This window comes from Lithobates pipiens, unplaced genomic scaffold (assembly GCF_037356315.1).
Source record: "Lithobates pipiens isolate NorthernLeopardFrog02 unplaced genomic scaffold, aLitPip1_a1.2 Scaffold_8, whole genome shotgun sequence".
NCBI classification, from domain to species: domain Eukaryota; kingdom Metazoa; phylum Chordata; class Amphibia; order Anura; family Ranidae; genus Lithobates; species Lithobates pipiens.
This window is the reverse complement of record NW_027507903.1, coordinates 463056651-463128739: the sequence shown is the minus strand read 5'-3', so window position 1 is coordinate 463128739 and position 72089 is coordinate 463056651. Positions and strand designations below refer to the sequence as shown.

The following is a 72089-nucleotide window of genomic DNA, read 5'->3' as shown; positions in this document are numbered from 1 at the left end:
TAAAGCTAATCCACAAAAACGTTCAATGAAATGTATTCCTCAATAGCCACAAAGGATGTTAATCTACTTTGTGTGCAACAAATGCCTTTGCAAACCCAGATACTACCATATAAAAGTAGCAGTGACATCATCACTGGGCTGTAAATAGCCTGTACAGAGAACAGAGCAGAGACTCAGCAGGCCCCACCCACTACAGAATGCCTGCAGTAAACTACAGGAGGGGAAGATACAATACTAGTTACCCTGCACAAGGAGAGAGAGCAGCAATGACTGGTTAAGTACACTAGCAAATGAAAAAACCAAACTCCAGCTAATACAGCAAACCTTTTTTGGGTTTTTTTTTTTCTGTCAGTGGTAAATGGTGCTGAAGAGTGTGTTCTTTTGCAAAACAACAGAATATAGGGTCAATTCACTCAGGCTGGGTTCACACCATCACCGCATGCGGCTCCTAGCAGGGGTCCGGTGCATCCTGGTTCACCATTTCAGGTCTGATTTCAGCCTGAATTTTTGGCTAAATTCAGACCTGAAACTGACCAAAAGAGGCACAGGGCCCTTGTGCAAATTTGCACCGGAGCCGCAGCGGAGATATGTGAACCGGCTCCATAGAGAGGCGGTCAAAATCTCCTGCTTTCACGAATTGGATGCGGTAAACCCAGCCTAAAGCCGCGTACACACGTAGCAGTAGTACACCGTCGGACTTTCCGAACGGGCTACTTGCCCACACACGGCACTTTTTCAGCGGACTAATACGGCGTACTAAGTCCGCCGTACTATCCGCCCTACTTTTGAAATGAACGGACTCGCCCACACACGCGGAGGAAAGTCCGCTCATTTCGAGCGCGTCTCCAGGTAGGCGGGGCCCGCGAAGGAGACGTCGCTGGCCCCGCCGCCTGGTATGGACTTAAAGGGGAACCCCAACGCCGAAAAAATCGGCGTGGGGGTCCCCCCCAGGTCCACATCAGACCCTTGTCCGAGCACGCTACCCGGCCGGCCAGGAAAGGGGGGGACGAGCGAGCGGCCCCCTCCTGAGCCGCACCAGGCCGCGTACCCTCAACATGGGGGGTGCCTTGGGGAAGGGGGGGCCGCGCGGCCCCCCCACCCCAAAGCACCTTGTCCCCATGTTGATGAGGACAAGGGCCTCTTCCCAACAACCCTGGCCGTTGGTTGTCGGGGTCTGCAGGCGGGGGGCTTATCGGAATCCAGGAGCCCCTTTAATAAGGGGGCCCCGGATACCGGCCCCCCACCCTATGTGAATGAGTATGGGGTACAATGTACCCCTACCCATTCACCTGTAAAATAAAGTACAAAAAAAACACAACACACAAGATAAACATAGTTTATTGCACAGCTCCAGGGGTCTTCCGTCTTCGGGGGTCTTCTCGTCGGACTCCTCCGCTATCTTCTTCTAGCTCTTTTACTAGCGGAGGAGCCCGGCTTTCTTCCTCACCGCCGCCCTCTTCTTCCGACTTCGGGGGTCTTGTCCCCCTCTTCGGTTCTTCTGCCAGGCCACCGCGCCTTCTTCTAGCTCTTTTACAGGCGGTGGCCCGGTCTTCTGTCGCCGCCGCTGTCGCCGCCATGTTCCGTTCTTCTGTTCTTCTCTTCTTCTTCTTCTTCTTCTTCTTCTTCAGATGTTGCCTCGCCGAGTCCTCCGAGTTGATGTCACATGGTGACCCCGCCCCCTTATGATGTCACAGTCCCGGAGGATGCTGGGACTGTCGCCATGTGACATCAACCCATGTGACATTCACCGAAGACCCCGCCCCTTGTCCCTATATAAGTCGCCGCGTGCCCGGTCCCCGTCATTGTGAGCGGAGGACTCGGCGAGGCAACATCTGAAGAAGAAGAAGAAGAGAAGAACAGAAGAACGGAACGTGGCGTCGACAGCGGCGGCGACAGAAGACCGGGTCACCGCCTGCAAAAGAGCTAGAAGAAGGAGCGGTGGCCCGGCAGAAGAACCGAAGAGGGGGACAAGACCCCCGAAGTCGGAAGAAGAGGGCGGCAGCGAGGAAGAAAGCCGGGCTCCTCCGCTAGTAAAAGAGCTAGAAGAAGATAGCGGAGGAGTCCGGTGAGAAGACCCCCGAAGACGGTAGACCCCCAGAGCTGTGCAATAAACAATTTTATCTTGTGTGTTGTGTTTTTTTTGTACTTTATTTTACAGGTGAATGGGTAGGGGTACATTGTACCCCATACTCATTCACATAGGGTGGGGGGCCGGTATCCGGGGGCCCCTTATTAAAGGGGGCTCCCGGATTCCGATAAGCCCGACAACCAACGACCAGGGTTGTCGGGAAGAGGCCCTTGTCCTCATCAACATGGGGACAAGGTGCTTTGGGGTGGGGGGCCGGGCGGCTCGTCCCCCCCTTTCCTGGCCGGCCGGGTAGCGTGCTCGGACAAGGGTCTGATGTGGACCTGGGGAGGACCCCCACGCCGATTTTTTTCGGCGTTGGGGTTCCCCTTTAAGTCCATAACAGGCGGCGGGGCCAGCGACATCTCCTTCGTGGGCCCCGCCTACCTGGAGACCCGCTCGAAATGAGCGGACTTTTCTCCGGGCGGGAAAAGTCCGCTCATTTCAAAAGTACGGCGGACTGGCATACACACGGCTGGATTGTCCGCCGAAATGCGAGTCTGGCGGGAAGATTGGAGTGTAAAACTACTTTCTAAGTACGCCGTACTTTCGGGTCAAAAAAGTATGCCGGAGGCTACACACGGGGGGATTGTTCAATTGAGTGGAAATTACCGCATTGTCAAAAACCTTTTTACTGCCTTTATTCACTTTTTTGGGTGAATGGGTAGGGGTACATATTACCCCATACTCATTCACATGGGGGGCCGTGATCTGGGGGCTCTCTTGTTAAAGGGGGCCTCCAGATTCTGATAAGCCCCCAGCCCCCCACAACCACAGCCCAGGTTTGTGGGGATGAGGAGGCCCTTATCCCCATCAACATGGGGACAAGTATCTTTGGGGTGGGGGGCACCCATCCTTCCACCCCCCATGTTGAGGGCATGTGGCTTGGTATGGTTCAGGAGGGGGGGAGCACGCTCGCCCACCCCACCCTTTCCTGACCTGCTTGGTCGGGTAAGGGCCTGGTATGCTTGGGGGGAGACCCCACACAGTTTTTTTCCCATAATTTTTAATTGTCTGCATTTTTTTTACATTTAGCTGTCAGCCTGGTCATCAGTTGAACTCGGCGGCCGGCTTCCTGGCCCGCTCCTCAGCAAGCAGCTATTGGGGGGGACCCCCAGGCTGTTTCTGACAAATACTGCATGTGATACAGCCAGCAAAACTCTGGTGATAAATATTGTTTGTTTTTTTACTCTCTGTTCCGTTTGTGAATTGGAGAGCTTACTGCATGGTTTTTAACCACTTAAGCACCAAGCCTCTTTTGAAACTCGTTTACAAGTTAAAATATTTTTTTTGCTGGAATATTACTTAGAATATAGTATAGTAAAATATAGAATATACTATAGAATATACTAGAGAATAAAATGGTCGCTGTTGCAATGCTTTCTGTCACATCGTATTTGCTCAGCGGTCTTAAAAGCGCACTTTTTTTGGAAAACATACACTTTTTTTAATAAAAAAATAAGACAACAGTAAAGTTAGCCCAATTTCTTTTTATATTGTGAAAGATAAACTTACGCCAAGTAATTTGATATCCAATATATCACGCTTCAAAATTGCGCCCACTCATGGAATGGCGACAAACTTTTACCCTTGAAAATCTCCATAGGCGATTTTTTTTTTTTTTTTTTTACAGGTTACCAATTTTGACTTACAGAGGAGGTCTAGAATTTTTTGCACTTGCTTTAACGATCACGGTGATATCTCACATGTGTGGTTTGAACACCGTTTTCATATGCGGGCGCAACTCACATATGCATTCGCTTCTGCGCGTGATCTTATAGGGAAGGGGCGCTTTAAAATGTATTTTTTTTTCTTTCTTATTTTACTTTTTATTTTTTATTTTGACACGGTCTTTAAAAAAAATAATAATAATTGGGTCACTTTGTAAACATCCCTTGTAATAGAAAAAAAGCATGACAGGACTGCTTAAATATGAGATCTGGGGTCAAAAAGACCTCAGATCTCATATTTACACTAAAATGCAATAAAAAAATTCTCCTTTAAAAGCTATGGGCGGAAGTGACGTTTGATGCTGCCTCTGCCCTCCCATGCTATGGAGCAGAGTGGGGGCCATCTTACTCGGCAGCCAGGCCTCCATGGGAAAGGGCACGATCGTCTCCGCTGCTACCGGCGGGTCTGGTGAGTGGCGGAGATGACCGCAGTGCGACAGTAGGGGGGTGGGCACCTCTCCCACCACCCATAAAAGTGATCTTGTGGTGAATCCGCTGCAGAGACCACTTTAATCTTATAGAGAAACACATGGCGTTCCCGAAAATACTGGTATTTAGCGTCAAAGTGCCGACGTACGGGTACGTTGTTTTGCGTGAAGTGGTTAAACGATATTTACCGTCACATGTTTCATTTTGCTGTAAATTCCGCATAATCGTTATTATTTTTTGTGAATTGAACTTTATTTACCGCATAATTTATGCAAATGAGTCACGTGACTGTGTTATTTCATGCAGTTAACGTTTGTAAATGTACCCCTTACTGGCATTATCACCAGAAAATGAATGCAGCCATCACAACTAAGAATTGGTAAGCTTCAATATAATAAAGGTTTGATTTTGAGTTTATTACCAGTTTAAGTAGGATTACACATGGCTCTTGATGAGGCACATTGCCTTATTAGAGTGTCACCCATGTGATTGTTTTTCTCTCTATTCTTTGTCTGGTAACTCAAAATGTTAGACAATTAATCCTGGTGATAGGTCAAAAAGACAGGGTGAATATACCTATAACCTATTTTTCCATATACAACAATAACAAACAGACAGAAGTTTTATGCCCAGACAGCTAGCTAGCTAGATAGACTGACTCTAATTCTAATTGAATTCAATTTTAAAATACTAGAATACATACATTACAGGAAAGGTAGCATAGCAGGAGCTTTCATAAATTGGGGTTACTTTAACTAGAAAAAGTATGATCATAATTTATTATTTTACAATAAAATGCATGCAAATAAAAAATGTAAATATACAACTTTGTCAATAATTATTTTATTCGGATGATGATGTACCTAACACATTACAATACTTCTACTACTGCTTTGGATGATGATGAAATTGTCAATCCATGGAAGAAGTAGCCACTAGAGGGCACTGTACAATATAACAGTAAATCAGGATTTTACTTGTGCGACAAGGTAGACAGTTTAATATCAGATTTGTACAAACATAGATGTATTATTACTGAAAGCCATATTAAAAAGTATCTACGTCGAAATTTAAAATCTAATATTTATTTCTACATTGTATTTCAATTATTTCTTGCCTATTCCTACTCCTACTCCTATTCATTTAAGGGCTCTTGATGTTTGTAAACTTACTTTGTGAACACATTTACTTCCTTGAATTCTGTGATACGTAATCACTATGCCCTGTGAGTAGGCACTGCTGTTTCACACATTTCACAGAGCCTGCTTTCAAAACCATGGAGGTATTAAGAGGAGGAGTTTCCTAGACATATTCAGTACAGGAATCACAACTTGCATGCAGTGAGGTACCATGGGATATATAGTCCTTAGAAGAAGTTGAATGTAAACAACAGAGGAAAAGTTGCAAAGCATGCTGGGAATCCAGGAAGTCATGGAAAGAGAAGGCCCGTAGGTAGGCAGCACTCACAACATTAAAGGAGAATTTTCAAGTAAGCTTATATTGGATTGTCAAAAATAACTATTGTTTGTATTGCTATTACAGTGCTGATGTTAAAAAATGTAAGTGTATGTCATGACCATAAAACTCCTTTAATTATTATCTTTATATTGCATAATATTAAGGGTAGCCAACAATATATTGTCTTAAAAGAAAGGGGCGTTCATCTTGAATTATTGTTTGGAAAAATTGATTAGTTAACAATTAGCTTATTATTATTTTATTTATTTACTTTTTTGCAGTGGCATTGACTGTGAATGTTAAGCAACGATATTTAATTAAATCTAGCTAGTCTGGAGTAGGTGAAAGTTTTCAAATTGCGAAACACCAGCATTCAGAAGGCTCGCTGCTTCGTTCAAGTTCATTCAATCATATATACGCTAAAACATTTTTTTTTAATTTTTTGGGGATATTTTTGTGTGGTTTGGTATTCTTCTTCTGTGTCCCTCATGATTTAGTTTCACTTTGTAACTGGGGCTTGATTCCTCTGATTTATTGACTAAGCCCTGCCCATTGTCAGTTATCCAGCATCAATCCCATTCAAACCTGCCCTTTGGAAATGGTATTTGAAGAAACAAAGCCTTGATTTTACTCATGGGGTCAATGGCGGATTTATCAAGGGATAAAAGGGACAATTACCCCTAGCCTGCATCCAGAAGGGGAACCGCTCTATACATTAATATGATAATTAAAAAAACGGGTTGCTTTTATTAAAATTTATCTTGGGAAGAAATCATCTGTAGAAGATTTTACTCTGGTATATTGTATCAGATTTAAACAAATTTTAGTGGCTGAGGTGAACCATGCATAGAACGCTTATGCCCTCAAAGCTGAACTCCACAGATAATCATTATTATAGTACATACCTTCATTGACCCAGCTTGAACTAATGTAACTATGCATGTCTCATACCTCCACTGGGGAGCCTGACGCTACTACTGTTATAGTCAAAATCTTCAAGATCCTGTGCCAAGCGGGTACACTGACCACAGGAGGTCGTTTACACGGCACTGCCACCATTTACAGAATGCCTTGTGTTGTTTTTAATGAATACAAGGCATTCTCTGATTGGACAAGGTAGGGAAAAGGGGCAGTGATGTCACATTAGTGTCCCTATTAGAGGAAGGTGGATTATTGTCGGAAGACGAGGAAACCACAGCAATAAAACCCCGAAGGAGACCAGACCTTAGAATTAGATCTACATCCATGCCCCAATTTCGGAAAAATAAATGGCTGGGTGTCTGTCTAGACTTCTGTAAGGTCAATTGGACAGCCAATGTCATTGACAACCTTTCCCCAGATGAACTTCGAGCATTAAAGGAACTTCAAGACGCAGAGAGACTCATAATCAAACCAAGCGACAAAGGAGGCAATGTAGTCCTTCTATCCAATGATAAATATGAAAAGGAGGTACGTCGCTTGTTATCAAGGACAGGCTTCACTGAGCTTTTGATATGGATCTACTCACTAAAAAAGGAGTTTAATTATTTGAAGGTGAATAACTTTGACATCCCTACATTTTATGTCATCCCAAAGATCCTTAAAAACCATAAGGACCCCCGGGGACAGCCAATTGTCTCTGCAATCAGGGGTCCACTTGAACGGGTTGACAAATACATAGACTCTCTCATTGAGGACCTGGTAAATACATTACCTTCATATGTCTGAGACATCGGGGATGTACTTAACAAAATTAAGGACTTGACCTACCTCAGGGATGTCCTCCTGGTTGGTATTGATGTAGAGGCTTTATACACATCTATACCACATGAATGCGGTATCTCTGCAGTATATAATTTTTTTGAGAAAAAATTCCCCACTATGGGGGCCCAAAATGAGTTTGTCATCGAGCTCCTTGACTTGGCATTGAAGAATAACTTTTTCAAATACTTGGGACTCAACTACCAACAGTTATGTGGCACCTCCATGGGTACCCCCTGGGCACCAGCCTATGCCTGCCTTCACCTGGGATGGTGGGAGGAGGAGGTGGTCTATGCCTCATTGATGTACCTGGGCCAGGTTTGCACCTGGCTCAGGTACATCAACGATGTTTTAATGGTCTGGGAGGGATCTAGGGCAGAGCTGATGGAATTCATAGAGAAACTCGGCCATAATACCCAAAATATACATTTGACCTATGTGGTGGACCCCTGCAAGATCTCCCTTCTCAACCTTTCCATCAGGTTGGAGATGGGAAAATTGGTAACTAAAACCTATAGGAAGAAGACAGCGGCCAACACCCTCCTCTCTGCGGACAGCCATCATCCTAGACCACTCATTGGTGGGATCCCGGTGGGACAGTTCCTCAGGATTCAGAGAAACTGTTCTACCAAGGAAGTCTACCTACACAAGGCCGAGTTACTTTACAGATGATTCAAATAATAACCAGGGCTGACCTCCAAATGACTTGAGATGGGGCGATGGATATGCCAGAGGGACCTGTAAGACTGATAACACAATACAGTGCACAGTGGGATCAGATTTGAAAGATCCTACAGGATCACTGACATATACTAGTACGCTCTGATGGGATGGAGGCAAACTGTCCACAAAAGAGAAACTGGCTCACAGACCTACCCAGGCTGAAAGGAATGTACCCCTGTGGGCACTGTGGGGTGTGTAGCTATGCTGAACTCTCTAGGGTCTTCTCCGACTCTAAAAGACTCCATGAATTTGAGATCAAACAGTTTAACGGTGCTACAGTGCGGGTTCTCTATATTCTGGATTGCCTGTGCAAAAAACGTTATGTTGGTAAAACCAAACGCCAGCTTTGGATCAGTATCGGCGAACACCTAAAAAACATTAAGCAAAAAGAGGCTTATCCCCATATCCCCATATTTCTTTATTATTTCCTGTTTTGACATTAATTCACCTTGCAGTGATATCTTTTAATTGTATATTTAACATTTGTTTCCCTAATTGTGTGCCATTGCCTGGAATAAAAAAAATTGTGCCCTCAAGTGGAATTAGTGGAGAATTATATATCCAATTTTCCCTACGGTGTAGTGCATCCCATAATTTGAGTGTTGTTAAAGTTATATCGTGTGGACCGTATAGGCGATTATGACACGGTTCTACTCGGGAAAGAAAAATCCTGGATATTTAGGCTAGATAACTTTACAATCTAAATGATTTTTTTTTTTTTTTGTTACGTCAGCGAATTCTCTAGAGGGACGTAAATCAACTTTTCGTTCATCACTGTCTCCTTTCATCTTCACATCATTGTAGCATCTCAATATATATCAGAAATTATCAATAACAATTAAATTAGATATTTTTCCCTTATTAAATTCATATCTTTTATTCATCGTTCACCTCTTTATTATTTCCCTTCCCATTACCCATCCCCCCCCCCTCCTTTCCCCAGCTAAATGTCAGCGTTTTCCCGTCTCCTCCTATCCTCCTCCCATATTGGTCTACTATGGTCTTAAATATTCTGCGTAACTCCAGTCCTTCTTAAAATCTTTCCAACATTCCCATTTTTTATTACTGCTTCTCTTTTATTATCTTCTCCACTACTCAACTTTTCCATCTTATATACCTCTTCAACTGCATCTACGCACTCCCACATCGTTGGACTTTCCACCTCCTGCCACTTTTTAGGGATCAATTTCTTCGCTGCGTTAAGGAGGTGTGGGATAATAGTTTCTTGATATTGTTTTTCGTTACTCTCTGTTCCGTGGAGAAGTACAATCCAAGGATCCGCCTTCACGCTTATTTTAGTTATTTCTCTTATCTTTTGCAAGATCTTACCCCAATAGATTTTGATTTTTGGGCATCCCCACCATAGATGTGCCATTGTGCCTGTGGTTTTACAGCCCCTCCAACATTCTGCCGATCTTCCCTGTTGGTATTTTGCAGTCTTATCCGGCGTGTTGTACCATCTAGTTAGGCACTTATAGTTCATTTCGGCTGTTTTACTGTCTATTGCCAAGCAATGTGTTAATCTTAATATTTTGCTTATTGTGTCTTTATCCCTCTGTGTTCCTAATTCCTTTTCCCACTTTTTGATATATGGCGGGGTCTCCAGCTCTCCCACCGACATCAGCAGTCCATACATCCTGGATACAATTCCTTTAGAGTTGTCTGTTGTACAGAGTTGCTCCAACATGGTCAGCTCCTCTCCAGATCTTATTGGTTGAGGTAAGCTTCCAATAAAATGGGCCAGCTGGAGATACCGCCATTCACACATTCCCATTAAGCCCTTCTGTGCTATTTCCCTTAGTGTTATAAGTTTCCCTTCTTTCATAATATCTTTTATTTGTAAAAAAAAAAAATACAATCTAAATGATTAAACACTGAGTTAAGCCTCAAAGTCTTTCTTGAGCCTTGACTCAATGCCAGGCTATTCTGGGGTTAGAAGCAATAATAATGTGACTATGTTCAAGTAATAATCCAAAAAACAATTGACATTACTTAGCTTGTTTTAGGTGATCTAGACTCATGCCTTTATCCTGAGCAGATTTGTTACCATTATGTGGGGTAATTAAAAATATTATGTAGAACCCTTCTTCTCTTCTCCCCTATTTTTTAATCACAATAGTATGATTTGTCACCACAAGATGGCCCTAAAATAAAATTTTGACGTAATCGATGCTAATTGGGCACATGCCCCTTTAAAAAGACGATGATACTGTACGTCATGTGTCCTGATGCAGTGCATGGTTACGTGTTCAAAACGCATTGATGTAGGCAGTGTCATCTCCATCCTGCACTCCACCATGCGCTCCAACAAGTGCTTAACATCAAGCCGCCACTTCCGCCTAGACTGATCGGACAAGCCTGCTCCATAACAACCTACGGCCTCCGTAGCAAGCATACCAAACATCGGATTGGATGCCCAGCATGTAGCCGCTACATACCAGATTGCCGATGTAACAAACAAGAGGATACTTCAAGGATTCATCTACACGCCAATTGCAGCATCTATGAGGGGAATGTTATCTATACATTCTGGCCACCATCATATCCTGGAGTGGTAAGAGCCCCACCCCTCTCTGTTTAGTGGCCTCTATGAACAATATCACCAGCGTTTTTTCCCCAGTATGTAGACTACTTCCTGCAACCTTTTGTATCCAACTTACAATCCTACATCAAAGATGGTATACATCTACTCGAACTACTAGACCCATACCAATGGGAGCATAGCTACTCTTGGCTCTCCTTGGATGTCCAATCGCTGTACAAATCCATTCCTTACAATGCTGGCATGCAGGCCATATAAAACTTCCTGATGGAAGACTCTTCTATCTACCCCAACCAAGTACAATTCATCCTAGATGCCACACATTTCTATCTGTCGCACAATTACTTTTTATTCAAAGACAACTACTACTTCCAAACCCACGGCACTGCCATGGGGACCAATTTTGCACCCTCCTATGCTAACCTGACCATGGGCCTCTGCGAGGCATAATACATATGAGCCAATAACTCCTTCATGTCCAGGATAATTTTTTACGGCTGCTACATCGACAATAACATTATCATCTGGGATGGAGACACTAACCACATCGATCATTTTGTCTCCCACTGTAACAGCAACAACATGGGCCTCTCTTTCACCTCTTTATATGACAGCACACATATAGCATTCCTGGACCTTGATCTGTATCACGAAATCGGTCAAAAACTAGAATAAACCTACCGCAGGGAATTATTTTCTACACTACAACAGCTGCCACCACTTGCTGGTTAAATAACATCCTCAAAAGTCAATTCTGCTGTCTCAGACATAATTGCACTAAGCAGGCAGACTACCAGGCCCAGAGCAAAACCCTCAAATAAAAATTTCTAGAAAAGGGTTACCTGCCACCGCTCATTGAACAAGCATACGCCTTATATGTAAACCCTGACACTTCCGCTGACAAACCCAAGAACACATTCAATGTTATCTGGTTCACCACCCAATTCCATAATAAACACAAAAATATGGAACATATAGTGTGAAAACATTGCAGGACAGAACATTCTGCAGGACCCCCATCTAAAAGACAGCATACCCATCAAACCAAAATTCTCATACAGAAAGCCCCTAACATAAAAGGGAAAATCGCACCCAGCAAATGAAAAACAAACAAGTACACATCCCCATCGCTAAAGTTCTTCTCCATCATCGGGATGTACTAATGCTGAAAGTCCCTCTGCCTCACATGCAGCTTTGTCCATCATGGATAAAAAAAATTCACAAGTAAAGGAAAGATGTACAAAATAAAAAAATTCTATAACTGCTCTACAGATCATGTAGTCTATTGTCTGTCCTGCCCGTGTGGCCTCCACTCCATAGGCAGAACCATACGCCCCTTATGCAAGCGCTTTGGAGAGCACCATCGATTCATTGAAGCCAGCAGAGATGACCACACAGCGTCCCCTGACACTTTGCGGAATACCACCAAAAATCCACCCTAGGCCTAAAAGTGTGGATCATCTACTCTGTCCTCAGGGCCCACTAACAGGCCAGGTGTGCAAGATAACTGAAATACATCACAGGTGATATAATTTGCTGCTCAGTAATTGCAGTATTCTAGTCTGCATCTCCCCAAGGTAATGCATAAAACCTGGCCTGTTAGTGGGCCCCGAGGACAGGGTTGATGACCACTGATCTAATCCATCCCAGCCATTTTCCCCGAGGTAGAGAGATTCCAACGTCTCTGCCAAAGGGAAACATACTAGATATATGCCCTAGACGTACTCTCACCAGGAGGTATCAATGAAGAACTGGAAATAAACACCATACTATAAACTGTCATAGTGTCTGGCATATACCACAACTGTCTCCCTACCGTAAACATACAATCCACCCACTACACAAAATTACGCAGAAGCAACACTACGTATAGCAACATAATACACACCATCAGCAATGGAACCATTTAAATCCACCATATTTTTAATTAAGACCCAAATTCTGGCATCCAACTTACACCATTACAATGTCATGAGATCACTATGGAGCCCCAGAGCCTAGCATAGACCATTATGTTTTTACTAACTTACACCCACTGCTACTTATCTGGCCCTTTAAGAAATTGATTCACTTTCTATAGCACTGCAAAATCCCTAATTGAATCACTATACTTTGGTTGCTCACATATCCTTACATTGACTACCACTTTCCATTACCAACATCCTCCACTCCACTTTGTTTCGCTTCTTTCCCAATTTTTTTTAGATTTTTAATTTTTTTAATTTTCATTTTTACTATTATTCCCCAGTATCGAGCACGGCAAGATCTGTGCATGTATTGCCATCCTGGTTGCACCCGCGACATGTCTTTAACCAAACAACCTTGCTTGCCATCAATCATCCTTTCACTTAGCCCTTACTCCTCCCCTTACTCATCCCACACACCTCTCATAAGTCCATCTATACAATATGGGCATAGGTCTGACGAAGGAGCCGCGCATGCTCAGAAATGCTTTACTGTCCACCGCCGTTCACTGACGCCTTTGGCCTCATGCTTTCAAGCATGAATCTGGAACCCAGGCTGTCTCACTGCCTCCTTGCTCCTGCATGCCATTGGAGAATCCGAACAGCTGCTGGACGGCTCCCCTCGCTCTCCACCCACAGACAGAGGAAGAACTAGGAACTCAGTAGAGGACTCTACATTACATGCCTTACTTTTTCAACGATCCTGTAAGTTTTTTTTAACCCCTTGTGCGTTACAATAAATCTTTTAATATTACACTTAGAGGCGCCTTTCTTTCTTCTATGAAGTATGCATAGTTACCTTAGTCCAAGCTGGACCAATATAAGTATGCAATAAAGAACATACCATGAGTTCAGTTTTAGGGAAGATAGCCTATTATTACATGTGGGAGTGTGCAGGAGTGACCTCATAATGATGTGTTCTTTTGTGAATTTTTAAAATGTGTGACTGTCATTGATACAGTAAACCAACACCGTAGTTATTGACTAGTTAGTGTTACTAAACCCAGGACCCTGCATTCACTTTATCTGATCTCCCACAGTACACAAAACATGGAAATGCAATTATTTTAGTAAACATAAACTGCTAAATACAGTTTCTCATTAGCAGTCTTGTGACTTCTATCAGTATGTGGCCGAGCACTGGTTAAAGCTTTTAGGATGAGTTTTCATTTTCCTCTGACTGACCTATAAGGCTGCATGACACCTGACCCTCTGGACAGTGCTAATTGGCCCTATGCTGATCACATGCACCCTAAAAATTAAAATAAAACAACTCTATAGCAATATATACCAAACTGAGCATGTGCAGAGTGCCCCCAAGGCTTTGTACATCAGGAGATGGATTGAGGACTGTGGAAGAAGGGGAGGATCAGAGAAGACAGGATTAAACAGCCTTTTTACAGAATGCACAGGATTTACCCCTTAGGTTTCGCAGTGAGTATAACAAGCATGCTTTATTGCATATACAGACCGATTTTACTGTTGTGGGTTTAGTAACACTTTATTAGTAAGATCTTGTGAAAAATTTTGTGTGGAGATAGATTTAACCAACACCGTTAGGCTCGGTTCACACAGGGGGCGACACGACTTGCCGCGCCGCGACCTGACAAGTCGCCCCCGTTCTGTACTACGGAACCATTCTAAGAGGAGCGACTCGAGTCGCTCCGACTTAGAAAAAAGGTTCCTGTACTACTTTTGGGCGACCTCGGGCGACTTGCATTGACTTCTATACAGAAGTCGTTTGCAAGTCGCCGCTGAGGTCGCGGCAGGTCGCGGCACGGCAAGTCATGTCGCCCCCTGTGTGAACCGAGCCTTAGGTTAAACCAGCCTCTATATTCTGTTTTATATAGTTATATGGATAGTAGATAATTGTAGAATTCCCCTTGTCATGTTAGCTTCATGAATGTTGAATTTGATTGAATTTAGTGATTTGTTGTGTATTTTAATTGCTTTGTTTGGGAGGTCATTTTTGTCCACATCACAACACAAGACACAAACGTATATAAAAAAAAATTTAATGAAGGAATACATGAAACATTTGTGCACAGCACATTTGTATAAAAATAGAAGCAATACATTTTTCCCAAACAAATATTGTGGATATTTCGGTTCACTTACAAAATGTACAATCTAAGGTATTATAAATCATTAAGTACCATTTCAGAATGAGGTATATTAGCATCAGGAAAATCCATAAGAACTTTTTTTAGTGGCACCATTTTGCATGCATGAAATCTGGAATAGAAACATCAATTATTCACGTAGTAAACAACAAAAGGGATATTTTCAAAATGACCTGAAAGTTTGACCCATAGTCCAATGGTTTTCTTATTCTTTGCAGAGTACATAACTCAAGCAGAACAATCAAAAGCTTGCCTTTGAAGTAGCAATGTCAATAATACATTGATGGTTGCCACCATTGTACCAAACAAGGTTTATCCTATGTTATGGCCACACACACCTCAGTTTTAAAGAAATTATTGTTCTCAGACTCAACTGGAATTTTTCTTGTATCTTGTATATCAAACATGTTCTAACAGACACCATTTTCAGTTTTCTGGCTGAGGGAACAAGGTTCTCATGCAAGATTTTAGAATCGATCTATTGGCCTCTCAATGCGGCAAAGTTGGCTTGTACCTTTAGCAGAGAAACAGCCCCACAGCATTATGTTTCCAACTATGTGCTTGACTGTAGGGATGGTGTTCTTAGGGTCATAGTAAGTATTTTTCTTCCTCCAAACACAGCAAGTCGAGTTCATGCCAAAGAGCTCAGTTTTGGTCTCATCTGACCACAGCACTTTCTCCCAATCCTTCTTTGAATCATTTGGATGTTCATTGGCTTGACTGTATATATGCTGCTGACTATGACCCTAAGAAACACCATCCCTACAGTCAAGCACGGATGTAGAAACATTATGCTTTGGGGCAGTTTCTTTGCTACAGGTACAGGCTGACTTTGCCGCATTAGTGGGCCAATGGATGGGGCCATGTTCTATAAAATCTTGAATGAGAACTTTCTTCCCTCAGCCAGAACTCTGAAGATGGGTCATGAATGGGTCTTCCAGCATGAAAATGACCCAAAACATATTGCCATGGCAACAAAGGAGTAGCTCAAGAAGAAGCACATTAAGGTCATGCAGTGGCCTAGCCAGTCTCCAGACCTTAGACCCCTTTCACACTGGAGGCATTTTTCAGGTGCTAAAGGGCTACAAATAGCGCATGTAAAGCACCTGAAAAATGCCTCCCCTGCAGTACCAGTGTGAAAGCCTGTGTGCTTTCACACTGGGGCGCTGCACTGGCAGGACGTTAAAAAAAGTCCTACAAGCAGCATCTTTGGGGCCGTTGCTATATCTATAGGATTAAGGGGTCTTAATCCTATCGAAAATTTATGGAGGGAGCTGAAACTCGGAGTTGCCAAGCGACAGCCAAGAAACCTGAAGGATTTAGAGAAGATCTGTAAAGAAGAGTGGACTAAAATCCCTCCTGAGATGTGTGTAAACCAGGTCACTAACTACAAGAAACATCTTACCTCTGTGCTTGCCAACAAGGTTTTCTCCACCAAGTACTAATGTTTTGCTTGAGGACCAAATACTTATTTTACTCACTGAACTGCAACTCAATTTATAACATTTATATCATGTGTTTTTTCTGGATTTTTGGTTGATATTCTGTCTCTATCATTTAAAATACACCTATGATAAAAAATATAGACCCTTCATTTCTTTGAAAGTGGGAAAACTTACAAAATCTGCAGGGGATCAAATAATTATTTTCCACACTGTACATCATTACAAACTATATCTAGAAGTAAGGTTTTTAGCAAGGAAAATGCAATTACAAGATTGTTTAATTTAAGCTCATTTCATTCAGATATAGGCCCCATTCACACTTGTCAATGGGGCTATTTGCAATTACCCATGGGAAATTCAGCAGGGTTCCCTGCAATTAGCTGTGGGTGAGAAGCCCCATTAAAAGCAATGGGAGTCTGACAGCACCCACAGCTATTTGCATGTAATCTCTCACGTAGCAACTACCTGGGGATAATCGACCCTGGATGCAGAATGTCTGCATCACATCCAGGGCCGAACATCAATAGGTAATTGCTGTGTGTGTGGGTCAATGCAAAAGGATTCCAGGGGATTGTTATTTTCCCTGCATGGGCAAGGTGACAGATTCTCTTTAAAAATTCTGGAAATTATTATTATTTTTTATGAGGGTAGGACTGTATTAAAAAGTGCTTTTTTAACATTTGCCTGGAGTTCCGCTGTTTGCGTTGCATAAGCCTTAAAACATTTCTGATGTGTAATTAGCAACAAGGCACCCTACAGCTATGTCAGTGTGACCTGAACTGCAAGACTCTGGGTTTCTAATAAGGTCAAGCAAAAATATCTGCTAGAACTATCTGTCCAGAAGTTTCCTTGACACAGAACATCACACAAAGACGACACTGGAATTGACTAATTATGGCTGAGATTCCAGGAGTCAACTTGTTAATGCAAACCTGACCTTTACGCTGGGTTGTGTATTTTTAGGAGGTCTAAATAGGTTCGGCAAAGAATGGGACACAGATAATTGGGCAGGCCTGTCCAAACCATGGGCAAGAATAAGCACACTTTCCCCGGCAGATTTACTCTACAGTTTGCATGGATGCATGTTCAAAATGAACATTGAGCTATTTTTCCTGGTTTAGGCCCGCCCCATTAGGAAGGGGGAGTGACCACTCCTTATACATTTTTTTTATATTTTTATAAAAAATTCATATAAAACCCTGTGTTTTTCAAAGAAAAATCTGGCTCAGTCTTGAAGAGGAAAAAGCAGCGCAAAGATCCAATCAGTTGAGCCACAGCGCTTATGTGCTAATAGGGAGCATGTTGTATCTATCTGCTGCTTCTCCTTTCATTGTCCAGTCACAGACTGGGAGTGTTACTTAAATGTAGAAGAGAAAAATCAAGTCTTTTACCCTGCCAGACAGGGCTGTGTTGCATAGCAGAGATGTAAATCTCAGAACTGGTTGAACAGAAATACAATTCCTTTGGCAAATAAAACAGCTCCCTAACATGTATTTCATCTGTTTAATTAGCTGTTTGTCTGCAGTTCAGCTTTAAAGCTGAACTTCAGTTTTTGATATGCTTTACATAGTTTGTTTGGGCCAGCTTGGCCCAAACTAAAAATGTCCCTCACTAACATGTGAGGTCGCTGGATGTGCGGTATGAACTGTATGTAGCTGAGGCCACCTGTACAGCATACCGTACTGCGTTCCGTGTTCGAGCCAAGACTTCCTATCTTATACCTGGAACACAGTAGAGTCTATCTGATCAGCGCTCAGCCATTCATAGAGAGCGATGTATTCTAGCAATGAATTCAAAGCTTCCTCTTACTGGCTGAGTCAGAGGTGTGACATCATCAGCCCACCTCTCTGACTTAACACCCGTAAACAATACGTTTGGGGAATTAGTAGGTGATGTTAACTTTTTTTTTTTTTTCTTTTTAGCATTTTATGTTAGAACATTACCACAACATTACATTACGCAGAATTTAGCGTGAACAAAGAGATTAAAATCTATAAACAAACATATTAGAGGATAAGTTCACCTTTCTGAGCATGTTAGATGTTACACCTATATTTAGGGTGTAATATGTAACATGTTCAGCATCTAAATGAATGGTAGGTGACAGGCCCTCTTTAATTGGAAAACTTAGAATGTTTTATGCAACTCTATATGGCATATATTAATTAAACATATGGGAAAACTTGTTCTTGTGATCGAATGCTGTTCTGTCTTTGTACAGAACACTCAATTCGGAATTTACACCTGCTGTGTTGTGGGAATTCCCAGGATTCTTTGTAGAGCGAATACACTCCATAGAAAGGGACACTTTATTTTCTATCCACTGTGAACATCTGAGGTTGTTCTGTACTCACAGAGGAGAAGGCAGTGGCCCAACATGACCCTGGCACAATGCTATGGAGCTGGTATTCCAGCAATTCCTAGACCTCCCGCAAATACGACAGTGGAAACAATGAAATGGTAGGGTATTGTGTGGACTCCAAATTCACTAGGAGGTCATTATAACTGGGACTGATTAATGTGCAAAAGTGAAACTGTTGTCCATATGCATCAATCAGTTTTCTTGCTTCACATGAAAAAATAATATTTGTTTTGCTCCACCTATCATAATCAATCACTTAAAGTGGACCTAGCATCAGATATATTTTCTCATGTTAAAGTATAACTAAAGGCAAAACTATTTACCATTATCATTGAAAGTGAAAGTAAAAGAAAATCCCAAATTTTGGGATGTCCTCAGAAAAGTAACAGAGGGGAAATCTTCCAATGGGGCCACTAATTCTGGTGATCTGGGGGTCCCCAAGGAATTCTCTTAATTTGCAGGGTTTTCCTCTCACTTCCTGTTTGGCTATGGGACAGGAAGTGAAGGTAAATCCCTGCAATGGGACACAGATGGGACACAGATGGTGAAAAAAAATCAGGGGTTATAACCCTTCCTTACTCTATCCAAAATGAAAAAAAAAAGTTTGGATTATAGTCCTACTTTAAGTATTATGATGATATTTATTTTCTCTCACAGGAATTGCTGTACTTACCTTGACAAATACCTTTGGGTCCTTTCACACGGGCGGTCCGCCCGGTCGACTCCACTTTGCTCAGCATGGGATCGCTCTGCTGATCCCCGCTGAGCAGGCGGATGACAATTCTGTCTCCCCTTACTGTGCTGAGATGGACCTGCCAGAGTCCCGCTCTCCTCTATAGGGAGATTGCGTTCCGTTTTCATCCGATCTGCCAGACGGATGGAAAATAGGGTCACCATCCATCTGGATTTCACGGACAGGATTGGATCATATATTAGCAGGTGTCAGTAGACGTGTCACTGCTGACATCCGCCTCTCCATAGTAGTGAATGGAGGCTCTGATCAGGTCCGCCTGAAAAACTGACAGGTGGAGCTGATTGGAAAGCCTGTGTGAAAGGGCCCTTAGGGTGCCTTTCTCTGCATAAGGGCAACACCATCTTTGTTCAGACATCATCTATACTTCTTGGACTAAGATGCGGTCTCAGAGATATTACAGGCATGTAAATCCTGGTGCCTGTGAAGTTCTTGGACTATGTTTACACATTTCTGCCGCAGATCAGCCTCCTGCTACAGCCTCTCCCCTCGTGACTTGCTGCAAAGTTACAATGTTACAATCTAAACTCTGGAAGATGACCAAGGAAATGCTTCCTCCCACCCGCACGCGAGGACTGATGATAGAATTTGAGCCTAGGCAATCTAGTCACCTGATTTATTTAAAGTGGTTGAAAAGGCTGAAGGGTTTTTATCTTCATGCATAGACCTTCTGTGTGCAGCAGTCTCCCCCCCCCCAATACTTTCCTGAGCTCCCTCTCGATCCATGAGAGCATCAGCTCTCCAGGGACTCTCCCTCCTCATTCGCTGAGAAATTGGCTCCTGCTGCTGTCAATCACAGCCAGACAGGAGAGAGAGGGGGTGGGGCTGAGCCACAGCTCCTTGTCTGAATGGAGGATCCAGGCTGCTCTTTTTATGCTTTAATATTGATTTAAAGTGCTTCTGTTTTTTGTATATTGTTACATGTCAGGAATTTATTAACACAGCCTTGTAAAGTTACTGTAAATTCCACTTTATATAGACCTTATGATTTTTTACGTGGAATGAACAAATGATGAGAGAGCCTATATTTTTATAATATGCTTATGTATGTGCTGTCCAGTATAGCTTCTTTTGAGTTTAAACATGGAAGCAATGAAGAGAGACAGCAGAAAAAGACCAAGTGGTCCATTGTGTCTGTCTTTTTTTTTTTTTTTTTTTTTACCTTTTTGAGTAAATATCAATTTTTGTCCCAGGTATGTTTAAATTTGCTTGCTGGTCACTGATGCACCACCTCTGCTGGTCTGACCCAAGCATAAGCTACTCTTTCTGTAAAATAAAACTTTCAAAGGTTAGTTTTTAACTTTCCTCCTGCTGGTTAGAGGTCATGTCTCCGTGTTCTAGATCTTAGCTTCATATTGTAAATACTGCCGTCTTTAAGGTGTTTTGCTACCTGTATGGATACAAATGCTGGGGTATCTTCTTGATTCTCATTGGAACTGAACAAGTGGCTTGAGGTAGCTACAAAACGTCTTCCACTTTGCAGAACAAATCCAGCTGAATATAAATAACTACTACTAGTCATACCATGACCTGGATAAATGATAACCTTCACAGACATGTCACTATACTATGTCTTCTTTCCAAACTTTGACCTTTTAACACTGTTTATCTATTCATCTACTCACCCATGACTTAAGCCCCTTTCACACAAGTGGTCCGATCGGGTCTACCTGTACATTTTTCCGGTAGACCTGGTTGGATCCTTTATTCTCCTCCATGGAGTTGCAGGTGTAAATAGACATGTGTCCATTTACACCTGCTTGCATCCAGTCCAATCTGCTAAAAACAGAGGAATGGGGCTCCATTCCCCTAACAAGATAGATCAGGTGGCAGTCGGGTATAAACTGACAGGTGGACCACCCATTAGGGCTGCCACCTCATCCCTTTAAATCTGAACACATATTAATTCCACAGGTTCTTTGAGTCATTAAGGTGGTAGTTAAACTTAGTGTATTATCTGTGTTAAGTTTTCCCCAGGACCTGTGTAATTAATATGTGTTCGGGTTTAAAAGGATGAGGTGGCAACCCTACCACCTATAGAGTGCTGTGTATAAGCGGAGAAGACACAGACCAATCCGCTCAGTAGGGATCAGTGCACAGATCCTCCGCTGAGGCCTGGTGGAGTTCGCCCTGTGGTAAAGGGGCTTAAATACAAAACAATATACTAAGAAATTGAGCCTAATCAGGGGTGTTAAACTGCCCTGCCATTTTATTGATCTTGTCCATGTGTTCTCCTTTTTTCTTATTACAGATGAACATGGTGAAATCAAAGTTCAACCTAAATTCATCTCTTTAACTTTCAAATCTTTCTTCATCTTAACACTTCACATTTCTGACACTTTATGTTCAATGAATTATAGCTATGCTTTGTTACTAATAAAGAAATACTTGACCAGCAGGTCCTAACCTCCTTAGGTTCCCTTGCCTGGACAATATCCTGTTCCTTTGACTTTACTACTCAGTGAACTCCTGACGCAGAACACGTTTGCTGGTCAGAAGTTCTGACTCCACAGACTGCACACTTGGTTTGTGTTAGTGACTTTCTAAGTTTGGAAACCAAAGGATTAGCATAATAGCCAGGCAACTGGCAACTTCTACAGGGGGTCTGAAGAGGCTGCACAAGTCATTTTTCTCATGACAGGTTCCCGTAAATTTGGAGCACCTTATAATATTATTCTGTAGGCTTCTATTCTGATCCTTGTCCTGGAACCTGTTAGAAGTTTTTTAAGAGGGGGGATTACAAATATAGGCACGATAAATCAAACTGACAGACTTTTTGTGTATTTTTACATTTATGGAGAAGCATATTTGGCAACCCATGGAGGTCATTGCCATAAATACAGTTTAAGCAAGTTTCTATATTAGAAGGATAGCATAAGTAATTTGAATTCTTTTCTATGAACTTTAACATTTGCTAAAGAGTCTATGTAATATTTTTAAAATGTGTTCTATAAAGTAGGGCGAGATGTTTTCATGTGTCCTCTTTGTGACATCATGGTCCTAATAAGGAAGCACTACTCTCATTATTGGTTGCAGAAATCAAAAGAGTTGTGCCTCAAAAGTCCCAGTGTCCTGGATGGAAAGATCCATTTTGAATCTCAATGGGTGATTGGAGCACAACAAGCATGCATTGACTTCCTTTTTGAGGGACATCTGCATTTCTACCTAAACCTGAACTGGTAAGTGGACCTTTTGACTGCGTCAACTATTATTGCAGAAGTGTCAAATATTTGCCCAGTGCAGTGTTGCTGAACCACATTATGTCTGAGCCAATCTTCATTAGTTGCTCATATTTACCCTATGACACACAAAGAAGAACGTAAAAAACAATAAAGAAAAAAGGTGAAATCCAGGCAAAAATAAAACCACTATTTAATCCAGTTATGTGTCCTGAAAATAAAATAAAACTTTTTACATACAACTGAGCCTTCTTGTGGAATTATAGGAAAGCTGGGGATAGTAAATTGCACAGGATTATACCTACTAGAAACGGGGTGTAAAGTGAGAATTTTATAATTTTTACAAAATTGTATATATTTTTATAAAATAAGTGGACCTTGCATTTCAAGTAACCTGTAAGAGTTTATATTGTTTCAACTTATGGCTTCTTCAAACATTATAAAATAAATTGCTACTTGCCAATGACCTTTAAGACTTTCAAAAATACAAAATGTAAAATTCTTGTGTAGGGCTACATGCTAAGCATAAGTGGTATCAAAAAACAATTGGAAAGTTGTGCAATATCTTTTTCAAGCCAAACCAATGGATATAAAAACCCACCTTTTAGTCTAACTATACATTTATTTAAAACTCATTAAATGTAATAAATACTACAAGTTTATTTACCTTAGTTCTATCAGTAGATTAACTTTCCTGGCGCATCATGGCATACACTGGGTTGTGGCATCACCCTCACAACCTAATAGGACTGGTTAATTATAAGATTTCAGATAGGCCCCAGCCCAGCATTCTCCTTTTTGTCCTCATCTTATTGGGACTGAATGGATCACATACTACCCCTTGCGGCATTCACCCAGCCAAGTTCAGCCTCTCCTGGGTGGAAGTCCCCATCCTGTACAGCTTCCAAACAAGCTCTATGGAGGGAACCCCAGTCTGGTGGTCTCGGAGGTGTCCTGGCCAGCATTGCAAAGTGCTTTAAACAAGCCTGGTTCTCTGCAGCGGTTCTCCTTTACTTCCTCCCTTTTTTATGTCTCTGCTGTTTTTCTCCTGAGCCCTGTAGTCCTCCTGTGTTCCTCTGCCCCTTTCCAAAATGTCGGCCATTCGTTGGGGCTTCTGAGCATTCCAGCAGGAAGTGACAACAGCAGGGACCACCTTTGCATGTTTTCAAGATGGCGCTGGAGTCTACAGGTCGCACTGAGCATGCTCGGCAATGACATCACTTCCTCCCTGTCTGCTCCACTTTTAAAAGTAATTCCTATCTTTATGACCTTGCTGCACTAGTAGTTTTGCTTCACAGAGGCTGGGGCCCTGCTTTTCTTCTGGTATGTACCTTTGTGTCATTCTTCCTGGCACATTGCATGTAATAGTTTGGGGCTATGTTAGCTGTCACTTTGCTGGGTTTCGCTTGTATTGTCTGTCAATTCATGGACTATATTCTTTAAGTGTTTCTGTCTTTCTTTCTATGGAGACTGCTGCCCAAACATACCACCCCCAGCTTACAAAGGTCAGGGGTTGGGTAAGTAGTGAAAGGAGTTGTAAAGGCAGACATTTTTTTTATCTTAATGCATTCTATGCATTAAGATAAAAAGCCTTCTGTATGTAGCTGCCTCCCCACCACCCCCTAATACTTACCTGAGAACCATCTCTGTCCAGCGATGTACACGAGTCCCTCAGCCACCCAAGATTCTCCCTCCTGATTGGCTGAGACACAGCAGTGGCGCCATTGGCTCCTGCGGCTGTCAATCAAAGTCAGTTAGCCAATCAGGGGAGAGAGGGGGAGGGGCCAGATGGCAACTCCGTGTCTGAATGGACACACAGAGCTGCAGCTCAGCTAGGGTGCCCCCATAGCAAGTCGCTTGCTGTTGGGGCACTCCACAGGAGGGAGGGCCAGGAACAGCTAAGAGTGACCCGAGAAAAGGAGGATCCAGGCTGCCCTATGCAAATCCACTGCACAGAGGAGGTATAACATGTTTGTTATTCATTTTATTTTTTTAAACAAGACTTTACAATCACTTGAAGATAAATCGAAAGGGAGCCACATGGCTGATGCTGTCATATCTTGACAGCAAAATTGAGAGAACCCTCTGGGCATGCCTCCCTCTCAAAGAGCAGATGGTCCCGGAGAAGTCACTCCAGGTTTTCCTCCCATCATCATCGCTCCGGCAAGCAAGATCACCCTCTCCACACGGCCATCCGGCCTCTTGGGGTCACCACTCCCGCCCAAGGGATAATGCACGCTGGGTTTGCAGGGCTCCAGCTCTACTAGATAAGCTAGCTTGCCACTCTTGCATGGAAGAGGCAACTAAAGATAAAGAAGCAGATGTCAGATAGGTAACATAATTAATCAGAGAATCCGTCAGCAAGTGAATTTTCGAGGTGTCTGCTCCTGACTTAGAGGCTGCAGCCCAAAAGTACCACTGCTTCAGCTCTGCGAGCTCCCCAAAGGTTGGATAGCTCCTCTGGATTTGATTAATCTCTGGTAGAACCATTCACCAGATCAGTCAAGGAAGCCATTGGCTGGCAGGAGGTGGAGGAAGCACCACTCAAAGTCAGAAGATGTTTTCTCAACCTCAAAAGGGTACCAGAGACCTTCCCCTTCATCGATAAACTCAATAAACGTATCCAGAACGATCAGCAAAAACCTGACAAAAAGACAGGTATCAGTGAGAGGCTCACAAGATTATACCCATTGAAAGAACCCAAGGTAAACCCTCTGATCACAGCTCTAGTGAAGCTTTGATGCACTTAGCCAGGCACGTTACCCTTGTGCTAGACCACAAAATGGATTCTGAAATGAAGAAAGCATATACTTCAGCAGTAGGCACCTGCAGCCAGGCCATTGCATTGGCGGCAGCTGGGAAGGTTATGTCTGATTGGACATCTAACGTTGAGAAGCTTGTAGTCGAAGCAACAGACCAGTAGAAGATAATATCAGCCTTGCAAGTACTCAAGCTGGCAGGAGACTTTGTTGCGGAAGCATCTGTAGATATAATTACCTTGTCCCCAAGAGCAATGCTTTGTTCTGTCATAGCCAGAAGCGCTCTATGGCTAAAACCTTGGGCAGCAGACTCCGCATCACAGTCTAATTAAAGTAAATTCCTCTATGATGGGGTTAACTTATTTGGCCCTAAGCTAGCCATTTTCCAAAGTAACTGGCTGTAAGTCAGGTCTAATTCCATCAAACAGGAAATCCAAACCAGGGTTCCCTTCTACAGATGTAATCTTCTGGATAAGTACAGAGAGGCCAGATGCTATAGGCCAGATACAGAATTCAAGAGGAACTGGAGGAAGTGACAATCTTCTCTATTAGGCCTCCAGAAATCAAAGTCTTCTTTGGATGCTGACCAGCTAAAATCTTTTTGAGGGCATGCCTGCCCACCCTGTGGTAGTAAGGGCCAGGCTCAGACACTACACACAGGTGTGGTCCGAGCATGTGTCAGATCCTTGGGTGGTGTCAACTATTTCATTCGGCTATCAGTGGCAGTTCAAGGGGAAACCCCCAAGCAATCATTTCTGCTCAACCAGGCTTCCCTCAGATCAGAGGAGAAGGAAGACATTGGTCAAATACATCATGGACCTTCTACAGAAATGCGCTTGGAAGTACCAATATCTCAGCAGGGCAGAGGATTCTACCCCTCTTTGTTCCTAGTAAAGAAAAAACAGGGGATCTTCGCCTGGTACTAGACCTAAAAGGGCTCAAAAAGAGCATTTGTCTCAACTCCTTCAATATGGAGAGCCTTCAATCAAGACCACTGGAAATACATTTTGGGGACTGGATACTGTCTGTAGACTTATGCAATCTCCACATGCCAATTCATACCAGTTTTCCAAGGTACTTGCGCTTCGCCATCAATCACCAGTGCTTTTAGTTTTGAAGACCACCTTTCAGAATTTCTTGGCTCCCAGGACCTTTACGAAGGTTCTGCTTCCATTTATTGTGCTCATGAGGAAGAAAAGGCTGAGGGTCCACTTATATTTGGAAGATATTCTGCTGCTGGATATTCTGGTGCAACATCGGAGACTCCTAATCTGCACCCTTCAGACATTTGGATGGATAATAAACTGAAAGAAGAGCAACTTACGCCCTACACAAAAGATGGTCTTTCTGGGCGCATTACTGGACATGCAAGCCAACATAGTACAACTTCCAAGGGAGAAGAGAGGCCCTTTAATCCGCAGAGTAAAAACAGCATTGTCAGCAGTAACTCTGCATGTCAGATCCTGTCTCAGCATTCTAGGATCATTTACCTCCACGGTCTCTATGATTCAACAGACCCAATGGCACGTGAGAACCTTCCAGAATTTATTTCTAGCCCAATGGAATGGAATATCAATGCACCAATCAATCACCATCCCGTACAGAATGAAAAAATCTTTTTTGGTGATGTACTTGGGCCCCAAACCTTCTGAAACATTGCCTGATAGTTGCCACGCAACCCAGAAGTAGTGACTTCAGATGCCAGTCTGGAAGCATGGGGTGCACATTACCAACAACAGACAGCCCAGAGGCAGGGGGCGTTCAACCCCTAGGGGATAGATTTGAATACCCTGGAATTCAAGGCAGATATGCGAGCCCTACTAACTTTCGGCCCTGCGTTGGAGGGCAAGAGGGTACGTCTACGTCTAGACAGCAAAGGTGGTGGTAGCCTACATTTAGAGACAGGGGGTACCAGAAGCCTCACTTTACTGGGAGAAGTCTGTCCCATCCTGGGCCTAGATACACCTAATAGATCTAATTTCAGTTTATGTTCCAGCAGCGAAAACCAGCTAGATGATTCATTCAGTCTGAATTTTCTATCCAACAACGAGTGACCTTTGAGCCCCCAGGAGATGGGGCATCTCGGAAATAGATTTTGGCGGCAAATCCATCGAACACTAAATGAACACTAAATGCGCAAGGTTTCTGTTGTCCCTCAGCAGAAGGCATAGTCTGCCTACTCCACCCTAGGACATTCAGCCTGGGTTACATATTTCCCACAATTTCTCGAATTGGAAGGATTTTTGCGAGGCTTAGGAGGTCCTCAAACACAGTCATGTCATGTACTCAAACACAAACCTCACGTTTCAAAAAATATAGCAGACCTGTCTTTCAGTCACCCAGTGGCAGGCCTGGAATCTGGTGGCCCAAGTTCTGGAATTCTTTTTAAAAAGAGGCTTTACAAGAGCCTGAATTCATGTACCTTAAAAGTCCAGGTGTCAGCCCTATCAGCCATTACTTGACTTAAATTGGCCAAAAATTCCCTGGAACAATATTCCCTGCTTGGGATCTGTTAGTAGTCCATGAAGCATTATCACTCTCTACCTCAGCAAAGCAAGCGCCTGAAATTTAAGCTCTTGTTACTAAAGAGCCTCACCTTATATTATATCTTGGCAGAGTAATCCTAAAACCACCAGAACTGTTTATTCCGAAGGTAGATACCGCCTTCCATTTAAATAAGGAAATCATTCTGCCATCCTTTCTCAATGATCAAGGAATACCACATGCACTAGCAGTTGAATTAAACATAAAGGCATACCTGACAGTCACTGAACCATTCAAAAAAGCGGAAAACTTTCTAGTAATCCCCCACAGGGCCAGAAGGGAGCAAGCGGCATCCTCGTGCACCATATCCTCTTGGTTGATCAAGATCATAAAGAAGGCCTACTCAATCCTACAGTGTCCAACTCCAGAAGGCTTGAGGGCACATTCCACGAGGGCAATGGCAACCTCTTGGGCAGCGTATTGCAGAGTCTCTCCAGAAACGATCTGTAAGGCGGCAACATGGTCATCTAGAAATACACTCATTTCGCACTACCACGTGGATCTGGCACAGCTTACAGCAGTAGAGTTTGGCAGATCAATTATCCAAGCAAGACAGGCTGGTCCCGGTTAATAAATTTGAGTTTGTTTCTTGTACCCAACTGACTGGAGAGTTATTTCCCAGTGTATGCTGCCATGATGTGCCAGGAAAACTGAAAATCGTATACTCTCCTTTACGTAATTTTCCTTTCCTGGTGCATTTTCATGGCAGTATACAAATTTTCACCCTTGATGTAATAGTTACAGAGAATGCTTGCAGGGGGCCTAGCTAGAAACATAGTTAACCAGTTCTATCAGGTTGTGGGGGTGGAGCCACAACTCAGGCTATGCTGCCATGAAGATGCACCAGGAAAGGAAAATACAGAAAGGTGAGTATACAATTTTCTGTTTTCTATAACATCCTGCACACCTACAATACCATAGCTATCTGTTCTTTTTATTTTTCTTGAAAAAAATATCAATTTATGAGCTGCCTATACCTGTTGTGAGTTAAAGTTTGGGCTGCCATTGCTGACCTTCTAAAAAAAACAGTTTCCGGCCTGTTATGCTGACCAATTGACTTTCATACCTACTTTAATGATCCAGAGCAAGCATGCAGATCAAGAAAGGCAGACAAAAGTCAGATTTCCTGATATTTATACTTGTTTTTTTTCGGATCAGTGACTTAAAGCTCTGAACTAAGTGGATAAGCATGAAAGCCAGGGAGTTAGCAATTTATGAAGGAAAAGTAATGGTAATATCCATTCTTCCCCCATGATAGGATTCCTTTAATTCAAGCCACGAAATCTAACCCTGAACTTTTTCATTTTAGATAGAATCAAAACCCTTATAAATTTTAATCTGCCATCTGTGTCCTATTCATTATATCTTCTTTCACTTCCTGTCCTTTCTACATAGTAAATGCTCTCCTAGACAGTTGTTCAAAGAACAGTTGTTAAAAGAACAAGTGTACCCATTGGATGATTTCCCCTCTTTTCCTGTTATGGTGACAACTTCAATTTGGATTATCTCATCACTTTTAGTTATGGTGACAATGGTTAGGAGGACAAATAGAGGGTTGCTCTCCCCAGTGGAGACACAGACAGAAAAAAAAAATTGACAGGGGTTCTAATTCCTCACCACTATATCCAAAAATGTAAAAAGTGCCTTAAGACACATGTAATTAATACTTTTAATATTGAAAAGAAATATGATAAAATCTGTATACAACACCAAAATGACCTTCCAAAAATGTTTGCATTAAAGTACAAAGCACCTAATCTTCTGTGTCTAAATGTTTAACAGATTCTTGTGAACCTTGTGAACCAGCTGAGGGGCTCCATGCTGCGACCTATTGCTTGGATTAACTGTTTACATTGGGTTAAAGATGTGCAGCATTGGATGGGAAAGATAGTGAAAGCAACGATGATGGCAAAGAAGCTCAGCGCCATCCAACAGCCTAGAAGCTTTATTATTTTTAGCACATTACAAACAGCTGCTGATTCCAAAAAGAGAATCCATATGAGAGAACCCATTTTGGCCTGCACTGGCCAACACATAATGGTTTTTCAAATATCTATCTGAAAATGGAAAACATTTTCATGAATACCATTCATCTCACAAAAACATACAGGTGAGTAATACCAGCTTTTAATGGCATACAGAACACTATACATACCTCCCAATGTATGACAGGGATACCTCAAGCCCCATCTACATGTCCACCAAAATTACACCCATTAATATTTACCCACCACTGGGAGTAAAGACTCTTTTTTCTTTTAGTTTTGCACTGAGTAGGGAACATTTTCAATGTCTGTCAGGTTTTTATTGCAGCCCTCACATTCTCATTCTCATTTTGTCTTGTTAACCATCATCAGTGTGATAGAAAGTAATGGAAATCCAAAATTGTACAGGATGCGGGGGGGGGGGGGGGGGCATCCCTTCAATGAAGACATCTGTTCTGGTGACAATTGTCAGAGGATATCTATTTTTCCTTGGAGGGATTTATGTTGTGACAGGAAGTGAAGGGAAATCTAACCAACGGGACACAAAAAGCATAAATTTGTTCCAACCATTCTATATTCTATTCAAAATAAAAAAAAGTTGTAGCTTTTAAACTTTAAAGGATAAGTTAATCTTACATGTTCCATCCGTATTTAGGGGGGAACATGTAACATATTCCAGCAACTGCAGTCATTTCCCTCTTTCTCCCCAGTGACAGCGGGCGGGCATCTTCTCCGGAAGCCCACTGTCATTCTTTGAAATGGGAAACTCTGTGAATAGAAAACTACAAGTCCCGACAACTTTTGTAGCTGTCGGCTTGTAGTTTTCATCGAACTATCACGGTGCTGTTGACACCTCTGGTAGTGGTAGCTCATTCATTCTTCATGTCAGTGAGTATCTGCTTGCTTGTATGAGGTACGAGCAAACAGATACACTGACAGGTCTGCAGGAGTCTGCAGGTGTAATGCTTTATAGGCTTCCAAAACAAAAAATAGTAAATGCTATTTTTTTTACCTACAAAAAATATAAATGTATTATATTATTTTGTTAAAAGGTGAATTTATTCTTTAAACAAATTGTGTCTCAATTTTTTGTAATATACAACAAAATGATACAGTGCTCAATGAGTTAACAGAAAAGGCTGTCTCACAACAGGCAGTGGGAACATAAATACAAACAGTTTATTCAATGATATATAATACATGAAGTCCAATCCTGTTATCAAAGCAAAAGGAGTGGGGAGTGTTAAAAAGTAAGTGGCTTACGGTGTCACTGGAGGTCCTCAGAGCAACGAGGGGCTGAAGGCATCTGGGTGTAGGGAAAACTCTCGCAGCAGGGAAGATGCCAATGTACCTCACCCGCTCACTGGCGTGTGGAGGACAGCTGGACATGCTGGAAGAGGAGGTGAAGGCAGTGGTCATCAGGAAGGTGGAGAGCCAGACTCCGTACTTCACATGTCAGAAACGCCAGACCAGCTGGAGTGCTGACAGGAGGTGGGAAGGTGCCGCAATCCTGCGGAGGGATTCCCGCCTCTCTCTCTTGATATAACCAAACACATTAGTTGCTGCTCACTGCTAGGTGGTAGTGTCCTGAGGGGATGCAACATCCGGACGGATAAAAAACAGGGCTGGCATGGATAACGGTCAGCGTTGCTGAAGGTTGTGGTGACTGGAACTCTTCGAGGACCAGAGTGACACACAAGCTTCTTGGTTGTTGTGACAACGCGTTTCAACAAAGGGAGGGGGGTGTGTGAAACGAAAGGAGGGGGGGGAGATGGGGGGAAGGGGGGGAAATGCTATGAAAGGAACTAGACAAAACTGCAGGTTTCTAATTTCTCATTTAATCCTTTAGGGGCAAGAGAGTCAAGCATATATATGCAAAATACTTCCCTTTTGAATAGGGAAAATCTCTCATTTGCAGTAAAGGTTCCTTTAATCGCATTAAGCCCACCAATGGGAACTCCTACCTGCATTTTAACAGCTGCCACCACCCCACGTGGAAGCAGAACATTCCTAGTGGACAGTTTAACAGACTGAGGAGAAATTGTTCGAGACTGGACGATTATGTCACAGAGGGTAGCCCGATGATAACTTTTTTTGATTTTTTCTTAAATTCTAATTGTCACTATTACTAATTTTGAATTCATTATTGTGTTATTTGTTACACCCATCATGTGCCTATATAACACTAATGATTATTTGATTTTGTATAGTTTTGGATATTTTCAATGTTTATCTTCTGAGCAACGAGGGGTTTGCATCTTACTAAATTTCTCTGCCCCACTGCTCTGTTTATTCCCCGCCCTTACCCACTATTTAAAACTTCCTGGTTGCCCATCCCTGTGACTTTGAAAAAGCGCATGTGCGCGAAACGTGTCGTCATGGCAGCCAACCCAGTCACCACAGCCATCAGCAATGCTGACCATCATCCACGCCAGCCAACCCAGCTCTGTTTTTCATCTGTCTGGATGTTGCATCCCCTCAGGACACTTCCACCCAGCAGTGAGCAGCAACTAATGTGTTTGGTTATATCAGGAGAGAGAAGCAGGATTGCGGCACCTCTCCATCTCCTATCAGCACTCCAGCTGGTCTGACATTTCTGAAATGTAAAGTACGGAATCCGGCTCTCCACCTTCCTGCCGACCGTTGCCTTTGCCTCCTCCTCCAGCGCGTTCAGCTGTCCTCCACATGCCGGTGAGTGGGCCTCCCATTCAGCTGAAGCGTAGCAGGGACATTGGCACCTCAGCTGCTGCGAGGGTTTTCTCTATACATGGACTTCATGTATATCATTGAATAAACCATTCGTGTTTATGTTCCACTGCCTGTTGTGAGACTGCCTTTTCTGTTTCTGTTTTGTTGTATATTGCTTTATCCATATCTTCCAGCTATGGCTGTTGTCCAGCTACACTGGGTTCAGACCCCACGCTATTGACTGTGATCCCTTCTCATTCACACATCACCAAGTTTTAGCGCTGGTTACTTTTGCTATTTAATAATTTTCTGCAGATCTTCCTCTGATTTCACGTTCAAGTTCTACACATTGAAACCCCATGCAGACTATCACTTTTTCTGCTGAGTTTTTCCTTCAGATTTACCAAAACCATATAATATGAGGTCAAACCTAAGGAGTTTCAATGTGTATGCAATCAGGCAGGCCCTTGCACTACATGGTTTTGGTAAACCTGAAGGAAAAACTCAGCAGAAAAACTGATAGTGTGTATGGGGCTTTAGTAGCACAAATTTGAATATATCCAACATAAATAACACATAATATAGAGGTGTAGAATAAATTCCATACTTATTATATTATATCTTTTGATACATATTGATAGATATAATAATACTGTTTTTTTTTTTTTTTTATCAAATCATTCTAAAATCTCAGTAGTTCTACAGCATTATGTACAAAATAAATTAGCTTAAAATACGGCATACAATTTACCTTACCCGCTAAATTCTGAACGTTTTTCTCAATCTAACTGAATAGTTCTTTTAAGTCTAGCTTAGTTGCCTCTTGAAACTAAAGTCAGTCAACCCCCAACAGCAAATACCATGCTGCAGCTGTTAGATCTCTTTTCTATGCCACTTTGTGTTTTGATATCTCAGCTGCTTCTCAGCTGGAAAGCATCTAAGGAAAAAGGGGGTTCTGTCAAGTTTGGAATGGAATCAACTGTTCATGGGTGACTTCCAATTGTTTTCAGATGTTGGAGAAATCTACAGTTTTGTGGAATAATCGCTTAAGGCCGTATTCACACCTGAGCATAGCGATTTACTGGCATTTTTATTTGAGAGTTTTTGAGCGTTTCTATAAGTTTATTGCAAGCGTTTTATAAGTGTATTACAAGTTTTGCAGCTTCAGGCATTTTTATTTAGCCAATAGCTAGCACTAGGGGGAGTAGGGGGGGGGGGGGAATTAGGGGTGGGGAGCTGCTATTTGAGAAGAAAACACGCAACAAAACACTCACATAAAATGCCCAAATCAGGCTTTCTATTTTCTGCCAAAAACGCTTGTAATCTGCCAAAAAGAATCTCACTTTTATGAGCGACAGGCGTTTTGTTTAAGTTGACAAAATGCTCATATGTGAACAGGGGCCATTGAAATTAATGGGATTTGGCTTTTTGAGCATTTTAGAACTACAAGCTTCAAGCAGAAAATCGCTCAGGTGTGACTAAACCCTCCTGTTATTTATACAGCCAAGGAAGCTGCCATCTTAGTCTCTGTTTGTTCTCCAGTTGCCATGGTGCATACAATGAGTCATGCCGCCAGTCATTAGATGGCTTGGCAGTTGGTTGAGAGCACCAGCAACTCTAATGCCCGTACACACGATCGGACTCTCTGGCAACAAACATTTATTGGTGTAAAATTTGAGAACCTGCTAGCCAACATTTGTTGGCGGAAAGTCTGACAACAAATGTCCGATGGAGCATACACACAGTCTGACTTTCCGCCAACAAGCTCACATCCAACATTTGCTGTCAGAAAATCCGATCGTGTGTATGCAGCATAACAGTTATCATTCACAGCATTTCTTGAATGTAGCTGTTTTGGGAAACAGTTAAATCGATTGGTTTAGTTCTGCTTTAATTTTGTAGGCATGTCTAGAATTGTTGGGGAGCAGGGACAAGTTTCTCAACTCAAAATTTTCGAGGCCCCTGTTAGATGAAACTGCCATTTATATGTAAATTCCATGCACAAATAAAAACCTACACATCCTCACTGTACCTGGATTGGCGTGTTTTAATGCAGTGTAATGCAAATTAATTACCTAACTTATGTCACTCTTTTAATCTGTAACCAGTGTCAGATGCTATCTCCATATGAGCATTTAGACCAGTCACTCATCTGCCCATTTGGTAGTTGGCATATTTACCTTAATGACATTGGGGATGGACATTCTCAGCTTTGCTTGAATGCAGCATTCCAACTCATAATACTGCCACTTGGTGCATGTTCCTTGATTGAGGTTTAAATCATTGCCTCAATGCCTATTGGAAAGGGTAGTTCACTCACAGTTGGCTATGTCACCATTCTGGGACAGAGTCACCAAGGGGTCCCTCTGCAAGACCAGTTTAGGCTCTATATTCAACTGCTTACTTGCTGACCAAGTAAAAAAAACTTTGCATTTAATAACAACTAGATAGAATTGAGCAGTGTTCAAGTCTACATGACAGTGGAGGTCCTAGCACGCACCTGACCTGCATTAAGGAAAGATGGACCTCAAATTGTATGTCCCCTGGAGCTGTAGTGCCAACAGCACTGCACTTCCCTAAGCAGGTATAATTTAATGTCACAAAGGAGCATGGAAGCACAAAATAAAGTATGTAAAAAAGGACACATAAAAAAAACATAAAACTACCCTGTAGGCCTATTTAAAGATGCTTCAGGAGACTAGATGATTAAGTGATTCTTAACCCACTAAGTAAAACTTACACCATCCTCTCTGTTTGTTAATGGAATCTGCTCCTGTGTCCGTGCCTTATAAAATAAATGCCGTCATATACCTGTTTTTAAAGCGCCGATCGGTGCTCATGTTACCCGCCTGCTCTCTTCTCTTGGCCTGACAGCTGCAGCAGGAAGAGCCACTGACATCAGTGGGGGAGGAGGAGAGAGGCGGCAGGTCACATGAACACCGGTCAGTGCTCTGAAAACAGGTATATACATTTTTTTATATGGCCCAGACACAGGAGCAGATTACATTAATACACAGAGAGGATACTGTAAAAATTGAACAGTAATTTCAGCTGCAGGAGGGGAGGGGGTGGGCACAGACACAGAGCTGACAGGCAGGGATGGGAGGGGGGAGAGTATGGAAGAGAGCACAGAGAGAGGACAGGGAAGAGGGCAGATGACAGAAACTGACCAGGGTGTCAGGGCTCAGCAGCCATAATACACCGTGGTCAATTTACAAAGGGGAGGGCAGAGCCAGGCAGGATCAGCCAGGTATTCCAGGTGTTACAGGGGGCCAAATGACACATCACAAACACTGTGCTGTATAACGTGCTTTAAAGGAACAGGATCTTTTTTTTTTTAGGTTAAAAAACTCTTTAAGGGTCCACTACTCACCATTAGGATCATCACCACCTGTTGGTGAGTATTAGATTGCAGCCTACAAACATTAAAGCTAAACTCCAACCACATTTGTTTCAGTTTGACATAAGTAGGAGAATTGGCTAGAACCTCTATCAGGTTTTATAGGCTGTTTGTGCCACTCACTTGGGAGATTTTCTGTTAATTTTATGACAGTCATCAAATAGGCAGAAAGTAAGGGGTAATCTCTCCAATGGTAACAAATAGAGCAAAAACAGTCTGGTATAGGTTTGAACCCTTCTATTTGCCATCTAGTTCTAAATAAAAGTATTGACTTAAGTTGGGTTTTAATAATTGCAGCCTACATTATGTAGATGAAGTTCAGTCGATCAAATAAACAAGGGACAAGGATTATGTTAATTGAAAAGCAGCTATTGGAGGCAGACTACTACAAGGGAGGGCTACAAATACTCAAAAATTGTGGTAATACTGACAAATTTCATTTTTCATTTTTTCTAATTTTCGACTGATTACCTTCAGAAAATCAGCCATATCCATTTACACTTATAGTGCACAGTACCAGCAAGAATCCCAAAAAGCAGTTCTGTTTATATCTAAATAGTAACGTATTGAACATAAAACATCACCATCGAAATAACTTACATTAGAAACTTTTTATCAAACATTATTTTCATAAACATATAAATAAATGAATGTAGTTACATTAGTTCATCTTTTAAAAAATCCTATTAAATAATAATCTACATGCACCTCCTGATATTGAAAGCGGAGTTTGTTGAGTTTCAATGTATAAGAAGTATATTTTTACTTTTGAAAGTATGAAGGACTTTAGGTTAATTTTTTCCTACAGAAAAATAAGATGTAAAAAAACGTAGCCCTCTGGAAAAAAAAGCTCTCAAAATTCATCCTCTATCCATCAGGGATAAATTAGGTTTACTGTACTAAAAAAATAGTACATTTTGTAAAAAAAAAATTGTGTTTTAAGTTGTCAATAAATGGCAGTAAGCAGATTTCAGATGGACATGGCTTCTATAGAAATAGCTCCTTTCCAAATATACATATATTCTGTAATGGCATAAATATTTTACCTGGGAGATTATTCACATGTGCAAAATTAAAAGACATTTCAGCTGTACGATGTTCATATTCGCGGAAGAAAATGTGTGACAGTCATTGCAGGTGAAATTTTCGTTCCTCTTTTAATTTTCCCATGCTTGCTTAATCCAAGGTAAGCACCTTTGTATAGATGAGATTCGTAGGCATTATAATTGTTTGATAGCAGAATTTCCTTAAACTTGCACTCATCCTGAAACGTTGCCTAGAATAGATAGAAAAGGGTGCTAAAATGTACAATATATCACTGAGATATCCCTGGACTTTATGGAGTTTTATATCAAAAAAGAAACCCCCTTGATGGGACTTTGTCAGACCACCAACACATGTGTTGGTGGTCTGACAAAGTCCCATTAAGGGGGTTCCTTTTTTGATCTAGATATAGGGATCAAGGGGGTCCCATCAAGGGGGTTCCTTTTTTGATCTAGATATAGGGATGGGACCACCACACCACACCACTTTGGTTGATACAGGGGTAGTCTTCCTTTTTGGTCTTTTTGGAATTTTATATTCTTGTGCAGTAATTTTCTTTTTAGATGGCAGGAATTGTTGACCTATTGCACCACAAAAATGTGTTATCTATTCCCCTGGTAGATGTCTGTCCAAAAGATGGAGTTACATTGAAAGATGATAAATCAAATTTGTAAAATTCGTTTTGTGACACCTACAGGTACAAAATATGTAACCAATAAGATTCAAGTTTCCTAGTGGAGGTAATGACTAAGCACATGTGACGTGTGTAAAACGCGTCTACCCGGCATTCTGATGCCTGCAATTTTTGGGATGTCCAAATAAAGAGGATGTTGCTCTACAGTGGTGTACGGCCATTTCTTCTAATTTCATTGTGTATGGAGGCGAGCCGAGGCAAGCACCTGCTGGATCATTAGTCTTCCTTATCTCACCTGGAGTGGCGTGTTTTCTTTTTTCCATTCTTAGTGGAGGTTAGAAGGTGAAGTCAAGTATTCAACAAAATTCCAGTAAAATAAAAACCCTTCATTCCTTTTTTTGGTCCTGCTCAACCATAAGATTTATTGTGATGATGTAGAAGCATGAATGGATAAACAGACATCAAAGAAGACATCACACAAAATGCTTAAATGTAATTATCATTGAATGACAAGCACAACATACTGTATCAACCTCCTTTTTCATTTTATCTAGTTTTGAAGCCTTTGGTTTCAATAAAAAGCAAACTCCTTATGAAGGCTGTTTTAAAATTGTAATTGATATACTATATATATTTGTATGTAAAATTGAGTGGCCATATTGTAGAACAGCATCAGGATAGTGATTTTGTGATGTCATTAAGGTATCACACAGATAAAATGACATGCAGGTCAGTTTTGTTACTGCCCAGCCGCTTAACATATCTCTGAACCATGTTCCTCTCTATGTTAGGTTGCAAACGGCTAACTTGGCAAGTATACTTTCTACCACTTTAAATAAGCCTTTTAGCATCTTTACTAAGTGCACAGAGAGTAGGGGAACAAGATGTACTTAGCAGAAGAACATGCATGATCCTGTGGTCACCACTACTAAAAAGATTAGTAAGATGTGTTCTTACTTTAGGCACTGAGCTACAAAAGGAATGGCTTTCTAGGTATACCACTACTGTCTAGTCTTGTGGTTTTCACTGAAAGAAATATAAAAGAATAGAAACTTGTCTTCAAGGAATAAGTAATGTTGCTATTACACCAGCCATAAGCAAGCTATGGAACTCTGTTCATGGGTGGAATTTCCCAGCATGCTCTGTTAGCTTCTGGAGACAGGAATATAGCTACAGGGATGGCAAAGATAGCATCAGCCACTGGGCTCACTTATGAATTTGTTATAATGCGTAAGGTATTTGTGTGTACATTACGTGCTATTAATAAAGTTGTTGTAAGGTCTTGTTTTCTATTATCGGGCTTAAAATTCTTAGTTATGCCCCTGGCTGAAATGACTAGGCAATGTGGGACTTGTGGTTTGACACAGCTGGAGGTCTATAAGTTGTATAATATTTAAGGCTTAAATATTATTGTAAAGCCTGAAGGTTTTTTTACTTTCATTCATTTCTATATCTTATTGACACACAGAGCGGAACTTGTGAGAGAGCACACACAAGTGCCCCCATAGCAAACGGCTTGCTATGGGGGCACTTGGAGAAGAGGTGGAGCCAGAAGGGGGAACCCAGAAGGGAAGCATCAGGGCTGCTCTGCACAAAACCATTGCATGGAGCAGGTAAGTATAACATGTTTATTTTTATTTATTTTTAAAGTTACCTTTAATATCACTTTAAAGTTAATATAAACTTGATTCATGAAATCTGACCGGGGCGCATATACAGTGGTGTGAAAAAGTGTTTGCCCCCTTCCTCATTTCCTGTTCCTTTGCATGTTTGTCACACTTAAGTGTTTCGGAACATCAAACCAATTTAAACAATAGTCAAGGACAACACAAGTAAACACAAAATGCAATTTGTAAATGAAGGTGTTTATTATTAAAGGTGAAAAAAAATCCAAACCATCATGGCCCTGTGTGAAAAAGTGATTGCCCCCCTTGTTAAAACATACTATAACTGTGGTTGTCCACACCTGAGTTCAATTTCTATAGCCACACCCAGGCCTGATTATTGCCACACCTGTTCACAATCAAGGCATCACTTAAATAGGAGCTGCTTGACACAGTAAGGTCCACCAGAAGATCCTTAAAAGCTACACATCATGCCGAGACCCAAAGAAATTCAGGAACAATTGAGAAAGAAAGTAATTGAGATCTATCAGTCTGGAAAGGGTTATAAAGCCATTTCCAAAGCATTGGGAATCCAGCGAACCACAGTGAGAGCCATTATCCACAAATGGCGAAGACATGGAACAGTGGTGAACCTTCCCGCCCAAAATTACCCAAAGAGCGCAGCGACGACTCATCCAAGAGGTCACAAAAGACCCCACAACAACGTCCAAGGAACTGCAGGCCTCACTTGCCTCAGTTTAGGTCAGCGTTCATGCCTCCACCATCAGGAAAAGACTGGGCAAAAATGGCCTGCATGGCAGAGTTCCAAGGAGAAAACCACTGCTGAGCAAAAAGAACATCAAAGCTCGTCTCAATTTCTCCACAACACATCTTGATGATCCCCAAGACTTTTGGGACAACATTCTGTGGACAAAAGTGGAACTCTTTGGAAGGTGTGTGTCCAAGTATATCTGGCGTAGAAGGAACACTGCATTTCATAAAAAGAACATTATACCAACAGTAAAATATGGTGGTGGTAGTGTGATGGTCTGGGGCTGTTTTGCTGCTTCAGGACCTGGAAGACTTGCCGTGATAAAAGGAACTATGAATTCTGCTGTCTACCAAGAGATCCTGAAGGAGAATGTCCGACCATCTGTTCGTGTACTCAAGCTGAAACGAACTTGGGTTCTGCAGCAGGAAAATGATCCTAAACACACCAGCAAGTCCACCACCGAATGGCTGAAGAAAAACAAAATGAAGACTTTGGAGTGGCCTAGCCAAAGTCCTGACCTGAATCCTATTGAGATGTTGTGGTATGACCTTAAAAAGGCCGTTCATGCTCGAAAACCCTCTAATGTAACTGAATTAGGACAATTCTGCAAAGATGAGTGGGCCAAAATTCCTCCAGGACGCTGTAAAAGCCTCATTGCACGTTATCGCAAACGCTTGGTTGCAGTTGTTGCTGCTAAGGGTGGCCCAACCAGTTATTAGGTTTAGGGGGCAATCACTTTTTCACACAGGGCCATGATGGTTTGGATTTTTTTTCACCTTTAATAATAAACACCTTCATTTACAAATTGCATTTTGTGTTTACTTGTGTTGTCCTTGACTATTGTTTAAATTGGTTTGATGTTCCGAAACACTTAAGTGTGACAAACATGCAAAGGAACAGGAAATGAGGAAGGGGGCAAACACTTTTTCACACCACTGTATCTGCAGTGTTTACATATCTCTCTCCAAAGCCCTAAGTCCCAAGCAAATAAAAGCAGCCGAAAATTTGTGTCGAGGAGGTTGTTATAAATAGATTAGCAGAGAGCTGATCTATTCACAGCACAGCTTTATCTTCCTCTGCCTATGTGGAGGGGGGGGGGGATTCCACGTGCCTTTCCTCCATGCCCAGACTCCCCTCCCACTGCTGAAAGAGGAAGTAAAAATTCTAATGCCCCATACACAGGATCGGAAATTCAGCCAGCAAAAGACCGATGAGAGCTTTTGGTCGGAAAATGAGAGCTTTTGGTCGGAAAATGTGACCGTGTGTATACTCCATCGGACTTTTGCTGGCTGAATTTTCGGCAGCAAACGATGGCGAGCATGTTCTCAATTTTCCTGTTGGAAAAAGTTCCGATCAGAAATTCCGATCGTCTGTACCAATTCCGACGCGCAAAATTCCTACGCATGCTCGGAAAGAATTTGACACATGCTCTGAGGCATTGAACTTAATTCTCAGCTCATCGTAATGTTGTATGGCACTGCGTTCTTGACGGTCGAAAGTTCAGAGAACTTTTGTGTGACCATGTGTATACAAGCCAAGCTTGAGCGGAGTTGCATCAGAAAAACCATCCGAGTTTTTTCCGACTGAAAATCTGCTCGTTTGTACGGGGCATTACACAATGTTCACTTTGTAAAGAATACAGAAAGTCGAAGACAGCAGATATACATGTAAAACTTGTGTAGGAATATTTGTTTTATCCCTGTGTATCATCTGAGGCTGTTCACTTCATAGGGTATATGTGAGGGTTTACATCCACTTTAAGTCATAATTACTTACAGCTGATACATGAGTAAATTTAAAAGGCTTGAATTAATGCAGCTGTGCATATTAATACACCATTAAATGTATTTTTTGAATGCATACAGTGTAAGTCCTTATACAGCAGAGCTGAGCCTGAGAATGGGAAAAGAGCCAATAAGTTGCACTAGTTCAAGGAACATTCTGATAGAAGGTGAGAGCAGAGTGACAGAAAAGCTCATCAGCTTGCTGCTTCATCTTTCATTGTTCAATCGCAAGCTAGGGGACAGACAAGACTGGAAGGAAGTCACACTTTTTTTAAGTTACTCCTGTCCCTGAGGTGAAAAAGTATATATAGCACTCTTTCTCGTCTTTCTTGGTAGTCTGGATGCTGAGCTAGGATGATCAAAATCCTTCCCCCTTCCCCACCGCTGTTCACTAACACACCTTACAAGAAGATGTATATGCAATGAGCTCCTATTGACAGCGCTTTTCTCCGGAGCCAGACACTCGCCTGAAACAAGTGCTGTCACAACAAATGTGGGGGGGGGGGGGGGGGTTCAAATAGCTTGCCAGTAAAAGCTTGCAAATTATTTCCCATTTGCACCCCCTCTTTGCCTCTGACCGGCTCTGCTGGTTCCACTACCCAGCCTCCAGCACCATAAAAACCAATGATGCCATGCGGCTAGGCTGCCCGAACCATGCAAACACAGGATGTTGTGTGGCCTGCCTGCTTACATCCTGGCAACCAGTGATTTTGATTTGTCGGGTGATAGATCCAACTGAGCCTTTTTTTCCTTGAAGAAGCAAAGAGGGGTGAAATGGGTACTGGCTGCCCGAGTTACAGTGATGCCATATTAGAGGGGAGGCAGCACAGCAGTGGGCAGCTTAGGGGAATAGTCAGTGTGAATAACATCAATGCTCCTGACAGGTGCATTCATTGAACAGTGGGCAGTTGGAACTAAGCTCTGACTGAGGTCAACAGAAACAATGCCCACAAATCGGGCTTCTGACAGGGGAGTAGCTGACATACAAGAATGCAAGAACTAAAGAAAGGATTTTCTTCATAATTCGCTGGACTGGAGAGGCAAAGAAATATATTTACACATGAATGTATGGACCAGTATTTAATTTTTGGAATGAGAATTTTCCTTTAAAGGAGAAATGTGGGAATAAAAAAAAACATCCATACTCACCTCTATGGCTGCAGTATCTCTGTGATGCTGCACTTGTCCCCTGCTGACTCTAAGCCCAAGAACTGAGCAATCATATGACTGTTAATTGCTCAGTTCTCAGTCGGCTCTGAGCAAAGAGCGGTAACTGCCAGCCACCGCTCTCTGCTCTACCCCTCCACCGCTCACTGGAGTTGAAGAAGGTGCTGGAGTGACTGGCACAAGCTCTGTGGTGCCCTGAGAAGGTAAGCCAGCTGAGCTAGCTGAGACAGCTGTCGGTAAGGCACCTGGGTGGATTCTGATATTATGGTCAAGATCCTTCCAGAGCCTGGAGTGGCTCTGTGATGTCAGCCAATAACAGGCTTTTGCCCGCTGTCAGCTGATTCTGGATCACAAGTACGTGCACTCATGTAACCCAGCAGTAAAGTATGGTTAAAAGGCTTTGGCTATACTTCTCTTTTAACTGGTGAAAAAGAAACAACAGGTCTTCTGCCCTGACAGACAGGGCTGTGCAGATTGATGAGGCTGTGGACTGAATGATCAGAAATACAAATTATTTGGCTTCCATATGTGTATTTCATCTGTGTATTTAGTTGTTTGCCAGTAACTAGCCTGCATTAGCAGTGTTTACCTCGAGTGGAAACTGTGTTTCATAATAATGAGTAGAACCAGAGATATAAGCAGCTGAAGTTATATGCAAATCCATTTTTTTTCTGTTCCTGCATCCTTTGCCTCCCAGTTGAATGACTTTTGATGTGATGGGAAGCCTTACTGTCCAACTAGAAGGCTAAGGCCAAGCTTAGCTTCAACAGGAAGTGGAGATTCGCAAATAACTTCAGATGCCCATCTCTTTTTTGATGTGTGTTTTTTTACTTAAAATAGAATTCCAGCCAAAAACAGTACAATAAATGTAAATAATCTATTAAAAGGTAAAATAACCTCTTCTGCAATATTCACCTTAAATCCAGAAATTTGCCCGGCAGTATTTTTTTCTGCCACTTGATGTCCTCAGTCTGATGGCCAATATCATTCAAACCGTTTCCTCTGAGCCCACGTCATCCTTGACCTGTTCCAGCCTGTGATTGAACAGTGAAGAAAGAAGCATTGATGGCTTCTTCCTAGTAGGGGTATCTTGTGGGGGGATTGTTCTCTCTACTTCAATAACATTGGTTTGAGTAGCTGTGGAGGATCGGTGTGCAGCCTTACTAGTTTGTGTTACATGTACATGCTGCTGGAACTGCATAGTCTTTTATCGGTGGGGGGGGGGGGGGGGGGTAAGCAGCGCCATAGGATGACATTACAAGGTGGCACAAGAAGCTGAAAATTGCAACACCAAATCACAGTGTCACTACCCTGGCTTTAAAGAGTGGCAGGAAGGTTTGACTTTAAAGAGTAGCTGAAGAGTGTTGCACATATTTCAACTTGTACAACACCTGACATATATGCAGTTCGAATGTGTATTTAGTTGTTTGGCTGGAGTTCCAGTTTAAATGTCTGTGAGGATTATACAAGGGCTAGTGTGTCACAGGATATTAAGTGGTCACCTTATAGCTGGCTCCTCTGGGTAGATCTCGGTATACCCAGAACCTGGGACTGACTACGGATAATCCTCAACACTAATAGCTAAAACAGTCTAAAATAACGCCCTCATATCTGTGCATGAGGTCAGGCTGCGCTTATAGCGCCTACCGGAATTAGCGTGACGTCAGTCCCTGCAAGGATGCCGCTGTGTGCCCATGTGCGGGGTGACCTTACCAGCTAAGTACAGTATGCTGAGATTTGGTGCCTTTACAAGACTCTTTGGAAAGTCATTATTTGTGAAGGATAAGAGCGTGTTATGACAGTCGGTGCCTGGAAGTCTACATCCAACAATAAATCTCGTCCTTCTGCTTCCAAGTCGCATGGGTCAGATGCCACCTGTTAAGCTCTAACCCTCAGCGAGCTGATATACATTAGCGGGTCTGTTCTTTTTTATTTGCCCATAACGTATTTATAGTGCAACTTATATTTGAAAACAAATACACTATGGTGACCAGATCCAAAAACGGGATTAGAAAACGTGACATTTAATATTTTGCAGGGTAAAGAAAGACGCAGGAATATAATCCTGCAGCTCTAAGGCTATTTTGTGCTTGTGCAACTGAAATGAAAAATGCATGCATACCACTCCATGAAATTAAAGTAGATGTAAGCCCCAACTGAATGATATTTTTTCTCCTAAGCACTGTGTATAAAAAAAACTTTATTTTTTTTTAAATACTTGTTTCCACCTTTTTTTTCACATCCTTTGGTTTATCTCAATGCTGCTGATTTCCTGCAACCTCTTTGCAGACACTTTGGGGTTGATTTACTAAAGGCAAATAGACTGTGCACTTTGCAAAAGCAGTTGCTCCAGAGCTTAGTAAATGAACAGAAGCTCTGCTGACTTCCGCCATCCAATCACATGCTAGCAACAATGCTGTTTTTCTATTTCCCGTGCATGTGATTGGGTATTCTTTGCAAAGTCAAGTTTTACCTCATTTACTAAGTTCTGGAGCAACTACACTTGCAGAGTGCAGCTGCCCTTTGCAAAGTGCACAGTCTATTTGCCATTAGTAAATCAACCCCTTTTTGTCTACATGCCTTTCAGTGGTGAAATTTCTCATGGCAGGTTCCATGATGGTGACAACACTGGACCATGTCTGCATAACCTTGTAGTTTCCACTCTAAGCCAGATTGACAACATAGGACCACAGCTGGCAGGTATTATTTTAATGAAAGTTGTGCCCATTATGAGGGGTCTCCACTCTCCTGCTGGATTTTGTATTTTTGTAGAGGACAGGAAAATTGCAAAGGTTGGTGAGAAACTTTCAGGTGGAAATTAAATAAGTTGTGAATTAGGGCAGGGAGAGTTGGAGTACTCTAATGCCGCATACACATGATCAAATTGTCCGGCGTACTTAGTCTGCCGAAACGCATTTCACCAGACAATTCGATCGTGTGTGGGCTTCAGCTGACTTTTCCAGCGTAAAGTCCGGCAGACTTAGAAAGTATTTTTGCAGTCCAATCTTTCCACCGGACTTGGGTTTCAGCGGACAATACGTTTGTCAATATGCTAGTCCGGCGGACTAAGAATGACGCATGCTCAGAAGCAAGTACGAAAAGGAAGCTATTGGCTACTGGCTATTGAACTTCCTTTTTCTAGTCCCGTCATACGTGCTGTACGTCATCGCGCTAGCAAACGCCGGACTTTCTTCGTGTCCGTGTGTGGCCAAGTCCATTTGGTAGAAAGTCCACCAGACTCTCTGCCGGATTGTTTGCCGGACTAAGTAAGCCGGACAATTCGCTCGTGTGTACGCGGCATTAGACCCCTTTTACACTGAGGCGGTTTTCAGTGCCTGAAAACCTCCTCCTATTCATCTCAGTGTGACTTTTCACACTTGGGCGGTGCGCGTTAGGAAAAGTCCTTCAAGCAGCAGCTGTATTTAGCGGTCTCAAAATGCCCTGCCCTCTGAAAAGTGCTTCGGAAGCGCCGAAACACGGGTGCTTTTAACTTCTTCTTTCGGTTAAAAACACCCCGCTAGTGGCTGAAATGCACCACTTAAACGGCCCTAAAGCCCCGCTAAAACGAGCGGCACTTTAGCGGTAATGTGACCACGGCCCCAGTGTGAAAGAAGTCTAATTATATAAGTAGCCAGTGCCTAACTCTGCCCACTGAGCTCCACCTATAATTGAAATAGCACTTTTGGGTGGATTGGCCCTTTAAAACCATGCATTTGATTTAATTTGACAAATGGGGAAAAAGCTGTTACAAACTTTCTGATACCTATACTGTATATTGCAGTTAGTGCCAGACTGTCAGTTAAAATAAACCATGTTATCTAAAAGACAAAAACCCATAGAGCAAATTTATTTCAGTGTTAACTCTATTCATTCACAATTCATCAGATACATCACTGAGGATGCAACCTGCCCGTTCAGTAGAGACTTGTTACATCACTGAGAACAGCCTATCCATCACTAAGATTGCAGTCTATCCACTCACTGAAGACTGGGGACATCAATGAGAATACAACTCACTGGAGACTAGAGGCATTGATGCAGACTATTCATTTACTGGAGACTGAGGATACAGCCACTTACTGAAGACCACTAACTATCACTGAGAAAGTAGTGCATCTATTCAAGAGATGGCAGTGGCATCACTGAGGATGCAATCTATTCATTCATTAGGGATCAGTTATATCACTGACAATGCAGCCTATCCATTCATTAGAGAACAGTGATATTGCTGAGGTTGCAGTCCATCTATTCATTGACGGCCAGTAACATTATCAAGGATGCAGTCCACCTATTTACTAGAGATCGGTGACATCCCTGAGGATGCAACTCATCCATTCACTGAAGACTAATGACATCACAGTCCATCGAGAAACTGGCAACATCCCTGTGAATGCAGTCTATCTATCTACTGCCACTGGAGACCAGTAAATTCATAGAGGATGTAGTCCATCAATTCTGTAAACAGTGACAACTCTGAGAATGTGGCCTATCTATTTAATAAAGTCTAGTGACATCACTGACAGAACACCAATGCATTCCCTACAGATGGGTGACATCACTGAAAATTATGTAGTCTATCTCTTCATAACAAACCAGTGAGATTTCAGCCTAGCCCTTCACAATAGACCAGTGAATAAAATGAGACTGCAATCACACCAGGGAATGGAGCATGTTCATTAAAACAGAGACTAGTGACATCATTGACAACAAATGAAATTGTGGTGCAAACAAATGCTAATGCACCATCCACATAAGTTAGCCTCTACTTATGGTGACCTGTTTCAGAACTCCTATCGGTGAAGAAATGAAGTGCAATGTCCCAGGAAATTAGGAGAGCCACTGTGGAACACAGGGCAGGATGTGACGTCACCCCTGGGGCGGGCTGGTTACTATGGTAACACATTTTGGAACTCCTATTGACTCCATTCTCAAACCAGTCACAAATTAAAATACAGTGGGGACAAGAAATCTCTACCGTGTGTGAGAAATTAAACAAATAAAAGTGTGCTTCAAATTCACAAATTAATAAATATATAAAATGACACGAATTAATCAAATATGTGCAAATAAATAAACAATTAAATATAATAGAATTCCATCAATTCACCAAATATGTGTGCATTATAAATACCCAAAGTTCATGAATATAAGCATGCAAATAATTCTGGCTTCCACCAGTTCATCTGTATTTTCTTCCATGAGTACTGTATATGTGATCCAAATTGCGGATGCCATCAAACCACCACCATCTTTCTGCACTCTCCAGAATAAATGGCTGTACAAATTATAAGCAACATCAATGCTCTATAAACCAATATAGGCAGACTCCCCTTCTTGCAGAGGGTCTGGTCCCTTTAAATATCAGGCAACTTAAATAAACTTCACTTGAGGCAGTAATGGGAGTTGTAGGTCTGTTGCTGCCGCTCAAGATTGATGGGGCAGCATGACCTAAGCATGCAAAGTTCTGCCCCAGAAGGCGCAACACTATTAAATAATAAACATAATAAACATTTAAAATACATAAATAATAATAATCAGCATAATAATTTAAATAAATATATAATAATAATTAAAACATTTTTCGGCATCAAAGAAATTAAAAAGTATTCGGAGCCAAAATGTTTGTTTTCATTTTGGATAGAGTGATGGGGGTAGACAACCTCTCTATTTGTCCTGGTGATGACTGTCACATGGATGGAAAGTAAGGGAAAATCCCAAATTTTGAGTTGTTGTCAAAACAGGATTTGAGGGGACACCTATTCCAGTGACAACTGTCTAAGAGGGGACCTCACTTTGAGAAAAGGTTTGACCTCACTTCTTGCTGTGTCTACAGGACAGAAAGGGGAAGGGTAATTACACATGGCAAAATGGGTGAGATTTTAACCCTTCTCTACTTTATCCAAAATTGAAAATAAATTGGACTTGGATATACTTTGAGCAAATATTTACAACCCATCTTAGCACAAGTAGTATCATAGGAATATCCGGTACTTACTGAAGCATACACTCTTCCTTTGTTGTTCATTGCTATAAAGCGTTCAGTCTTCACACCGTACAAGCTAATAACTCCTCTTTCTACCGTGGAAATTTCTAAGAGACCTAAACAGACAAAACAAAGCTGTTAATATTTGTGTCATAAATCTTCACAGGTAAATGCTACTGAAATGAAACGTTGGGTTGGCGTATACAGGATGTTGAAACAAAAGCCAAATTTCCAAATCATTTCCCAAGCAGACTATAAATAAAAGGGAACCTCTGCCTCTGGGAGATTTCTGTGACACCTCCAAATATTTCCTTTTAGGACTGAAGCCAAAAACGTCACCACTTGTTTTCTGATTGGCGGAAGTCCCCCTGCCAATCAACTGCTTTAAAAGGTGAGCAGCACAGAGGTCACTTTGACCTGGAAGTATAAAAACTTTTGGGGTCAATAACCAGATCAGGTATGTTTCATAGTTTCATAGTTTCATTCATAGTTAGTTAGGCTGAATAAAGACACCAGTCCATCCAGTTCAACCTGAGTGAGTGTCTACAATTGTCCTTATCTCTGTACATTGCACACTCACGTCAGTCCCTACCCTCAAGGAGCCCACAATCCAAGGTCCCCATTCATATACTAGGGCCAATTTTGGACAGAAGCCAATTAACCTACCTGCATGTCTTTGGATTGTGGGAGGAAACCTAGAGGACCTAGAGGAAACCCACGCAGGCACAGGGAGAACATCCAAACTCCAGGCAGGTAGTGTCATGGTTGGGATGTAGTTTAGATGTTCTAACTTCTCCCTCATTTTTAATCTGTGTTTGTTTTGTCAGTGACCCAGAAAGTATTTCAACCATATCTAAACCAAAGAATAGAAATGTAATATATGGCAACTATATATGTCAACTAACCAGTCTTAAGATGTAGTGGCTGCATTCGTTTTCAATTTTTAAGTTTTTTTTTTACCTTTAGGCTCACCTGGTGGTCCTGCTGGTTACATACTTCCTGTCCTATGGTGACAACCCTCACTCACCATATGGTATACTGTATATAGAGAAACATTGCGACCCCAGTACAGAAAGTGTGTTAAAACTACAGCATGCCCCCCCCCCCCCCCCCCCCTTTGCCTTTTTCTATAAAATGAAGGAGCTGTTCTGTTTTCCAAAGAGATAGCTGAAAATATTGCTCACTGGTAACAGTCAGTGCAAGCAGTGAGCATGGAAAGGTATCAGCTGACTTGGCTTTTGGTAGGATCATCGGGTATTTATTTGTTTGCACTTATCGAACAGATATAACATATTATTTCATTTGTATGGATTATTTTATGTATGTATTGTGGAAATGCACAGTAAACCCCTTATTCACCAGAAAATGTAGCCCTGTAACTGTTGAAGGTGCAGCATTTCCTATTGAGGAGACCGGTCACCCCAGCCGGCTAGGTGTGTACTTCTCAGATTGGTCTTATCAGTGTTGGTTCAGCAGGGCACAGCTATGGGATATAGTCTTGCAGACTTATGCTCACTGCACCTCTAGAGGAAGAAGATCCAGCAGCTGGGTAGACTCCTGACAATAAATGTCAGTAAAAAAAAAACAAGTTCCATAAAGGGGTAGGGGACAGTGATTAAAATTTTGACTTGCTCGTAGATTGGCTTTAAAGCTCCAATCAAAACATTTTTGTGTCACCTTTGGGGAAGTTAGAAGGATTTGTCTATTGAAGACAAAGACAGCACTGGCATGGGTCCTAGTCCTTGATCTTTATATAAACAGTGTTGCTTTTATTACTGCCTGTGTCCCCACACAGCCACAACTTCACCATGGTGTCCCCATGACACAAAAAATTGGGGAAATTACCCTGATCAGGTCACAGACAAAAAATAAATTATAGAGGTTCTATCCCTTTCTGATTCTATTCAAAACTAAAAAAAAGATTTGGGCAGTAGGGTGTGAGGAACAATTATCAGGGTACAAATCAGACATTGCTTATTGTAAGTATAAAACACAGATATGAGTTTTATTAATACAAGAAAAGGGCAGTGTGAACTAGAATGCATTGATAATGTATAATGCATTGCAGTACTTTTTTTTCCTTATTGTGTTTTTTTAGAAGGGCTATGTAATTCTGTGCTTTGCAGCATATTATGATGTGGTACAGTGCATTAGAACATGCTGTGCTATGCAAAAATGACTCTGGTATGCTTATATACACCTGGTTCTCAGACTAAAACCATAGTAGTGCTGTATATGGTTACTAATTGTCTTTTATTTCCATGTTGAGATTCAAATATGTAATCTATGGTTTGTTAGTCTTCTACTATATTATCAATCATTAGAATGTGGATGTATCAACCTTTTGCCTACAAAAATTTGTTTATTTCAGTAATTACATTTTAAAAAGTGAAACTCATATATTATATAGATTTATTACACACAGATTGATATATTTCAAGCATTTTTTTTATTTTGATGATTATGGATTACAGCTAGTGAAACCCCAAATTCAGTATCTCAGAAAATGATAATATTGTGAAAAAGTTCAATATTGCAGACTCATGCCACATACACACGACCGTTTTTTCCGTCAGAATAAACTCTGACGGTTTTTCTGACGGAGTTCCGCTGAAACGGACTTGCGTACACACGATCACACCAAAGTCCGATCATTTAGAACGTGGTGACGTACAATACGTACAACAGGACTAGAAAAGGGAAGTTCAATAGCTGTCCGTTTTTGTTCCGTCGGAATAGCATACGGACGAATGGTTTTCCCGATAGGAATTGATTCCGTCGGAAAGATTTAAAACATGTTCTATTTCTAGGTCCATCAGAATTTTCTAAAGAAAAAGTCCGCTTAAACCCACACATGATCGGAATATCTGATGGACTGATTCCGTCTGACCTTTTCTCCCGGAAAGTCCAACCTTGTGTACGCGGCATCATGGTGTCACACTTCAATCAGCTAATTACCTCAAAACACCTGTAAAGCTTTTCTGAGCCTTTAAATGGTCTTTCAGTCTGGTTCAGTAGGTTACACAAACAGGGGGAAGACTGCCTACTTGCCAGTTGTCCAGGCGACAGTCATTGACACCCTCCACAAGGAGGGTAAGTCACAAAAAGGCCATTGCTAAAGAAGCTGGCTGTTCACAGAGTGCTGTATCCAACCATATTAATGGAAAGTTGAGTGGAAGGACAAAGTGTGGTACAAAAAGGTGCACAAGCAACAGGGATAACCGCAGCCTTGAGGGGAGTGTGAAACAAATGCCAGTTAAGAATTTGGGTGAGATTAACAAGGAGTGAACTACAGCTGGTGTCAGTGCTTCAAGAGCCTCCACACACAGATGTATCCAGAACATGGCCTACAACTTTCCTTGTGTCAAGCCACTCCTGAACCAGAGACAATCTCAGAAGCATCTTACCTGGGCTACAGAGAATAAGGACTGGACTGTTGCTCAGCGGTCCAAAGTCCTCTTTTGCATTTCATTTGGAAATCAAGGTCCCAGAATCTGGAGGAAGAGTGGAGAGGCATAGAATCCAAGTTCCATGAGGTCCAGTGTGAAGTTTCCACAGTTAGTAATGAGTTGGGGAGCCATGTCATCCACTGGTGATGGTCCACTGTGTTTTATCAAGTCCAAAGTCAGCGCAGCCCTCCACCAGGAAATTCCACAGCACTTCATGCTTCCCTCTGCTGACCAGCTTAATGAAGATGTTGATTTCATTTTCCAGCAGAACTTGGCACCTGCCAATACTGCCAAAAGTACCAATACCTGTTTAATGATCATGGTATCGCTGTGCTTGATTGGCCAGCAAACTCACCTGACCTAAACTCCATAGAGAATATGTGGGGTATTATCAAGAGGAAGATGAGAAACACCAGACCCAACAATGCAGATGAGCTGAAGGCTGCTATCAAAGTAACCTGGGCTTCCATAACACCTCATAGTGCCACAGGCTTATCGCCTCCGTGCCACGCCGCATCGATGAAGTAATTCATGCAAAAGGAGCCCTGACCAAGTATTGAGTGCATACTGTACTATACATGGACATACTTTTCAGTTTCTGTATTAAAAATACTTTTTTTTATTGGTCTTTTATAATATTCTACTTTTCTGATATACTAAATGTTGGGTTTTCACTAGCTGTAAGCCATAATCATAACATTTTAAATAAAGAAATGCTTGAAATATATCACTCTGTGTGTAATGAATCTATATAACATATGAGTTTCACTTTTTGAATTGAATTACTAAATTAAATAAACTTTTTGATGATATTAAAATGTATTGAGATGCACCTGTATAATAAAATAAAAAAAAAAGTGTCTTGGAAAAAAAAAATAGAACATGTCTTAATTTTATTTATTTTTTTCAGTGCGCAGCGAAGCAGCATATTGGACTTGACTGAACCAATATGAAAATTGCCCCATTCCCATGTTGGGACTGCATTGAGAAACGGTGCCCAATGTAGTCAAATGATGCTAGTTTGAACAAATCCAAGATGGCTGGCACACACCACGAAGAATACAGCATTACCACTGAGCTTTCAAATGAGCTGGGTTTTGATTTGAAAGCATTCATTCAACCTTAACGGGAGCAGCAAGGCAGCTACAAATGAAGCTCATTTGGCTCTTTTTTTTTTTATTGCGCCTCAAGAAAGCATGCATATTACAACTTTTTGTGTTTGAAATCATTATTTTCTACATTACACAGCAGGGTATACAAGCTGTTTTTTTTTTCAACCCCCAGTGGGTTGAACGAAAAAAAACTCACAGTTCCCGGCATCAACACAAACAATGTTGATGCAGGGATCTCCTCTGCTGTGTTTCTGTATTCTGACAGTGGGGATTCCCACACATCAGAATACACAGATCAATGGTGCATTCATTGCCTGCAAGTGCTGATCGAATGCTAGTTTCCAGCAAGACCATTCTTCTGAACGGACAGCGGTACACAGGTACTGAAAGTTTTTTCCTCCTGAATCTGCCGACTTTCGTGTATACCCAGCTTAACACAAACAGCTCGAACAAGCCCTTAAAACAAAAGGCTATGCCTTGCACTTTTGTGCATTGTGTTGCGCTGCAATGCCGTGTGCTCAGTAGTTTGTTCTGGTAAAACTTGGCAGCGCTGAAAAGGTGAAGATTCAATGTAAATTGTAATTAATTACTCCAGACGATTGACCATCACCACAAATAAACATAACTTTTGGATAATTGGATTACGCTATGTGCACCCTTATTTTCTTGCTTGTCACGAGCAATATATAGATGGAAAGATGCAGTGATTGCTGATTTTAGCCATCTGACATCCACACACCTTCCCACTAATATTGGATGAAGATTCACAGAGGCTTGCTGATAACAACATACCCAGAGATATGCAATAAATCCAGTATTATCTGGTAAGTAAATTTATTTTGGGGGATTGTCATTCAAGCATTGTGGTGATGGCCAATCGTCTAGAGTAATTAACTACAATTTACCCTGAATACTTCTCTTCTGGAGCGGATTTTCCTTCATCTTTTTCACATTTTGCCTGCATATTTTGTCAAAAGTGTACTGTGTATCAAGTTTGAAACACTTTCAGAATATATAAGCGTTATTAGTGTTTAAGTATTTATTTTGGGCACAATTTTGAGATACATACAAGCACTGGATGTTGTATTTATGCTGAATCATGCTTGATTTAATGTTATTTTGCTATATTGTGGAAATATCTATGGTCATAGGGCCAGATTTTGCTTTTTTTTTAATTAGGCTATATGATTTTTCTATAAACTGATTGTGTTTGTGCCTTTGAGTACAAAGCCTAAAAAGTCTTGGTTTTACCACTTGGTTTATTCCAATTTCTTTTTGCTATGACATTTTGGGATGTGACACCGTACGATTATTCCAAAACCTGGTTTCATTTCCTTTACCTATATACAAATATTTTTAACATTTTATATAGAATGGTGAATGGTTAAAACCCCGTTTCATTTTTTTGTCCCTGCCCTGCTGGAGAGAACTATCTTTACTTCTTGTCCTGTAGACACAACAAGAAATAAGAGGAAATCTCTCCAAAATAAGGGAATTGCCTTCTTAGTTGTCATCAGAACAAATATCATATTAGGAAGATTTCCACTCTACTCCAATTTTAGTCCCCAACTATGATTTTGCTTCAACCTCAGCCCTGGTGACAATAGTCAATAGAGAGGGTGAAAGTCACAGCAGAAGCACCTGACTTTGTTATTTGTCTCCCCTGTGTGTACTAGATTTTAGATCTTCACTTTTTCAATGCTGCCAAGTTTGACACGTGCATTACTGTGTGCTTGCTGTGTGCCAAAGGCATCAAGTGCCTGTAGCCCTGAAGATTCATCCACACTGGCATACTGATGGAAGTTAAAGCAGAACTTCATTTACTTCAGGAATTTCCAGTGATTGTCCTCCAGCTGCGTGCATTGGATTTTTTTTTCTGGATACCTTGTTTTGACAGGTACCCCTTCCTTTCAGACGTTCATCCCCCCTTTACGGCCTAAAACCTTCTAGGACACATCACAGGTCCCAGGAAAGCTGCAGGAGCAGTTACAAAGCATTGCGTGGCTTGTGCATGTGCAGTGAGGAGCTGGCTGTCAAACCGCATAGTCATAGCAGGCTTCCCACAGTCAACATGGCAGGCTGAGTACCTGAGAACCAGCAAAGAACGGGCCTTGGTGACAACAGCACTGGATCTCTGGCTTAGTGTCTTTTAATTAAAAGTCAGCCGCTACAGTATTTGGAGTGGCTGATTTTTAGTTGTTTTGTTTTTGTTTTTAAACTCAAGTTCCTCTTTAATGGCACAAGCAACATTTCCTGAGGTGAAGTCTACATGTGTAACCAGGAGGTGCCTTCTTCAGTTTCTTAATTAAAAACAGCATTTAATAGTTAAGGTGGCCTGCTCCTGTTTGGACAACTCAGACATACAATATGTCTAAGGTATCCTTTCTCAACCAATGTTCCTCAAGAGGGGTTCCTTGCCCAATTTCTGCCTTTCAGATAAGTTTCCACTGCAACCAGTGATCTTTTCAACATTCCGTATAAAGAGTATTCCTCCCCACTGACTATCAATGTAAGTGCCAGTGTTCCCCCCACGAACCACCAATATTAGCGTAATTTTACCCCCTAGCCCAGGGGTAGGCAACATTTGAGCACAGTGTGTCAAAAAATATTTTCAAAGAAATTGAGAGTGCCAGTTACATAACCAAAAATGGTAACGTCACACTTTTAATCACAAAAAGGAATCTTTAAATAGTAAATGCTGTAAATGACTTAAATAATAGTAAGAACTTTGCACCTTCACATCTCAGATCACCACATTTCCTGCACCATCGCACCTCAGATCAATCCAATTCCTGCACCATGACATCCCAGATCATCCCAATTCCTACACCTTCACAACGCAGATCATCCCCCTTCCTGCAACATAACATGTTAGATCACCCCCAATTACTGCACCTTCACACCTCAGGTCACCCCAATTCATGTACCTTCACACCTCAGATCACCCCAATATCTGCACCTTCACACCTCAGATCACCCCAATTAATGTACCTTCACACCTCAGATCACCCCAATATCTGCACCTTCACACCTCAGATCACCCCAATTCCTGCACCTTCACACCTAAGATTCTGGGATCTTCACACCTCAGATAACTCCAATTCCTGCACTTCAAATCTTAAATAAGCCATAATGCATGTCACACCTCAGATCACCCCAACTCCTACACCTTCACACTTCAGATTAGCCCCAATTCCTGCAACATCACTCCTGATGTCAGCCCCAATTCCCACACTTGTAAATTTGTAGTTCCTAATAGCTAACATAATTCAGCGGTTCAGGGAACAGAGCATAGGACAGTGTTCAGCAGGGTGGATGACAGGGGTAAGCAGGGCAGAGGATGGGGCAGCGGAACCAGAGTACAGTATCAGAAGGGCTGAGGACTTGAGTCAGCGGGGCAGAGGATGAGGTCAGTGGGGCAAAGGTCTGGGGTAAGCAGGCAGAGGATAGGGTCAGCAGGGCAGAGGAAGGGGTCAGTGGGGCAGTGCACGGGGGCTATATACTGTGCAGATGGATATTGTGTAAAAGAACATGATTTCAGCTAAGTGATGTGTGGGAGGATGAAATCTGCTAAGTGCCCTATGTGGGGATGGGAGGAGTAGAAAAGTGGGCCGGACACAGCATCCACAAAGGAGGGGGGGGGTTGCAGCATACCCTAGGTCCTATCAAATACCAGTCTATGTCGGCTAAATGCAGGCAAGCTGAATGAGGTGGGTGGGTATGGAGGTGGGAAAAAGCCAGCATGACTCCCTCCTGTAGCCAGATGCAAGCACCGATTTTCTTCAATGTGTATGGTGTCACAGGCTTCCTTCATGTGCCATCATAAATGTGGCAATGTGCCGTTTACCAACCCCTGACCTAGCCACTAATGTAAGGGGCATTCTTTCCACTGATCACCAATGTAATGTGGCCTTTCTCCAATGACCATCAATTTAATGGGGACATTTTCCCAGTGACTACCAGTCTAATGCTTACCATACGCAGTTAGTTTAATGTCGATCAGCTAGCAGGATGAATGAAAAGAAATAAACAGATTTCTCTATCCACATAAATTAAGTGGCTAAATAAATCCCCCCCTCGCTGGGACTGAATTGCATATGTTTATTTAAAGGCAAAACTTTTTTTTACATTTGTGTTAGAGTAGGGAAGATCTAGAACCCCTGTCAAGTTTTTTTTTTTCTAAAAGACATATGCAAGAGCCACTGGGACTTCAATAAAATTGAAAGATTACACTCATTCAATGAGCTCACTATCTCTGGTAAGTTTGTTCACATGAACCAAGGCTCCTATTCAGTGGGTATCTAGAATGTGACTGAAATCGTAAAAAATGCAACAGGAGAGCCAAAGGAAGTGGTGAATTCAAGAGTGGTAGACACTTCTTCCTCACTGATATTGCATGAGTAAGCAACTGGCAACTTGTTTCACTTAAATCCTTATAACAAAGGTGGAGTGTGCTGGCCCCTGAAACACGTTGAATGTTTCATGTGACCATATTATAAATCGCTAAAGTGACTTGGACTCTTTCACTATTTGGTTTGATACTCTTGTCTTTTTTCACATTAAGGTTTTAATTCTGTCTCTGTGCCCACTAGGCAGATTCCCCCTATTTATCCATCCTAGTGGGAGCTAAAATTTTAGGACTGTCGCTGGAACAGGTGTGAAGGAAGATTCTCTCTCACATCCTGTTGTATCTCAAGGACAGGAAGTAAAATATAATCTACCCAATGCGACTCAGAAAGAAAATAAACAAATGACAGTGGTGTTTGACCTTTCCTTACACCAGCCTTCCTCAGCCAAGATTCCATGGATTCCTAAGGTTACTGCTGGACTTGCCGGGGATTCCTTAAGCTGTGTTAAAATTGATTTTCCACTTAAACTGACCACCAATGGTAGGGGGCAATTTTCCACTGACCACTAATGAAAGATATCACTTCTGTAATGACCATTAATGCTAAGGTATACTTCCATTTATAATGTTTGCATATCTTACTGATCACACTAATGCACATCAATCTATATGTAGTTGGGGGTTCCCTGATACCTACAATTTATTTTAAAGTTCCTCTGGGGTAAATAGGCTGAGAAAGACTGCTCTACTCTCATCACAACTAAAAAACGTGTTTTGGTTATTAATACACTTTAAACAAACCATTCCACAATTTTTGGTAGATCTAGCTCCACTTATACAAGCCGTATACATGAATATTATAATAAATAATAATATTTAGTTATTATAATAATTCCTATTCGTTTTGTTGGGGACATTTGATTTCTGCACCAAATATAGATGATAAAGTTCTTTTTGATGCACTTCCCTTTTACCACACTGGAAATCAAAAGACCTAAACTCTACGGTTTATTTTGCAGTGATTTTCCAGTGCAAAAAAAAAAAAATTACCTGCAGTTCCTTGCGAATTCCCAAGGTTCATCCCCACATCCTCTTTTGCACTGGCTTCTTACTGGCTGATCATGCAAACTAAAGTATTACTTGAAAGTGCACAGTCAATTATTGGGACGATCACTGCAGCTAGTCAATTTCTGGAAATTACGAATCAAGAATGAAATGGAAGGAATTTGTAGTGGCTGATTACATAAAACCCCGCCACAAATCGTGGCAGGATTAGACCTTACCTGTACATAGTATCAGGTGATGTGATGGAGGAGAAGCCAGACATTGCACAGTCCCAGCTTGCATCATGCTTATTAGATTTACAAAACTATTAACACAAGAATAAGGCATTCTATGTTTGCATGCGACTGTAATTTTCAAATCTGATTGGACTCAGTTTAATTAACTGTCACTTTTTAAAAATAAAACAAATATACAGGCGTGTTAGCTTTGTGATTTGAGCCTAATGTATATTTTTGTATTTTTTAAATATAGGCAGACCTTTACAGACCCTAACCCAATGTAATCCTTTATTTATTTTTTATTGTTCCCTGCAAATTGTTCCTTGCTGGTAACAAGATGTTTTACTAGTATCTCTCAAGGAAAAACTTTTTGTTTAGTTTTCAATAAAGTAGGGAAGGGTGAAAATCCCATCAGTTTATTTGTCTGTGTTCTATTTGGGAGATTTCCCATAGACAAAATAGGAAGTGAGAGGAAATCTTTAAAAAGTAAGGAAATCTCAATATATATATAAATATATATATATATATATATACACTACCGTTCAAAAGTTTGGGGTCACATTGAAATGTCCTTATTTTTGAAGGAAAAGCACTGTACTTTTCAATGAAGCTAACTTTAAACTAGTCCTAACTTTAAACAAATATACTCTATACATTGCTAATGTGGTAAATGACTATTCTAACTTCAAATGTCTAGTTTTTGGTGCAATATCTACATAGGTGTATAGAGGCCCATTTCCAGCAACTATCACTCCAGTGTTTCTAATGGTACAATGTGTTTGCTCATTGGCTCAGAAGGCTAATTGATGATTAGCAAACCCTTGTGCAATCATGTTCACACATCTAAAAACAGTCTAGCTCCTTCCAGAAGCTACAAAACTGACCTTCCTGTGAGCAGATTGAGTTTCTGGAGCATCACATTTGTGGGGTCAATTAAACGCTCAAAATGGCCAGAAAAAGAGAACTTTCATCTGAAACTCGACAGTCTATTCTTGTTCTTAGAAATGAAGGCTATTCCATGCGAGAAATTGCAAAGAAATTGAAGATTTCCTACAACGGTGTGTACTACTCCCTTCAGAGGACAGCACAAACAGGCTCTAACCAGAGTAGAAAAAGAAGTGGGAGGCCGCGTTGCACAACTAAGCAAGAAGATAAGCACATTAGAGTCTCTAGTTTGAGAAACAGACGCCTCACAGGTCCCCAACTGGCATCTTCATTAAATAGTACCCGCAAAACACCAGTGTCAACATCTACAGTGAAGAGGCGGCTGCGGGATTTTGGGCTTCAGGGCAGAGTGGCAAAGAAAAAGCCATATCTGAGACTGGCCAATAAAAGAAAAAGATTAAGATGGGCAAAAGAACACAGACATTGGACAGAGGAAGACTGGAAAAAAGTGTTGTGGACGGATGAATCCAAGTTTGAGGTGTTTGGATCACAAAGAAGAACGTTTGTGAGACGCAGAACAAATGAAAAGATGCTGGAAGAATGCCTGACGCCATCTGTTAAGCATGGTGGAGGTAATGTGATGGTCTGGGGTTGCTTTGGTGCTGGTAAGGTGGGAGCTTTGTACAGGGTAAAAGGGATTCTGAATAAGGAAGGCTATCACTCCATTTTGCAACGCCATGCCATACCCAGTGGACAGCGCTTGATTGGAGCCAATTTCATCCTACAACAGGACAATGACCCTAAACACACCTCCAAATTGTGCAAGAACTATTTACAGCAGAAGCAGGCAGCTGGTATTCTATCGGTAATGGAGTGGCCAGCACAGTCACCAGATCTGAACCCCATTGAGCTGTTGTGGGAGCAGCTTGACCGTATGGTACGCCAGAAGTGCCCATCCAACCAATCCAACTTGTGGGAGCTGCTTCTAGAAGCGTGGGGTGCAATTTCTCCAGCTTACCTCAATAAATTAACAGCTAGAATGCCAAAGGTGTGCAATGCTGTAATTGCTGCAAAAGGAGGATTCTTTGACGAAAGCAAAGTTTGATGTAAAAACAATGTTATTTCAAATACAAATCATTATTTCTAACCTTGTCAATGTCTTGACTCTATTTTCTATTCATTTCACAACGTATGGTGGTGAATAAGTGTGACTTTTCATGGAAAACACAAAATTGTTTGGGTGACCCCAAACTTTTGAACGGTAGTGTATATATATATATATATATATATATATATACCACTTACAACAGTGTAAAAATTGATATCAATAGCATATATAAACAAAACACATAAAACAAAATATGATTGTATATTACAAATAACATCCCAATGAAAGTGTTCTTGTGCTCCAATCCTCTGAAAAGTACAAGGTGACCAAACTTCCACTCTGTGGTGTGACACACTCCCCTTTTGTGTCCCCACTCACCAGATAATTTGGACCCCTAGCTTTTCGGTATAAGGGTCAAACAAGCAGAGATCTATCAGCGACTGATGGCTTGAATTGGTCCACAGGAGATCTCCCCCAGCGTAGTTGGTTAAGGCTGGGATATTCACCAAAATGAAAAGAAAGGGAACTAATAGCGAAGTTCTATAAAATTGGTGTTTATTGCGCAAAGAAGAGTTCTACTTAGAAAATACAGAAGTAACATGGGCATGTGTGCAAATACAGGAACACAATCCAGGAATGCCTCATCCTGCATGTGTTTCACTGAAACCGGAAGTGGCGTTGTATGAACTAGGCACCAAAGATTAGATCAATGTAATCCTACAAAGTGTCAAGGTCCTTATACTGTATACTGTATATATTGCTAAAATGAATGAACACTCTACTCAACTACTGGTGTGTTAACTATTTCCCCCTCTCTGTCCTCATTATTATAAGTTTCATTTACTGACATTATTAGCAGTTTATTATGAGAGCAGAAATGCATCAACTGTACTGTCTATTTAAAGAAAACCTCTGCTGGAAGGACAATCAAAGCATCTACCACCCCTTCAGTAACAGGCTAAAACAAGGCAATCTGTCTTAAGTCCTGCATTGGTGTTTTCTGGAAAATATAGAATATGTTGCATTTTTGCACAGCGTAGTGCGTTCCGACACATTTTTTAGTGCATGGCAATATGTTATAATACCATAAATTCAAAATTGTATTGTTAATGCAGTGCAGCACAACAAAAAAATGCATACAAGAATGTGTGTGTTAACCATGTGCTAAAGCATCTGCTATGGTGTGAACAAGCAGTAAAGCTTGCATTGCATAAATAAGTATTAACGAAAATGCTATACAGTTAGTTGATGTTAGTTATAAGTTATTTTAATATTGTTGAGTAAACTATATACAATGTATCTATTAAACTATCATCTATTTATATATCTAAAAGTGTATATATATATATATATATATATATATATATATACACACTTCTAGATAGATATACTGTATTATATATGTATATACAGTACATACATATATTTATGTAACTTGTTTAGATTGTATTTGCAGGACTCTCTTTCCTATTGTGCCTTGTTATTGTTGTATATGTTTTATATAACTGTACATACTTGTCAGTAAAAAACATTTTCTGTATTTGTGTTCCTTGTTACTTAATTTGATTGTATCCCTTACATTGCACAGTCCCATGGGAGATAAAGTCACTGTGTAAAAGATGATAATTATTATTGATGATAATAATAACATTATTATTATTATTATTACTATTAGTAGTAGTAGTATTGTTATCATTATTATTGTCACTATGTAAATGATGATGATTATTATTGATGATAATAATAACATTATTATTATTATTATTATTATTATTATTATTACTATTAGTAGTATTGTTATCATTATTATTGTCACTATGTAAATGATGATGATTATTATTGATGATAATAATAACATTATTATTAGTAGTAGTAGTGGTAGTAGTAGCATTGTTATTATTGTTGTTTTATTATTTTTTTTTATTTTTTATTTTTTTAAATATTCTGTTTGTTTGTTTGTTTGTCTGTCTATGTATAGGTATTTGTGCCTCTATTAGAGTTGTATTACCAAAGGACTAAAGACTGTTCCCTTAGCAAAGTGAAGGTCTCCTGAGCTTAGTAAATAAGATGAAGCTGTGTTCTTTTTTATTCAACCAATCAACTGCTAGCAAAAAATACAGATTTTTTTTCCCCTTGCATATGATTATTTGAAGTGAACAAAGCTTTACCTTATTAATTTTCACTTTGCTAAGTAAACAGCTTCCTTTAGTAAATCCACGTTCACGTGCATATATACATTTGCTGAGGATACTGGCATCTTGAAGCATGAAAAGGACTGGCACCATAGGATTTTCTAACAGGTGCATCTCTGTTATAATAAACACAGAAGTATGGTACATTGGTCATGCAGGTGCAGTAAGCTGTGACATCAGTTTTAGAATAACTTGATAAAACATCAGATATGACTCACTATAAGGGCTTTCATTATGAACGCCATTTATCTTCCCATCCGGGAGGACCTGAAGGTGAAACCCAATTCCCACGTTGCAGTAGAGCCTCCGTTGTCTCTTAATTCCCTGCAAATACATGTTCTTCCACTTGGCATCCAATCGGTCAGAAGACATTCCCATTGACATGGAGAAAAGCGACTCCCACGTCCTCTCCAGTGGCGTCCCATTAGCCCTGTTCGGGATAGGGTACGAGGAAATCATCCCAACCATGGCGCCCAGCAGCAAGAGAACAGGCAACGTCCAGTGAATCCCGACTCCGTGGGACATAGTAATGAGAAGCCTTTGTGCAACGGCCATCCGGTTCACCGTCTGGACACGTGGTCAGAATTGATGGCCCTAAAAATACCACCCTCCTTGTTTTTCTGTCTTCAGCATGGCGGCGGGAACTTATTTTTGGAAGGCAGAGGGGGCTTGCTGACATGAAACCAAACCCCGAGAGTAAATGAGGGACGAAAACACAGAGTCCAACATACTCCAAAGTGGTGGGGACCATGTTTTGTAGCTCCCAAGGACTTTTGGGCAGCTTAGCTATATCTGCTTGGCCTATCTTTATACTGCAGAGGCTGTCCTACCCTGCAACGTCATTATGACATCAATGCCATGCCAACGGTAAAGTGGCAATATAGAAAGAGACTTAGCACTTACCTGTTCAGCCTCTTCGGCAGCCAGTCCCAGCTTTTTAAAAAGCTGCTAACAGCAGGTCAGAGCTGGGATGAGTTACACAGGATATCTTTCTGAAAATGTTACATATAGAAGGGCCCCCTTCAAGGTCCAAATTGGTTGAATGGTCAGATGTCTAGCAAGCAGCTTCCTTATTTAGAGCTCAAGAAGTTAAAACAGTCCTTTGCCTCATCGCTGAGCAATGATAATCCTGCAAGCACTTCCTCATTAGCATGTCCACTGAGTTAACGTTGGGATAACTGAATCAGAAAGTCAAGGCATGGACAGGGCCATAGGCTGTATGAGATCTCCCCCTGCCTTGCTATCTCCTGCAGGACAAGAAAAGAATCCCAGCAATAAATTCTCACTACTAATTGTAACGGAATGACACAGTCTTTCTCAGGGATTATTACATTAGACTCGCACCCTGTAGAAATATCTGAAGACAGACAATTTATTATTTGCGTGCACTTGTATCAAAATGAAAGGCATATTTTTTTCCACTTTGTCTTTAGGGAAAATTTAAAGTAGAACCCCACCTACACACCTAGATCTCTCTATTCTCTCTTTATCTCTCTCTATATATGTTCAACTCCCAAAAATGTTATAGTACATTAAACCTAAGGCCTCTTGTACATAGGTGAAAAAAATAAGTAAAGATCCATGAAAAATAGAAAATATTAGATTTGATTGCAGTAGATTATGTGTCTCTGCAAATATATATTTGACCATAAGCTCCTGCATGCATGTTAAACATAACTTGTTTTTTCTAGTCAGGATATTTCTGCTGGCCTCTGCCAGCAAGATCCTGTGTATAAAAAATCAGTAAATTATTAGAAATTATCTGCATGCAAGAGGCTTAAAAGAGAAGTAAGGGATTTTTTTTTTTTAAGCATCATAATTACCTAGGTGGATGCAGCATCGGTCCGATGCTGTATCTGTCCCCCGCTGGCTCTAAGACCTGGAACAGAGTTATCAAAAACAGCTGATTGCTCGGTTATCAGGGCGCCGTGAGCAGAGAGCTAGTGACTGTCAGTTACTGCTGTCTGCTCTGCCCCTCTCCACTCACTGGAGTGCTGGGCTGTGGAGGGGGTGTGAGCAGCTGGCTCAGGCTACTAGTGGCTTGCTGAGAGGCTGAGCCAGATGCTGGTCCAATTTGTGGGTGGATCCCAACCATATTGTCACAATCTTTCCCCAGTCTGGATTGGCTCTGTGGCGTCAGCGGAAAATATCTGCTGAAAACAGGTCACAGAAGTGCAGAATGAACTGCACTCCTGTGATCCGCAGGAGAAGTACAGCCAAACGGGCTTTGACTGTACTTCTCCTTTAACTACCTCAAGCCTGCCTTATGGACAAAGGACGGCGGGCGGGCTGCTCTCTCATTCTGGGACGATGTCATATGACGTCACCCCAGTCTCACTGGCATGACCCCGATCTCTGATAAAGAGCTGATGACAAGGTTCTTTACCCATGTGATCAGCTGTGTCCAATCACAGATGATCACATGTAAACAAGGAAGTTCCGGTAATTGGCTCCCCTCACACTGACAGTGTGTGAGGAGAGGAGAGCCGATCAGTGGCATCTCCCCACAGGGGAGACTGTACAGATAATCAGGGCACTGATCATCAGTGCAGCCCCAACAGTGCCCAGTCAGTGTCCAGAAGTGATGCCAATCTGTGCCCAGAATTGATGCAAGTCAGCGCTGCCTTTTAGTGCCCATCAATGCCTGCTTATCAGTGCCACCTATCATTGCCCATCAGTGCCGCATATCTGTGTGGCATATCAGTGTGAGAGGACCGCGACTGGGACGGGGTTTTTGTAGTGCCAGTGGATCGCCCCGTTTTGACCACCAGCCGCCACTGCTTACATGTTCCATTTCACATAGCCTACAATTAAAAAATTGCAGCTAACATTTTTAGATGATCTACTCTGACCCTCCAGCAAGGAAAAGTCATAGGTTGTAGTTATATCTTCATTATCAGTTGTTCAAAAAACCGTGCAGGCAGCCATGACACATTCTCAAAAAGGTCTAAAATATTAAAAACTAAATTAGACATGCTTTGTGAATGGGATCACATAAACTTATATTGGGGATTTTCTCAAATGTTTCTGCAAAACTGTACATACACTTTAAGGACTCATGCAAACAGGACTTTTAAAAAAATGTCAGTGATGCTGCCAGAAAAAAGTGGCGTTAAAAACGTCAGCGTTTATGGGTGGTTATAGGTGTTTTCTGGGGTTAGCGTCTTTTGGCGTATTATCAGTAAAAACACTCCCTACAATGTAAAAATGGCAAGCGCAGGTAAACGCAGCTAAACTGTTACAGCTTTAGCTGCGTCTAGCAGCGTTTTTGGGCGTTTTTACAGCTCAACAGCCTCTGCTTCTGGACCCACAGGCTGTTATTTTTTTCTACTGCCCCTAAACACTTATGCCTCCAAATGCTTCTGAACATTTGATGAAAGTGTGCATGAACACATAGGTTAACATGGAGGGGCGTTTAGAGGCAGTTAAAAAAAAAAGTCAGACCCCCCTAACAGCAGCTGTAAAAAGTGTGGAAAAACAATCCTGTGCGCATGAGCCCTAAAACTAACTTCAGCATTTTTTTCAGCTTTGGTTGAAGTAGGCACTAAAAAGTGGAGCGTGTTGTGTCATTGGGACAAAAAGACCCAGACCGCAAGAAAATATCAGATGTTTTAACCCCTCTCCACTATACTAATGAGTTTCATGTTGCTGTTTATATCTACGTTGAAAATATTTGCCATCATTTCTTCAACCCCCACACCAGTGGCGGCTGGTGCTAAAAAAAAATTGGGGGGTGGGGGGCGCAAACAAACTGAAAAATTCTGACAAATACTGAAATAAGAACATCAAATGCAATCACTGTGCCATCAATTGCAGCCACTGGGCCCGTCATATGCAGCCACTGTGCCCCATGAAATGCAGCCACTGTGCCCATCAATTGCAGCCACTGTGCCCATGAAATGCAGCCACTGTGCCCATCATATACAGCCTCTGTGCCCATGAAATGCAGCCACTGTGCCCATTATATGCAGCCTCTGTGCCCATCCTATGCAGCCACTGTGCCCACCAATTGCAGCTACTGTGCCTATCATATGCAGCCACTGTGCCCATGAAATGTAGCCTCTGTGCCCCATCAATTGCATCCTCTGTGCCCATCATATGCAGCCTCTGTGCCCATGAAATGCAGCCTCTGTGTCCATCAATTGCAGCCACTATTCCCATCAATTGCAGCTACTGTGCCCATCATATGTAGCCTCTGTGCCCATGAAATGCAGCCTCTGTGCCCCATCAATTGCAGCCTCTGTGCCCATCCAAATATATACAGCCGAGGCCACATGCCCTCATCATCGAGGGGGGTGCTTTGAGGCAAGGTGAAGACATTGTAACTAACGTGGTAACTACCGTGAGGGACATTAGTCATTTTTAATAAAGGGCTTGTCAAAAACCGTCTCATGCTTTTATTACACTGAACTGTTTTTTTTGAGTGAATGGGTAGGGATACTATGTCTTACTATTTATATGGGGAGGCAGGATCTGGGGGCTTCCTTGTTAAAGGGGGCTTCCATATTTCGAATGACCCCTACCCGCAAACTGCCACAACCACAACCCTGCCCCAAAACACCCACCCCCCCCCCATGTTGAGGGCATGTGGCCTGGTATGGTTCAGGAGGGGGGGGCGTTCCCTCATCCCCCCCCCCTTTCCCGACCTGCCAGGATGCATGCTTGGATAAGGATCTGGTATGGATTTTGGGGTCCCACACTGTTTTCTTTTTACATTTTGGCGTGAGGTTCCCCCTCAAGATCCATAACAGACCTAAAAGGCATGGTATTGATTTGGGGGGCCGTTTTTTTGTTTTTTTTAATAAATTTGACGTGAGGTTTCATCCATACCAGAACCAAAGGAATTGTTTTGATTGGTCAAAGGACAAGTTGCACTCATCGGATCAAAATTAGATCCTGCTCATTAAGTCGTACGAAATTGGCAGGGCAAAGTTGGATCGAAAGTTGTGCGACTTTCGCGTCACACCAGTGTGAACATTGCCTTACTGGGAGACTCTTCTTATAGACAGCTGTTATTTTTTAAATTGAGCGCAGCTGTGCCTGGGTCCACCTGCAAGCCGAGTCATCCATTCACTGGGATCTCAAGTCCCATCTTTCACTGTGGCAGGAATATATGGAAGGTCTGAAGCGGGTTAGAAATTTCACTGCATTTGTAGTTCACTCATTATTTCCTCCACCTCCATAACAGAAGGTCCGTACCTCCGTAAAGGCTTGAGTGTCAGTGCTGCCATACAGACATGAGGTTGGGGTTAAGCAATGCAAGAGTCTGTACATTGCACATTTTTAAAATGTTATTATTGTTAGTATATTTAGTGCATTTTCAAAGGGTGGACTATGCCTTTAAGGAATAGAGTTGAAATTCTGTCATAGTTAGTAAAAAAGCCTTTAGCACAATGAATGCTGGGATATGAGCAGTAATGGCGTATTACCTGGCTAAGGCTTTTGCCTCCCTTCTCTTATGTGACCAAACAGGTTAAAGTGGAACTTCAGTCATTTTTCAACTTTCCATCTATTAAATCTTGTTGTTTTAACTTTGCATAGTAAAACATTTTTTCTGCCAGTAAACACCTTATACAGCCCGCTTCCTGTTTTTTGTCTGGTAAAAAGCCTAGGCTTATGACATCATGCACAGTTCTCTCTCTGACTCTTGTGAGAGTTTGCCAGGAAAGGAGGGATAATGAGTAATAAAAGGGCCAATGAGAGCTGCAGGACTGCAGAGCTGGAGGTGTACATCCAGGAAGTGAACAGGCAGCAGCTTCAGCTGCCCACAGTTAAAATGGTTGCAGCCAGACTTAGTGGAGGGTGATTTCTGCAGCATATTTGGCAAGTAGAAAATCATAGTATATATATATAAAATAATATGCAAAGTGGTTGGAGGGAAGCTTCAGAATGGCAAAGATGTCTTTATTACAAATTATGTGAGTAGACTGCAGTTCCTCTTTAAGTTGCCTTTTCTAGTGGCGTGACAGCATTGACTTTGTGGCCCTATCCTTAAATCACACATAAAACAAATTGAACTCTTTGGAAAACATGCAAGCCTTGATGTCCGGGATGACAGCTTTTGATTGACAGACGTGCCCAGCATCCCTTTGATGTTGAGCAGCCTTGGACAACAACGTGTAACTGCCACCTTGCACATACTTCAGGATCAGAGCAGTAAAATTAGACCAGAGCTGCCTCTTATACCAGCACTGAGCAGAAAACCAGAAGTTACATGCAAAGCTCTCCTGAAAAACAGATGACCCAATGGTGGGAATTTAAATGGCTACAGCCATGACCGTAAAGTACTGGAAACATTTTAATATTTGTTTCATCATTCATTGACTATCTTTGTGCCAGAGATCTATTCTACTTTTGTAGTATACAGTATGTAGAACTTACCCCCGAAAGAGCCACTGTTTTCTCGGGTCCCCTGTTCCCACGACTTTCCAAGCAGCACCACACTCTCCAATACCCCAGGGCTGAAGCGTGGATAATTATTGCACAATAATTCAACAGTCAAAAAAATGGAAATGGCAATAAACACTTCAACGAGTACGTGAAACAGTTGCAAAATAACATATACATGTAGTGCTTACCCCAGGAGGAGCCGCTTGGTATAATTGGTTCTCTGATCTTTGCCACAACATAGAGAACAGCTTTGCCGCCTCAGACACAACTGGATGAGTAATAGGTTGCTACAAATACCTATGTAAGCACAAGTGTCACTATATTACACATTACTTTGTTAGATTATCAGAAAATAAACACCAGACTGCTCAATTGTAAGTAAAGAAACGTATCACTCACAGTAAGCTGGATAAAGTAATTACTAGCCTTGGTGGTCTGGTCAGTATTCCAAGAAAAGGGGGCATACCTGTGGTAAGTAATGGGTAGTTTATGAGAAGGATGTGCTGAGAAGTGCCCTGAAAAGGGGAAGGGTGGGAGGGTATCACGCACTGAACCGACAAAGAGCATGGGCGAGTGGGTTGCTTAAATACCCTCCGGGCTCCTCCCATAAATTCAGGCCACCATACTGGCCTTCTTATTTATGGTCGTGGCCCTAGAGAGATGTGGATCCCATAAACACGCGACAAGACTTACAACATAAATAAACCTGAAGTGTGCCTTGGTGGTCTGGTCAATATGCCAAGAAAAGGGGGCAAAAGACTCAGATAGGGGAAAAACTCTTTATTGATTCTTGTGGTTATTGAGCCAGCTAGGTGAAGGTTTGTGCCATTTCTTCCTGATTTTTTGGGATGTATGTGGCAAAACAAACAGACTTCCATCAGCCTAGTTTCTTGATTACATGGTCTGGTACTCCATGCTGGGAGGCAGCCGAGGCTGCTCCAATCCGGAAGGAATCCCAAGAGAACTGACTGGGGTTGAATCTCAAGTTGCTTAGGAGGATCCTGACATGCTTGATAAACTGCCTGCCACTCAAGGGGATGGTTAGAAAGGGTAGCGATAAGCTACCATCAGATTGGCTGGGTAGATGGAACAGTAGTTGGTCGAGTACCGTCACTGGGCACCAAGCATTGTTAGTCTAAGACAGGTTGATATCAACCCTGGGGCCGGTTTCATGCATTTTGCAGACTATAAGATGAAGGATGTAATGGTACGAAAGCGAGTCAGGTGGCGTTGAAGTCTGACTGCCGGATACGCTGACGGTAAATTCACTAGGTTGTAGGATACTGTAGAAGCCTGGTAGATGGCCGCTTGGACAACTAGGCTGGGCAAAGCCCCAAACGGAGAACGAGTAAGCCCTTGTACACACGGTCGGACATTCCGACAACCAAACCTGTCGGATTTTTATCCGACGGATTTTGTCCGAAAGTGGTGTTGCATACACACGGTCGGACAAAGTTGTCTGAAAATCCGATCGTTTGGAACGTGATGACGTTCGTGCCTTGCAACGGGACTACATTGCGGCTAGTAGCCAATAGCTTTGGTGTTGTAATTTGTTCTGAGCATGCGTGGCACTTTGTCCAATTGGAATTCTCTACAAACGATCGGACAAAGTCCGATCAGATCATGTTGTCGGAAAATTTTATAGCCCAGCTCTAAAACTTTGTCGGTCGGATATTCCGACGGAAACAGTCCGATGGAGCCCACACACGGTCGAATTATCCGACAACACGGTCCGATCGGACATTTTCCATCGCAATATCCAACCATGTGTACAAGGGCTAAGGGATTTCAGACATGTCTATGAAGAGGGCACTCATGAAAGGTAGGCGTTTGCCACTGACTATGGGTTGGTGCTTCAGTATGGGGACTTGAGAGACTTGACTGCATGGGCCGAGAATACTGATGGTTTACTGGGGTTCTGTAAGGACAGGAAATGCTGGTCGTTGGCTAGGTATAGCCTGATAGTATTGTGAGAAAAGGCCAGCTGCGTGTGGCAATACGATATAAAGACTAGGACGTGTCTAACATCGCTGCTGTGGGGCAAGAGGCCAAAAACTTGCGGTAAGTGTTCCAAGCAGTGCGATAGGCCTTCACTGTGTTGCGGGAGTGGTTAAAGTGGTGTTGCCACCAAAAAATAAAAAACTGTTTAAAATTCTTAAAAAAATAAAATAAAATAATTGGAAACAATTTTTTTTTTTACTCACCTCTAAATACCTGTTGCTAGGGGGTCCCTCGTAGTCTGCCTTCTTCCTTGCCCGGGCTGGTGACATCACTTCCCCTCGCGCCGCACAGTCACCTGGGACCTGTCACGTGTCCCAGGTGGCTGTGTGGCATATCACGGCGCCCTGTGCCGCTCGCGCATGCGCAGTGGGTGCCCGGCTGTGAAG

The 72089-nt window shown here is 41.9% G+C and overlaps 1 protein-coding gene across 1 annotated transcript; it reads right to left on the bottom strand.

Moving 5' to 3' along the window:
• Positions 1 to 35314: 35314 nt before the first annotated feature.
• FGF6 (fibroblast growth factor 6) lies at positions 35315 to 64100 on the bottom strand. Its single transcript, XM_077468509.1, has 3 exons — positions 63531 to 64100; positions 48948 to 49051; positions 35315 to 37223 (listed from the first exon to the last, which is right to left on the bottom strand). The coding sequence occupies exons 1-3, from the start codon at positions 63865 to 63867 to the stop codon at positions 37047 to 37049; spliced, it is 618 nt and encodes a 205-aa protein (XP_077324635.1). The 5' UTR covers positions 63868 to 64100; the 3' UTR covers positions 35315 to 37046.
• Between the last annotated feature and the right edge of the window lie 7989 nt (positions 64101 to 72089).

Bases quoted from the DNA above. Each gene is read 5' to 3' on its own strand.
- FGF6 (XM_077468509.1), bottom strand. From the start codon at position 63,867: ATGGCCGTTGCACAAAGGCTTCTCATTACTATGTCCCACGGAGTCGGG. The intron at 49,052-63,530 runs GTGAGTCATATC...TTGTCTGTTTAG, and splicing joins TCATAATGAAAGCCCTTATA to GTCTCTTAGAAATTTCCACG. The intron at 37,224-48,947 runs GTAAGTACCGGA...TATCTATTCTAG, and splicing joins AAGGAAGAGTGTATGCTTCA to GCAACGTTTCAGGATGAGTG.